This window comes from Malaya genurostris, chromosome 1 (genome assembly GCF_030247185.1).
Source record: "Malaya genurostris strain Urasoe2022 chromosome 1, Malgen_1.1, whole genome shotgun sequence".
NCBI classification, from domain to species: Eukaryota; Metazoa; Arthropoda; class Insecta; order Diptera; family Culicidae; genus Malaya; species Malaya genurostris.
The window spans coordinates 44,988,083-45,050,066 of record NC_080570.1 but is presented as its reverse complement, the minus strand read 5'-3'; the positions used below and the strand labels follow the sequence as shown (position 1 = coordinate 45,050,066).

The 61,984-nt window shown below is 37.7% G+C and overlaps 4 protein-coding genes across 4 annotated transcripts; 2 read left to right on the top strand and 2 right to left on the bottom strand.

Moving 5' to 3' along the window:
* Positions 1-2,719: 2,719 nt before the first annotated feature.
* Positions 2,720-12,032, top strand: LOC131438430 (protein phosphatase 1 regulatory subunit 21). The gene is made up of 6 exons (XM_058608450.1): positions 2,720-3,116; positions 3,259-3,753; positions 3,810-4,117; positions 4,195-4,333; positions 11,406-11,513; positions 11,611-12,032. Exons 1-6 carry the CDS (start codon positions 3,063-3,065, stop codon positions 11,698-11,700), a joined length of 1,194 nt encoding a protein of 397 aa, XP_058464433.1. The 5' UTR covers positions 2,720-3,062; the 3' UTR covers positions 11,701-12,032.
* Positions 12,033-12,065: 33 nt separating this feature from the next.
* Positions 12,066-13,242, bottom strand: LOC131438441 (pre-mRNA-splicing factor ISY1 homolog). The gene is made up of 4 exons (XM_058608461.1): positions 13,098-13,242; positions 13,019-13,041; positions 12,795-12,955; positions 12,066-12,732 (listed from the first exon to the last, which is right to left on the bottom strand). Exons 1-4 carry the CDS (start codon positions 13,098-13,100, stop codon positions 12,107-12,109), a joined length of 813 nt encoding a protein of 270 aa, XP_058464444.1. The 5' UTR covers positions 13,101-13,242; the 3' UTR covers positions 12,066-12,106.
* A 6,746-nt stretch (positions 13,243-19,988) lies between these two features.
* Positions 19,989-26,574, bottom strand: LOC131425801 (uncharacterized). Its single transcript, XM_058587978.1, has 2 exons — positions 26,432-26,574; positions 19,989-26,383 (listed from the first exon to the last, which is right to left on the bottom strand). Exon 2 carries the CDS (start codon positions 26,160-26,162, stop codon positions 19,989-19,991), a length of 6,174 nt encoding a protein of 2,057 aa, XP_058443961.1. The 5' UTR covers positions 26,163-26,383; positions 26,432-26,574.
* Positions 26,575-27,500: 926 nt separating this feature from the next.
* On the top strand, positions 27,501-30,243 carry LOC131438420 (ADP-ribosylation factor-like protein 8). The gene is made up of 4 exons (XM_058608438.1): positions 27,501-27,949; positions 28,308-28,462; positions 28,538-28,699; positions 28,767-30,243. The coding sequence occupies exons 1-4, from the start codon at positions 27,827-27,829 to the stop codon at positions 28,885-28,887; spliced, it is 561 nt and encodes a 186-aa protein (XP_058464421.1). The 5' UTR covers positions 27,501-27,826; the 3' UTR covers positions 28,888-30,243.
* Positions 30,244-61,984: the final 31,741 nt, after the last annotated feature.

Genomic DNA, 61,984 nt, shown 5'->3' with positions numbered 1-61,984 from the left:
TTACGAATAAGACAGTAAAAACGAATATGATTCTGTTGGATTGAACTTGGATGGATGAATATGAACTGTTGGATTCTGAGAACTGTTCCTATTCTTGGGTAAAATTTGAAATTTTGATAATAACTCTTCTCTTCCAATTGAAAACGAGCACTTAAAACTTTGCGCTACAATATCCTCAAATGAACGATTACAATTATGTTGTTTACGAGCATAAAAGGCACAAAATGGTCGTGTTTTGCTTTTGGTACACAATTATGCGCACAGTAAATTTTCCGTAAGACTCGAATTTTCCGTAATAGTCGGAATACGCGATGATAACTTCATTTGGATCGAAAAACTGTTGCTAAACCAAGAAAAACGTGATTCTATTAGAAATAAAAATGAATCTTATTTTCTAATAAAAAATTATGTTTACATCTGTCGTATTGATATGAAAGTAACAGGGAAGGTGAAATGTAGCCGAATAAAGCAATAAGGGCCAAATCAGAATGTCTATTGCAAAAAAATAGTGGTGAACATAAATCGGGAGCTCACAATGAGATATTTAGAGTCACGCGGAGAGAAGAGTCAAACTGCGGCTCCGCCCACTTCACGATCTTTGGCAACCGAGCTAATTTGGTTAACTTAAAATAATTCTTGATATCAAATATAAAAAAACTTGAATTCGGGTTGATATTTAAAAAGAGTGAATATGTTATAGTTAAAATGAAGTGTGCTGCCAAGTTCTACAAAAAAAAAACGTTTTGAAAAACAGTTTACAGCTGTTCGTGTTTTCCATTTTTTTTAAATGCAAACTTGAGAAATAAATTGATGAATTTCGGTGAACTTCATTCCGGCGAATCGAAAGTAAATTTTAGGCAGTACTTCATTTATGAACATGATTTACATGTTGCTTCCAAAGAAAGAAATGCAATGTTTGTTCCAGGAGGTACGTGTTTACGAATCTGTTCCGAATGTAAGTGTTACGATGAACTTCAAAATTCCATTTACTGTGAAGATTAAATTTCATTTTGTTCACTTGTAATGCAGGTGCTTTTGTCATAGATGAATTGGTGATTTATTCCAATTGGTGTTATCCTTCAGATAAAATGTTAAATGTGTATGTCAAGCTGGTTTCGTATGGATATCGAGGGTTGTAAAGCAAAGATAAGCAAACGTTTGGTAAACTCTTCAATTATGGCCAATATTAAAAATCATGCCTAGTTGATGCTTACCACTATAGAAATAATTTTAATTACCTTTTCGGTTCAATATGCACTATATGATGACATGCCAGCAGCTGACAATGTTTACACTACCGTTGGAAATTTCTTTATGGCAACATTTTTCAAACATAAAATACAGTATGTTTTTCGACAATCTGAAGCTTTATTTTTTATATTCAATTAAGAAATAAGATAAACTTCGCGGCATTTCTTGACATCAATAAATGAAATAATGATCATCAGTTTGTACGATTCAGCATAAACCTAATCTATAAAAGATAAGTGATTTTTTTCGATTTGCGTATTTATCGATACTAAGTTGAAAATACAAGCTTTCAAATGGTTTAACTCAACCGAATCATGAATTCCAATGCTAGTACCAAATACAAATTGTAATAATTATTAATTTGTATTTGCTACTACTCTGTATGTCGAGAGTGATTACCTTTCCCTACACCTCTACCAATGGCTACCAAAACATTGCGGTATCGTCGATACGACTAAATATGTTAGCAACTCTTTTGTGACATATCCCATTTCGATAAAAACATTATTTCAAATTCGACTAACTTCACAAAAAACAATTGTTGTCTAATAAGCGAAAAGAGAAGATGTTGGATAGAGTAAGTAAATTTCTAAAGAACTATAAAAATTAATTCTCTGAAAGTCGGAGAAAAAAACCATCAGTTTAGTGCAAATTTAGAATAATTTGGTTAATTTTGTGCACTTTTTGCAGTGCAAAGTTCGCACCAAACGAGTGCGAATAAAGTCAGCTATTGACTGCTTTGCGATCAAGAAAAATGTTCCACAGTATTTAATATCGTAGAGAATTCCACAATTTGGCCACAAATGAATCCCTTACAGCATTTTAATAGTTTCTTTCACTAAAACATGAACATCCAAAATGCATTAATCGACATCAAAATTCTGTATGCTACTCTTTATGTGGTATTGGGATCGTCCATTTGTGAGAAAGCTACAAACGAAATCATCCTTTACTAAAATAGCTTTAGTATTGAATCGATTCGCACAGGATGCAGTTCTGCTGTGGAACGTTTTTCAGAACCAGTTTCGCTTTAAACAAGAGCGATTGATTTGAATGCATTTTGTTGACTTCAAAGTGCACAAGGGAGGTCAGATATTTTTCTTCACTGGAAGATTATTATCGATTTTGAACGCTATACCTACGCCAACCATATCAGTATCGCATTCACAGACAACAGGTCAGCCTGGGAATAGATGACGGAAGTCATCGGTATCCATCGGAATTAAAATTCAAATCAGTGAACGAATGCAAATAAAACTAACATTAAGCTGTTTCGAAGTTTGACCACTACACCGTGCAGTTGTTCAATATTAGAGAAAATTGCAATCTTTCGAGTAAATAAAGTCAGAGACGTCAAGAAAAAAATACATTTTTTTGTAGTGCAACATTAAAACATCGCAACAACTACTACTGCACATAAATCACTTTAATTTGGTCTAGCAAAATGTCAACAGTGTGTGAAGCGAAACCCGAAAACTTTTTCCAAGTGTTTTCCATCCTCTTCTGATGCTGTTAGCTGGATGTGATGTGTTGTGTGTCACATTGGGGTGAAAACGCAAGTAAAAGTAGATTTTTCACTGATTGGAACATTTTATGTTAAGGAAGATTTAGATTCAGTCTTGCCAGTTTTATCAGAGCCGAATAAAATAATGTCGATAAAGATGGGTGGATTTGAGCATATGTAATTCAATATGCAGAACGGCAGTGGACGACAGGCGGAAGTCGTAATCAAATTGTACATTCGGACCACATCCCAACAAATCGAATCTTGTTCGGTTAGGGTGCTGACCATTTCCAGTTAGAGTAGTGCAATGGAAACCGAGAATAGCTCAAAGTATCAGAAGCTGGCGACTGAGTATTCCAAGGTAAGCTCTTTGTTTGCTCGGTTAACGTAAATATAGTTTTATCAGTGCGAAAGTAAAAAAGAAAGGGCGTTTTTTTTGCTACGACCGGTGCAAATCTTCGATGTTTGTAATCACTGTTTATTTTATATTATTTTCTTTGTAGCTAAGAGCACAAGCCAGTGTTTTGAAACGTGCCGTGTTGGAAGAACAGAACAAGAATGCCGTTCTGCGAGAATCGCTCCGATTGAAAGAAGCCAACATGCGAAAGTCGGAACAGGAGGTAGACAGCCTTGGTTTCCGAAACAAGCAATTGGAACGAAGAGTCGCTGCATTGCAAGAAAATATCGAGCAAGAACTAAAGAAAGGTACCGCCAAAGGACAAAAAACGAAAACAAACAACGACGCAAACTCAACCGTGGATGCCGATGCAAAGGTAATCGCTGAGGAGCTTCAGAAGAAAATTTTGGAAAATGCTCAGTTGGTAACGTTGTTGGACGATAAAAATGCGGAGATAAAGCAGTGTCAGTTACGACTGGACGGACTCAATCGAGACTTGCAGCAACAGGTTTCTATGGAGCAAAAGTTGAGGAAAGAGATTGAAACTCTGAGTCTAAGAAATACGGAACTAGAGGCAAAGATATCTGAAGCTACCAGCACGGTAAGACTGACTGTGACAATGTTTCGTTCTAGATTCTTACCGTTTCCGTTTCTCAGATTGGCAGCGAAGATGGTTTGAGTGTTATGGCAGAAATGGAAACCCATTACAGTAATCATTTTAGCAGTAATTCTAGCCAGGTGACAAATGCGGGCGCTGGTGGTGCAGTGACCATCAATCACAATAATAATAACAACAACAATACCGCCGGAAATAACCTTCACTGTGATGATAGGATAGTATTCCTCGAAAAGGAACTGTGCCACTGGAGGGCCCAGTACGAACTACTCAAGATTGATTCCTCTAGTCACCAGCGAGCGGAAGATACGGTCAGAAAAGATGAATCGACGGACGAGTCTGCTGAGATGTAAGTGTATTGGATTGCCCAGCCTGCGTTGTCATTTCAGTATGGTTCCATTAAATGATCGATTGCTAAATTTTTAGAAAATCAGAAGACAATCAGACTCAAAGTGAGTTCCATTTGCGAGAACAGAAACTGACGGAGTGCTTCACCAAAAGCATCACCGGCTTATTCCATGACAAGTGTCGAGCCGAATCCAAACTGACGTCGCATTTATTAGAGGTAAGTTAAAGTAATCGGTGGAATTGTTGGATCAGAATTAATCCGTCATTTCTCTCATGTTCATTTGTTGGAAACGATCATCCGTTGATTAGCAGTTTATAAGAAATCTTTAAAAAAGTCTGATTCCTCTGAAAAAAAACTTTGATGTGTGATGGTATTAAATTCTAACCCATTCATGTAAGAAATTTATGTAGCGCAATGCATCCATTTTCAAGTTTTTGACCGCTATTTCCGGTTCTTCTGGTATAGCCCAAGTCGATTCGTTTGGCCATCAACCAACAAAACCTAATTGGATCAGTTTTCGAGTTTTATTTGGAAAATTGGCACGTGTTTTGCATCGTCAATTTAAACGACGAATTTCGGTTGTACTTTTTGTTTTCTTTACCTCTAAATTTATGTTTTTTTTTTGTTTCTTTACCCTCAAAATTTATGTTAGGTCATATCCAATTTGACTTGGATTTTACGTTTCGTCTTTGACTCATCAGCGCGTAGCAGTTTATGTTGAACTGCTAGCACGACCTGACGGCTCAAAATGAACCGCTAGACAGACGCAAGGTTAATGCTACTTTCTAAATACTTGCGTAATATCTAAACTGACGTCTCGGACGAAACAAATTTCAGCTTGCTGGGAAAAGCCGAAGCATACAACCATCGCACTGTCATTAGATTTTTTATCGTCACGTCACAAATGAACAAAAATTCATCCTTGACAGTTCAGCGGTACTGTTTACAAACAAGCTTAAACAAAATCGAGGAACATACTTAAACAATCATCTTTACACTTTACACTTCGCGAACCGTATCGAATCGTTAACAAATGTTTTTAAACTCTATTTACGCGATATGAACCGTGTCAACAGAGAAACAAAAAAAAGTCTGTTTACAAACAGTACCGCTGAACAGAGTTACCATATTCACAGATTTTTCTGTAAAACCACAGATTTTTTTTCCTATTTTTCCACGCAGATTCTGTGTCACAGAATACAGATTTTATCAAAATTTACAGATTTTTATGAATATTTCATAAAAATGACAGATCTTTAAAAAGTTTTTCACAGATTTTTACAGATTATGATCGAAAATATGCAACACAGATGGTGCACAGATTTTTCAAGTTGAAACACAGATTTTAAAATGGCAACTCTGCCGCTGAACTGTCAAAATGTGTTCATCCGATTGAGGTTAACAGTGACGGTAAAAAACCTAATGTGGGGAATATAGCACGAACCTTTTCGCTCAGTCTGTACGAGATTCAACGAGTTTTTCCAGCATTTCGATTTTAATATGTCGTCCCGTGTGTTTCATCAACGTCAACTTGACCTTTTTCATATTGTGTATCGTGAAAATTAATTTTAGTGTACTTAGTTCATTAATTTTTATTCATTAAGACAAACTATGTCAGATGAATCATAAGAAACAAATATATCCTGAACATCTCCACTCGCTACACTGATAAAAATGTGCACAATCGATTCATATGTGAATAACACTTCAATTTAATATGCTTTTTCATTTCAATACATAACCAAAACGATTTGTTTTAAGATTTCATGTGCAGATTAGAATATTTCCCATGATGCTTTGATGTGTTTTTCCGTTGGATATGCAGTGTTTTGCTATTGAATCAAACTACATGTGAAAAACATTTCATTTTCTACTAAACATTTCATTTTCCACTAAACATCAACAGTTTTCACTCTCATTTTATATACACTTATATTTTCATGAACTTCATGTGTTCTACAAGTAGGATAACGGAGGTATTTTGGCCACTTCATATATTTTGGCCCACCTAACAAACTTTATGAATTTAATCGATGTTAAGTAATCCATGTTTCCTTAATTTGAAGCTAATCACATCAAATTACTTATTGCGGACGGGTTTTTTTTTAAGATATTACAACATTTGGTGGATATTTTTACAAAGTGGGCCAAAATACTTCTGTTACCCTAGTGATAGTTCAAGTGCTTTGCACACTGCACATAATGCTAGCGTACAAATTATTTTCAGTAGATATTCCAACAACCCAGTGAATTCTGTCGAGCCATATCGGTCCGATCATCGGACCAATTGAGCACGACATCAGCCCGATCTCAGCGCAGCACCATTGGCATCAACCTCGTCAATCTATTAGCTTTACATACGTTTACATTCTATATCGCTAGCTCAAAAGAGTGAAGTCAAAGTCAAAGTCTTGTCATTACATTCCTTTCGTGGAATTTGGCCTTTCTGTTTCAACAGACTTCGCATCCGATTCTTAGTGTACAGAATCATTGTATGGCTAGTACTATGGATCCTACTGACACTAAGAATCCTTCCAGGTCGGGGCTAGAACATACGACAGCTGGCTTGTAATACTAGCGTCCTATGCATTGAACCGCCAACCCGGGACCAAAAGAGTGAAGAGATGCCAAACCAATTCTGTGGGTGATAAAAGGCCACGGACAATTTTTGTTTCGATTATACAAGTTTTAACCTTGAGGTTATTTGCCTATTTGAAACAGAAAATTTTCGACCCCATGTTCGATATTGCGCCACGCAATATCCGTCCCCCAGCATCGGGCATCCGGCGTACTCCTTGATAACTCTACTCTTTTGCACTAGCGATGTACAATGTAAATCGTCAATCTTTTCGAAACACAATCATAAGCTTTCATGCGGTCAAAATAGGTCAAAACCTACCCAAAATCGACTAAAGTGCATCTCCCCAATTTTAGGTAACGGGCGATGACCTCAAAATTTAGATAAATGCAAGTTTACCCAAAGTGCCACAACAAAGCAATTGTGTATCATCCAGTGTTGTCATATAAAATTATAATTAAGTATATCATGACATTTGGACGTATAGAAGCTGAGATATCGTGCCAAATGTGGCTGTACATTTGTAGTGTCGGTGGGAAAATGAGCATCGAACAAAGAGCCTGCATAAGGTTTTATTTTATTCTTATCCCGTATTCATCAGTAGTTTAAACGTTTTCAAAAGTGACGAGAGGACTTGAAAGACGACGAACGTTCGGGCCGGCCAAAAGATGTTGTGAACGAACAAACACGGGGGAAATTGTTCGTGAATTCATTAAAAAAAAGAATCTCAAGCATCGCATAAATATATGGAATCAGAATTATCAATATCCGCAGCGACGATTTATCGTATCTTGACGGAAAATTTGGGTCTCAGAAAGGTTTGTGCTCGATATGTTCTGCACACTTTGAAACAACACGAAAAAGACCTCAGAATTCAACATTCAAGAGACATCATTAAAGAGGCCAAGAATGACCCAAACTTTTTGTACGCAGTTCAATATAGGTGGAACTAGTGCCCCATGCCCCCGGTGAATGACCGATATGTTAAAACCGGGCTAAAATAAACAATTAACTAACTAACTAGTACCCCACGAAAATTTATTTTTAGAAGAATTTACTCATAGTGTCATGTCTGTTAGTCTGTGGTGTTACATTCCTTTTGTGCAGGACTGGTGCTACGATCCTGCTGACACTAAAAACCCTTCCATGGCGGGGCTCGAACATACGGCAACTGGCTTGTAAGGCCTGTGCCCTATGCATTTAAAAAAGAGGCTTGAAATGCATTGAAAAAATATACCGAAAGGTAAGTTATCTACTCAATAGTAAGTTATATTTATTCAACAGTGAAGTTGTATGGACTCCATTTGAGGCTCAATGCGAGGTGCAATACGTCAAGAAGTCTTAATATTGAAATCAATCATCAAACAAACGAATTCATCGGTAAATTTGGGAACAGCTATTGATTGAGCCATTATTAACTCAGCTTCAAAATTTATTTCTGCATTGAAAGAACATTAGTTAAACTGTTCAATGTATTAGTTCAAAAAATAAAATAGAAGTTAGAGCTACGAATTTTCTCGCCACAAAAAGACCATATTTTGTAGACAAATTATTGCAGTCTTCGTGAGTGATCGCTGGTTTGACGGTGGTAAGTAAAATTTTAACAGCGACAATTCTGCTACTCGCTTCTTTCCAATTGGGTGAGGCCTTTGCTGTAGCTCGACAACCGTTGCTCAGAAAATAATGGGAAAGTCTGTTGAAACAGAAGGTCAAATTTTACTACAGGAATGTAATACCAAGGCTTTGCTTTTTTAATGTTGTACAAATAAATGTTTAATTTAAAAAAATCGAATTTTTTGGTAGATTCGATAAATCCTTCTACAGAGGGTGTGAAAAAGGCAAACACACGTCATGAGTTTTTCCATTTTTATACTCGAGGGGTCGAAAATTTCTTCAGTAAAACTAATCCTACGGCTCCAACTCCAACTCCTAACATTAAAAATGGCTTAACAATAGATCTCTGTCTACAGAGTTTGTTGAACGAAAAAAATGGCACGCGATTTAAGGTCTGAGGACAGAGGGTCGCGTGTTGAGTTTTAAATCGACCACGTGGCTCGCTCAATTCCATTTGAGCATCGTATTTCTCTTGTACTGTCTCGTATATGAGCAAACTGTACCGGGTTGCCAGCATACATTTTATTATTTTGATGAGAAGTTTTATCACATTAATCTATCGTATGGGTTGGAAATTACATGGATTCCAATGAACAATGAAAAAATATTCAACTTTCACAAAGATTGAATGTCTGTGTGTTTGGCAGCCTTGTCGAGCCAATTTTATTTCTCTCTCTTTTTTCAGAATGCTATCAGGAAACCAAAGCGAAAAAAATGGCGGATGCATTGAAACTGACTTTGTTTCACAGAAAAATACAAGACTTTATTTTTATCGCGATAACATATATGTTTTTATGTACTAATCGAATCTAAACTAAATTATCTAGACTTTGTCATGGTAGATTTCTGATACAAGCCTTCAAGGCCGAGATATTCGACGAACAAGTAGGGGTATGCATTTCCAAGCGTTCCAATTTTCAGCAGTTCTTCAGTCAGAAAAAAATACAACACGACCGCTAAACTCATTGAATCATTCTGAAAATTTCACAGAATATTCTCAACTAAATTTCGAAAACATTGTCAGGTGGGTTTTTCTATATTCTGCACCGTTTCCAAGAAAATTTAATTTGAAACGGGAAAATAGCAAAAAACCTACCAATTTACGGTACTGTCCTCAGCCCTTAATGGTCTGTCTCAAAATCGGCAAATGAGAGTCCCGAATCGGCCAAATACGGTTCAACGTATTGGACCAACGGAGATCTTTCGTTGGACATATTTTTCTTAGAGGGTGAGAAAAGGCGAACTGAATCAACGTTGCCAGGTATACCGATTTATCAGTATTTATACAGATATTTGACCTCTATACCGCAATTGGCATATTGTCGCAAAACTGAAATGTAGAGGCGCTGCTTGTTTAGAGATGATACTTTCAGCAAGAGCTGTCAAATCGGTAGGAAAATTTCTAATTACTCCACTTTTTCAACGATTTATTTTGAAAACGGGCAAATTCATCTGAAAAATCATAGTAAAAGTTGAAGAAAAAGTTTTTACTCTGAGGTGGTAATGTTGATCTTAGTTCATTATGCAAAATCTACCGTTTATTCAGAATAAAGCAGTAAATAAACGATAAAAATGTTGCAAATCACTACTGCCGATATGAAAATTTCCGAAAGAATTCTCCTTTTCTTGGTTCTATTTTTCATTGGCAGGTGTCGCTACCGGTAAATCAGCTTTGCGACAATTTGCCAATACAGATATGTACTCCCAAAATACCGATAATTCACGGATCGTACAGATAAATACCGATTTTCGTTGATAGCATGGATAGAAAAGGTGGCTACGAGACCTTCTTTTTACTCACCAAAATGAGCTTTGGTGACATTTCCGTGAACTTATATTGACAAGATTCTGATACCGATATGGTACAGATAGATTTTTGCGCCAAATACAGATTTTTGGAAAAATGACCTGGCAACGCTGAACTGAATTTTCAATTCGTTTTCTTCTTCTCCGATTTTCCACGTTTTCGAGTTGAGTTTTAATTGAATTCAAAGTCCAAATTTTATATAACTAAATTCATAAAACTAAATCTTCAAGTTCTTCTTATATATATATAACTAGTAAAAGACCAGTTCTCGGTTGATTTTTCATTAGGGCGTATAAGCAAGTGACAGTTTCTCTTTAATCACTTTAATTATTGTGATGTGACTAAAAAGATTTTCTGTGATATCACTATTCTGTTTGAAAGTCGAAAGTTTCGGGTTTCATTTCATGCATAGAGTAGAGTGATAAACGTGGAAATCGCTTGGTAATTAATTGAAGAGAAAGTAAACAAAGAGAAACTGTCACTTGCTTATACGCCCTTTTCAAAAATCAACCGAGAGTTCTTTCTACACAGTAAAAAAAAAATTGTAACTGTAGTTGTGAACAAAAATCAGACGTATTGAACATCATACAATAATATTCTATTTTCGGAAAATATTGCAAATAAATCACACGTTATTACATCGAAACAACGTATTGAGTAGATTTCATCAGCTTGACCGAATACTGTATACGACTTTGATAGGAATTCATGCATCTTTTCGTGTAATATTACAACCTTTAGAACGACACCAACACATTTGTGATATTACATCAAAATTGCTGCACATCACTACTCACTACTGATGTGCAGCTATTACGATAAAAGATCACAACAATCTTGGTGTCGTTCTAAAAGTTGTAATATTACACGAAAAAAATGCATAATTTCATATCAGAATCATATACAGTATTCAGTTAGGGCGATCTAATGTACTCAATACGTTGTTTCGATGTTTCCCACATCAAGATTGCTACAATTCTTCTGAGCCTTTATATAGAATATAAAGTAGTAGTACGATAAACTACATTTTAAGTGAAAACTAGGTATGTACTTTTTTGAATCATAAGTTTCATAAGCGAGTTTCGTTTTTTGCAAACAAAAATGACGGTTCATGCTTGAACATAGCAGAAATAGGTATCGGGTGTTATTTCGAATGGATAAAATACATTCGTATAAATGTATGACTTCCATAAAACCCGAAGCCCGGATGGTCAGCAGTAAAATCGAACTTACATATTGTTTTGTTAAACTTATTTCTAATGTGACATTGTCTAATGCTTTTCTCCTAGTCTCAAAGACTTCAATCTCATCTGGATATCACAAAGAACCGTCTGAAAGAGAGCGAGGAGGCCAAACGAGATGAAGAGCAGCGCTATCGAATTATCGAGGATGAACTGGTAAGAAACATTGCATAAGAAAATCATGGAAAAAACTAGTGCGGTTGACAATTTAAAAGAAACTGAACCGAGCTCAGACATTCATTTTTTTTCGTAGGCACGAACCCGTCTAAACTATGAGGAACAGATCAGCGTGCTGACGGAACAAGTGATTAGCTTGAGTGATCAGCTGGCAAATTGCAAATAAGCAAACTCGTGTTCCGTACTCTGTTGGCGCTAAGGATATCTTCCCATCTTTTATAGGTTAGCTGGAAGCATCTGCCGATCGTGCGGTGCGCAAGCAGAAAAGTCGTCGCCGAATTAAGTAGACTTCCCACGGAGCAAGAAATTGTTGACTAGTTTTGTTCGAACAAAGAGGATTAATATATAAATTCCTTGGGAGAAAAATATTTGTTAGAGTATAACTTTTTTTTTCGAAGCTATGTGTGTAAAAACAATCAGTATATCATGAGATTTGTGAATGAAAATATTCAAAAGACGAATAAGAAATAAAATGTGAAACGTTTTGTGTTATTTAGATTGATGTGTTATTTCAAAACAACGAGAGCCCGTATTTGTACAACTTAATTATTTTATTACAAAAAAAAACAGTTTTACATGTCCTCATCGTCTTCTATACCGTATTTTTTCATTAGTTCTAGTTTTCGTTTCCGAAGTAGAGCTGCCTCAATATCTTTTTGGCTAGGAACAGGCACATGTGCGGTAAACCGTGGACCCAAAAGCCCCATCGGGTCATCTTTCATCTGTTTGTCCGCATCGGAACTTATTCTAGCATCCGATCCGTAGATATCTTCCTCTGGTTCGATTTCTTTCTGTTCCCCACTGGTCTGCAGCTGTTTCCATTCTTCCACGGCTTTCTGAATAGCTTGTTTTTCAGCCTTTTCTTCCAATGGCAACAGTATCCCGTCATCATCGTCTCTGTAGCCGTAATAATCGGCATCGATGTCCTTCATCAATTCGGCTCGTGTTTTTTTCGGTGGCGGTGGTGGCTCCTGTTCAAATAGTTCTCGCACACCCGGTAGATCCTTGGCCGCTCCGAAATACTTGTATCCACGGTTTCCTGGAACCTCTCTTCCTTCGGCATCAAACATTTTTGGCCCATAACGACGATAGTGTGGTCCTCCCAAATCCGAAATCTGATTCTCCCAGTGACGCTTCTCGCGAAGTAGTTTGTTAATTTCATCGTTCAAATCACGAATACGAAACTCACCTAATCCGGCTAAAATCAAATATGCATACGTTGATCAAACTATTTACATCTGAATACCATCAATTATTTACCGTTCTGAATTTGAGCAACTTTTTTGGAAATTTCGCGAATGATTTCCAAGCGCCACCTTTCGCATTTTTGGAGGTCTCTGCATTCGGATGCCAGATATGGTCGACGCTCGTTTTTACCGGTTTCCGCTTCCTTAGCAGCTCGCCACCGAGCCAGTGTTGTCCTGTGATTAAACAAGCCAATTAGTTAAGATTTTAAATAAGAAAAACGTTTTCCATGTACGTACATAGCCTTTTCCGCATTGCGAGCCTGAAACGAAATTTGTTTTAGGTTTTTCTATGATAACTTCAAATCAGTTCTCTTACCATTCTTAATTAATCGAATATGTTGTACGAGACGTCGTTAACTGTTCAATTGCAACTTAATTCATACTAAATTTGACCTGTAAGTCGACGAATTTGCTGGAATGCCAGTATGCATCAGTAAACGTTCGCCAGTATCGTTAGTAAACACCGCTACGAAGCTGATTTTATGAGAACTGTCAAACCATCAACCCTCAGTGTGTCCGCAGGGTTGTACACTATTTAAAGTGTTCCCATGTTTCGATGTTATAGCACTTGTTCGAGGGGGCCAGATTTCTTCCCAAAGTTATATCTGTCTGATTTTTTTGCCGGAATTCTGCTAGGGCTTCGACAAGACTCTAATAAGAATGAAATGTTTCTGGTTGAAATGTTCATGGGTAGAAGATATTTCGACAGTGACTTGAATCCATCCAAGCTTATATCGGCTACCAGAAGCAGGATGCATCACAATCGGGATGTCCTGCAAGCTATTTTATAAGCCAACTTATAAAAGTAATCAAATCGAGTTTTCTTTTCCTGCGGATAAATGCTTTAAAATCAATCAATTTAGTTTTAGAAGTTTGGCTTTGTAAAAGTCTCAACCTTGGTAATACAAAAACCTAAGAAAGACAAAACTATTATTCCATTTGCTACCCACTCACGATGTTTTCCGTTTAGGATGCTTAAAACAAATTCATTTTTCATCGCCAGTAACAATTCTAGGCAAAACTTCTATCGTGTCTTTGAAACGAAAATTCACGAGTGTTTTTTCGGTTTTCCATCTCTCTTTTTTTCAATCAATGTGGCACCCATTTTCCACACTTTCGGATTTCTTCCATAGCTTTTAAACGATCAGAAATTGTTTGTTGTGCAACATTCAACATTGCTGCCATTCGTTTTTGTCCAGAGGTGTTATCCCCTCCCTTTGGTTGGTGGGCTTGACGGTATTGCAAACATCATCACATACAATCAATTAGCGTTACAATTTGATGAAGATATGCGTTACAGTTTTAGTTTCATAATTGAATTAAATGAATAATATATTGAACGACTTGAATAAGATGTTGATTGCATTACGCTCCAACATCCGGGGTTGGAGAGGCCGGTAGGGCTTAACTGAGCTCTTTTTTATGTTTTATTTTCATACTACCGGCCCTTATTACCAGTGTGAAGTGAAAATTAAGTAGAGTAAACGTATCCCAATTGGGTTTCACACGATGACAATAAATGAACGGTAAATCGAATCCATCTTTGACGTTTATTGGTGGTTTGTGTACCATGAAATACTGTGGAATTAAATAGAATATTGTAGAATATAATAAAATAATAATGACCGAACCAATGAGCAAACCACTGATAGCTGTCAAACGATGTTCATCCAGTTTGTATTGTGAGGATGTATCGTTTGGGACCTGATGGGTGAGATGATGTGTGAATGAAATGTAAGAGTGAGTGCATGCAAGAACGGTAATAAAGGCCACCGTTTCAGCTCAGGACTAACGATCGACCAATAGAAGAGATAGAAATTGGGTAACGGTACCCCCATTCATCTCAAATCCATTAGTCATTTCATGTACGAAAACCATTAGTTAGAGTGAGATCTGTTATCTCTGTTTGATAGATTAATTTCGAGAATAACATGAAATTTGGAGCATTTTTTTTGTTCGTTAAAACAGCAGTATTGAATCATTTCTGAACTACTTTTATGTGCCATTGCTTCTTACAGACGAGGCAAAGATTTTGTATTCGATTTTATCTCAATAAATTTATTGAAAGTCGAGTAATCGGTAAAATAACATGGTGACTCTACTAATGAGATGACTATTGGCACACAAATTTTAGTTAGAATCTATTAGAATAGAAATAGTAACTCAATGTTGTGATGCTTGCTTGTGGAATACATGTAGGTATGTATGCATGTGTGTATGTGTATGTGCCTGTGTGTATGTATGTGTTTTTGTGTGTACAACATACATTATACCGTTCTCTCGGGTGTGTTGTATCAAATTGGTTGTGACACATTTCGATTGCGAGTCAGTGTACCAGATGTTCAAAAGTGCCTGAGCGGTAATGCTGTCAAGGATCAACCGAAGATAACGAAATGTGAACATGCTGTAGATCAATGAAACACTAATTTTTTTATTTTTTTATTTTTTTTTATATTATTATTATTTTTTTTTTTTGGAAACGGATGACTGGATGAGGAACAAGAAATACGAAAATGCTGAAAGAATTAGAAAGGAATATTGGTAAGAATATAAACACTATTGCATACAACTAACTTTTACATTTAAGGAAGCAACATAACATGCCAGCAAAAGTACGGAGTGAAAAATGACAACAAAAGACACGAATCACAGCTGAATAGAACACTGGAATTAAGGTAAAACAGAATACAAACTATGATCAAAGGTAAGACAACCAACATGAATAAATAATTGAAACTGTTGGGTAATAATATAATTTCCTCATATTGAAAGAGGCGTTTATATGGCGCGCATGCGCTAATTCGGCCTGATACAAATTAACGGGGAGGGCAATACATTTTGGACAGGGCTGTAAAAAGCTGATTGGAACCCTTTCCCCACCAAAATGTAATATAAGGAATAAGGATAAGGAAGGAGGTGTTATCTTTAGCCAACATTGTTTACAATTCGAATTCAAGTGGATTGCATACTTTTAAATTAAAATTTGAAAAATTCAAATCATTTTTTTCCCCGGGTGCAAACTATCCTAGGTACTCTACCGAAGAAAGAGTACACGCAAGCTGTCACTTTTTGGGGAATCCAATCAGCGTGGTCACATCAAGATAGTGTGATGATGATTTTTTTACTATTCCATATATTTAGAACTATTTTAGATGTTTCAATTTACTTGATTTTGAACGAATGCAGATGACAAAACTTTACAAAGATAGGTAAAAAAAGTGATTATCACGTATTGTCATGGAATGTAAGATTAAAAACTGTCTTATATACTTGAAAATCTAGGATGAAATTTAAAATTATCAGTTTTCTTACGATTTGCTTTAGGTGATAAAACATGACAAAGAGACAAATAAAACAACTTTTGATCAGAATTTATCAATTGATATCAATAAATAATTCAAACTAAGAATTTCCCAGATATTAAAACAGCACTCAATCTCACTTCTTCGAATTTGATACTGCATATTTTTATTTCTCCATAAATCAGCTGTTTTTCGAATGAGGACGAAACTAATAATGACAGTAAATGGAGGAAAACAACGATGAATGTTTAGGTTCTTATTTCAATTCCTATTTAGAAATTATAGTATATTCTCAGATCAATTTTTGATAAGTCGATGAATTGTTGGTTTATCTTTAAAAGGTATGCAAAATTTCCAGTGAATAAATCAACATGAAAAAAGTTTTGACTTTCTTGTTCTGTTTACTTCTACGCTTCCTGTATGAATAATAAAGGTATGCTCCAAGAAAAGGAGGATTCTTTCGGAAATTTTTATATCTGCAGTAGTGATTTGCAACATTTTTATCGTTTATTCAAGAGTATAAATATATATTAACAATAAAAGTACACTCGGATTAGAAGAAAATCGATTTCAAAGTGATTACTACTACTTTTTTTTAGTGTGAACAACGATTAAACATGAAAAATCTTCAGAAATGTGTGAAATTGGGTAAGGATAGGTTTTTTGGGATCAACATTTTTTTAAAGAGAAACCAGTGTAACGTTGATTTCTCGTATAATGGAATGTACAGCGATCGAGTACTATTTATATCAGATACTTCATTTGTCATTTCCAGACATTTGAAAAATGGTATCAAACCAAGTTTAATGCTTTATTCTGAATAAACGGTAGATTTCGCACAATGAAGTAAGATCAACATTACCGCCTCAGAGTAAAAACTTTTTCTTCAACTTCTACTATGATTTTTCAAATGAATTTGCACGTTTTCATAAGAAATCGTTGAAAAGGTGGAGTAATTAGAAATTTTCCTACCGATTTGACAGCTCTTGCTGAAAGTATCATCACTCAACAAGCAGCGCCTCTACATTTCAGTTTTGCGACAATATGCCATTTGAGGAATCACCCTCTTTGTTGGCATGGAACACGAAGGGCGAAAGAAACAAATGATATGACAGCATCGCCTGTTATAGTTGCATCGCCATTCATGCGAAATTCATATAGAATCTAGAGGTAATGATATATCTTATCGTTTTGATGTGCATTTCAGATAAATGTAGCATGATTTCCACTAAATATCAGCAGTTTTCACTCTTATTTTTTACGATAAGTGTACAAACAAATAATAACGTTGGTTAATTTAAGAAGATCGTTGGTAAATTTGAGCACTTTCGTTGGTTCTTTTTTGCAGAGAGTAAAAACTACCAATTCAAGAGCTGCAAAACTTTTATTTTGAAAGTGGCTCAGCATTAAGTGTACAAAGCTATTCTTTCCAATTAAGAGCACATTTTTGTTAGAATAATAGTATAATCATAACAATACAAATGCTATCTGCATTTGATGCAAATAGTAGAAGCATTTGAAACAAGAGGATTCTCATTCAAAATAAAAGCAAGGTACTATTAATACAAATGGTAAATGTATTGCAGTTTGTCCATTTGCGCTATACATTATGCCAACCATTTTGGTAAAAAGGCGTATGAGTTAAGCTTGATACGAGAAGCTGAAAATAATTATGTATCAATCGTTATCAATCTACAAGAAACCACAAAGCACTTACCTGAGAGTAATCAACCAATCCCATCAGTAAATTTTCGAGAAACGATATCACCATGTTCATATCAAAACAATAAGTTAATCGAAATGAACACTGATACGCATTTAGACACATTTGTGTAAATATACACCGTACTGATTCAGTGTTGCTTGGTTGTTCAAAAGTATTATTACTGTTATTTAGAAAGTACATACTTTTAAAATCAATTGTTTCGAAATCAGAAAAACTTTCAATTGTAAATTTTTACAATTATTTTTAAAGTTTTTCTAGTTGAATTTAAAAATTTTTGAAAGCCGTTTAAAAGCAAAGTTGAACGTTTTTAAAGGCACTATAATATTTTGTGTGTGTATATTTGCATGAATTCCGTGTGTTCTACATGTAGTGATAGTTCAAATCACGCGTTTTTTTATAACGGCCAATAAGCCATCCATCAACATTCACTTTGGAGAGTAATTTCGAATGACGCGGCACTCGCTACGAGTAAATCATAATAGTAAACGTCATAATAGTTGAATTTAACACTGTATTTTTCATAGCTCGCCTGCAATTTCTTTCGGCTTATTGGCCGTTATAAAAAAAACGCGTGAAATGCACATGATGCTATCTTACAAATTATTTGCAGTGTACACACTTAAAACCATTTCTTGAGCTCGGCATAATAAAATGCTGAAACTGATCAGCAACACGTAAATTTGCTGATTGCTCCGTAATCAATACGCATGTTTCTGAACTTCGTTAAACGCATTCACTGATATTTCGGTAAAATGCTTCACTTTGCCGAAATTTGGCATAATTGCTTGCTGAATTTATCAGTAAACAACAGATATGCCGACATCAGCAGAGACGTTTGCCGAGATTCCGGAATATGCGCTAGCTGTTGCCGAGATTCAGCACGACAGCTGTCATTTATTGCCGCGTTACATTTTCGCTTCGCATTGCGCGATTATTTTCTGATGAAATTCTCGAGTGAAAAAATGGATAATCTTCGAAGAAACGTGGAACTACTTGCAAGTAAAAATATTGAATTAATATAGTGACATGTTTCGCTTTATAAAAAGCGACTTTATCAGATCACATTATAAGAGAAAAACACCCAACACGGGGCTCAAAGAGCCCTCGAGACAAAACTTTGGGGGATATGCGAAACAATAACCCAATGCATGGACATTGCTATAGATTATAGCTAGATCAAAGTAAGTTTATTTTTTGAACAATATCGTATATGCATCATTAAATATTGAAATTTTTTTTTTATATTTATTTTTATTTTCATATTTCCAGCTCGACTCAAGGTGGCCGCATCCGGAAACGCCGCTTTTTATTATGCTACATGTTTTAAGGCAGAGGCTTTAAGCACTACTGGCAACAAATTTGTAAGCCTCCTGTTGGCGATAAAGAAAAAGGGTGTTTCTGCTTTGTGAAAACTTTAATGGTAGATTTACAAATTTCTAAAAGAATGAGAATGATTTAAAGTGGGTTCATTTTTAATAATAAAGTCGACTTACTGCAGTGTCTTTTCGCTACCGACCAACAATTTATCAAAGAAACTGTCTGGAACTCGATACTTGAACCTTCAGAAAGAACTAATTTTACTTTTTTAGTATTAGATTGATCAATTTTACAAATTTTACCTTAACCTTTAAGTTTTAATTCACGCGATTAGGTTAAGTTTTAACTTTGCTATTTTTAGTTTCGAATCCTAAATAGTATTAATTTTAGATATAATTCACTGCACAGTTGTATAATTAATTCTTACCACTATGAAGTTATTCTAAATAGCGATTATATGTAGCTTTAGTTATATCAATAATATCAATAATAATCAATAATTTTTCCAGACAGAACGTGAACCTTTTTTTCTAACTTTGTCTTCTTCTCTCTTATTTCTGTTTACTCATCTCGGCTGTCAGTTCATAGGAGAGTAGGTCGAATGGTGTGTTTAACTTCCGTGGTTGTCTCGACGGGGAATTTCGTTCGCGGTACAAGAATACTCGCTGTTAGACGTCGCGCATGTAACACTCCCCCCTTCAATGCGCTTAGGCTTCGTCTGAGCAGCATTCCCATTTACGCCAACGTCTAATACGGCGAGTTTAACGGCTGGTCGCTCGAAGATACCGTGAGCTGTTTGAACTGTAGCCATTCTCACCTGGCCGTCCGGAGCTACTTTGGTGGCTATTATGCGTCCTTTGGGTCAGCTATTGCACGGGAGCCTCATGTCGACGATTATTACGATGTCGTTGATCTCGATTGGCTTCACTTTCGTAAACCATTTCGTTCTGCGAGTTATTGTGGGGAGGTAGTCATGGATCCACTGTTTCCAGAACTGGTTTGCCATTGCCTGTGATAAGCGCCAACTTTGCTTCAACGCCAACGGATTATCATTGAAGCAAGTCCACGGAGGCAACCCATTGGACGTTCCAGTTATGAAGTGGTTGGGTGTTAGTACTGGAGATTGATCGTCATCGAGAGGGATATCTGTCAATGGTCTCGAGTTAACGATATATTCCACCTCTATCAGCATATTTCTCAAAGTTTCATCATTTGGTAAGTGGCTTGGAAGCAGTTTGTTCAAGTTTTGTTTGACCGTTTGAATAAGCCTTTCCCATGCACCTCCCATATGTGGTGATAAAGGAGGGATAAAACTCCACGTCGTGTGTGATGTCGTTAACTCTGCCACAATTTTATCATGATTCAACTCCTCTAAAGCCATTTTGAGTTCTTTGTTTGCACCCACAAAGTTAGTCCCACGATCGCTGTATATGGTAATTGGAATTCCCCTCCTAGCGATTACGTTGCGTAGAGCCATTATGCAGGAGTCAGCTGTTAGCGAGTGAGCGACTTCTAAATGGATGGCACGTACAGTAAGACAAGTGACTAGAACACCCCAGCGCTTTTCTGTGCGACGACCGATACGTACTATCATTGGGCCGAAGTAATCCACCCCCATGTGACAGAAAGGACGACTGTAGGCAGCTAAACGTGCTGGAGGTAGATCGCTCATCATAGGTGCGTGTGGACGAGCGAGTTCGTTCTTGCAGAGTTGACATTCATTTCGCACTGATTTGTAAACAACCTTTAATCGAGGAATGTAGTAGCGTTGCTTAAGCTCGTTTATTATTGTCGCATGGTTTCGATGCAGTAGTTTTCTATGGACGTCCATCACTATGAGCTTGGTTACGCTGTGTTTCCGTGGAAGTACAACCGGATTAGCGACAGATCTATCAATGAATTTGCAACCATTCGCTCGCCCACGATTCCTTAGAACGCCGTTTTCGTCCAGGAATAGATATAAGCCATAAAGAGGACTAGTTTTGCTGATTTTCGATGGTGATTGTTCCTGTTGACTTACGGACGTGATGGAGACTTCTCGGTTGTACGTGCTTCGTTGAGCAGTCCGGTACAGGTAGGCCTCGGCTTCAACTAACTCGTCTCGTGTGAGTGGTCCGCCGGTTATAGGGATCCTTCGTGTGGTACATTGGAAGTTCCTAACGGCTCTCATTACGTATGCTGTTGTTCTCAGAAGAGTGGACCATTGGCTAAACCTATCTACATCAATAACTGGTTCCTGGACCTTCAGATGAATTTGAAGGTGCGGTCGAAGTTCGGTGTCGGTGACTCCAACTGATGATAATTTCGCTGGCCATTCTTCTTTGCATTTCCAGAGAAAATCGGGTCCACGAAACCACCTACTAGTGCTGCTGAGATCTGGAATGGTTTTCCATTTGGTTCCTTCATCCGCAACATTAAGTTTCGTTGATATCCAACACCAATCTTGAATGTTCGTCGTTTCTAATATTTCGCTTATTCGTGCTCCCACGTACTGACTATAGCGTCGATGATCCGATTGAATCCAGCACAGGACATCTCTGGAATCTGTCCAGAAGAAGCGTTTCAGGATGTTTTTAGAAAGAGACCGTTGGATTGTGTCTGCTAGTCTTACTCCGATGACAGCTGCCTGCAATTCTGATCGCGGAATTGAAAGGAATTTCAGCGGTGAAACTCTTGTTTTTGCTCCGGCGAGGGCGCATTCTACAGTGTTTCCTTCCTCGAAACGGAGATAGATAACTGCTGCAAATCCATTTTCGCTTGCATCTACAAAGGTGTGCATTTCAACGATATTACTTTCATTTGCCGTTGTTGCGATGCGATAGCATCGAGGAATCTTAAGATCCGCAACTCTAGGAAGTGCATGCAGCCATTTGAGCCATTTCTCAAACTGTTGAGCATGGATTTGCTCATCCCAGTCGACGGATGCTCTCCATATCTCTTGAAGAAGCGATCGTAGAAACATTGTAAACTGGCTGATCAAGCCGAGCGGGTCGAAAATCATCATGAGGGTCCGTAAAACTTCACGCTTTGTAGGACATTTTCTTCCAGCCAGCAGATCGGGGTCGTGTCGTGTGGATAATTTGTACGTGAAGCAGTCTGCCGATGTATCCCACCACATGCCGAGAACCTTTTCTGTGGTTCCAATCTGCCCGATATTCATGGTTTTCTCTTCGGTTTTCTCACCGTTCAGCGCGGTTACGATCCTCGATGAGTTTGACACCCAATTTCTCATTTCAAATCCTCCAGACCTATGGATCATTTTTACATCAGTTGCCAACTGTATCGCCTTCTCCTCACTTTCTGCACTGATCAGCATATCATCAACATAATGCTGATGAATGATCGCATCTACGGCATCTGGGTAATCGTGCTCGTAGCGTTTCGCATGCATATTCTTTACATATTGCGCAATGCTTGGCGAGCAACACGCTCCGAATGACAGCACTTGCATGATATACGTGCTTGGATTTGTGTCCGTTTCCTTCTCTTTCCAAAAAAAACGCTGACGGTGTTGATCTGCTGGCCTCATCAGGATTTGATGATACATTTCCCGAATGTCCCCGGAAACCGCCATACGAAACTCACGAAAACGAATCAGCACTGATATTAAGGATGTCAGAAGGTCAGGTCCTTTCAGAAGTACGGAGTTCAGAGATACTCCATAAGATTTTGCGGCTGCGTCCCAGACGAGTCTCGTCTTACCAGGTTTGTTGGGATTTACTACCGGAAACATAGGAAGATACCATATATGGCTTTGCGGGGTCGTGAGTTCTTCGACAGTGAGTTTTCTGATATAACCTTTTACGAGATAGTCACTGATAGTTGAATTAATCACTTGAGCTAGATCACGATCTTTCAACAACCGCCGATTAAGGCATTCCCAGCGCCTTAATGCCATTGTTTTACTGTCAGGAAGCCTAACGCTTTCGTATTTCCATAAGAGTCCAGATTCATATCTTCCATTCATGCGCCTGGTTAATGTTTCCAGCAACTCGCCTGCCCTTTGATCTTCGTTAGATAGTAAGAGTTTGTTCGGTGTACTAACTCCGAGCCCTTCCAACGAGAAGTACTGTTTCATAATCTCGTTCAGGTCCTCATCTGCCTTACCTCTACATTGGCATAGTTGTGCGGTGTGATGATTTACGTAACCATAAGTAGCCTTCGTTTTGCAGCAGCCGTAGACGGTCCATCCTAGTCTAGTCTTAACGGCTATTGGTTCATTAGGCGTTCCTTCACGACATTTCCTTATGTTACTCAAACTTGCGTGATCCAATCCAATAAGAATACGAGGACTAATTTCTTGATATGACTCTATAGGTAGGTCAGCCAAATAGCGGTATTTTTGCTTCATTTCTGGTACTATCAGCGTCTGCGGTCGAAGCTGTAGGTTTCCAACAGTATGTACGTTGGACAGCGGGAATTTCTTAGAAGGATTTGCTATACTTGAGATCTGGCAGGTCACCTTCTGCGAAACGTCTTCCGTTCTTGTAGTACCACCGGTCCATCGCAAGCACAACGTTTTTGCGGGTCCTTTCACTCCTAGTTCATCAGCTAAACTTTGTTCCATTAGCGTGAGTTCCGAACCGTCGTCCAGGAAAGCATAGGCACGCAGTGTCTTCGATGGGCCATGCAGAAATACCGGAATAATTCGAAGTAAGACTTCAGACTGTCCCTGGTGGACGTTACAGCTCGTGTTTGCCCGTTGACTTCTCCCAGATTGTGCGGTATCTGTAGAAATTTCATCGGTGGATGACTTTCTATCGCTGTGTAGGAGCGAATGGTGCAGGAAAGAGCAACCATTTACTCCACATGCCTTATTTTGCTTACACGGGCCGTAGTGTTTTCGTAAACATTTTCGACACACTTTGAACTCTCGTGTGACCGCCCATCTGGAGTCGCTACTGAGTTCATTGAATCGTTTACACTGGCCCAAGTTTGAACAACTCCCTTTGCAACAAACGCATACTTTCATAAGCTCTTTCGACCCCGGGCATCTACTGTTATCCTGCGAGTTTAACGGTTTATTAGAAGGTGAAGTGTCCTCCCTAGAGTGAACGTTCAGGTAACTGTCTTTCTTGCCAACTCTTGAACGGTTTTCGCTGCCGATGAAAATCGAAACAGAGCTAGCGTCTTCTGCGATTGAACGTAACCACGAACTGAATTCCAACAGATTGGGAGTAGGATTGTTACGAGAATGTTTCGCCCAATCCAACTTTAGCGTCGGTGGTAATCTTTCCATTAATTCATACTTCAAGGATGCGTTGTACATGAAGTCCTTGATTTCGCATGCTTCGACCGTTGCTACGAGATTCTCGACGTTAAGCGCAAAGTGGATTACAGTATCCAGCTTCTCTATACTCGGTGGAGGGAGCGCTCGAATTTTTCTGACGATTCCTTGGATAATAGCTTCGGGTCTTCCGTATAGCATCTTCAGAGTTTGCATTACCCCATGCACATTCGAAGGATGCAACAAGCGACATTTCACAGCTTCCAATGCCTTGCCTTTTAGGCATTTACGCAGTCTGAGCATATTCTCTTCATTCGTGAATCCGCAAAGTTGAGTAGACGAGTTAAATATCGAGTAGAAAAGTGGCCAGTCCTCCGGATTTCCACCAAAGTCCGGAAGATCTTTCGACACAGCCTGTCTAGCGGCTAACTGGCTTCGATTTAGCGAGTACACCATTTCTCCATCTTCATTCGATACCGCCGGTTCAGTTACTCTCGATAGTGTCTGACGGACCGGCGTCGATCCTTGTCTGGGGATGAAATCTAAGCCGCCAGTAAACGTTCCGGTTTCTCTCGGGTTTGTAGAATAGCGATGTGATTCGGTACGATTGTACAGATACTGATTGTATGGATCCGGTTCTGTAAATTGGTTCGAGACTCCGGGCCTCGTAGACACGCATCTCCCTGTTCCAGTGAAGGTCACTCTTGGTTCGACATTTTGCCTCGGATTGCCAGCGTTTCTATGCTTGAGATAATTCTGGAGATTAACACAGTTATGAACTGGTCTTTGTGAGTAGTTTCGACCTTGGCCTTCCCCGCCAATGAGCCCTTTCGGTGGCTCTGCACGTAACCCAGGATGATTATGACTTTCTTGCTGATGACTTGTCTCGGGGTCTTCCTCTGGATATAAATCGACGAGTCCCGAGTCGTTGCCGTGTATTCCCGTATCTTCCATCCATTGCTGCACCTTTGACATATTGTCTGCAAAGGATTCCAAATCGCTAGCTACAGAAGATTTCTCGCTTTCCAGGTCCTGCAATAGCTTGTATTTCCGTTCCAAATACTGCATCTGGATTACTCTTTCTTCTTCCAGTCTTTTCAACAGCAATTCGGTTTTCCTTCTGGAAGCACTACTTTTGCTTGTAGTACCAGACGATCTTAACGAAACAACAGCGTTGGGGGGTGGATTATCTAGTATTTGAACATTTGTTAATCTTCGATTCACAGGTTCACTAGTTAGATGTATCATCGCACTGGGGGTTTGCACATTCGTCACATTTGCACTTATCACTTTTGCACATCCCGGACACGACCAGCTTACTTCGGCAATTGACTCACTCACGTCGACGCAACTAAAATGGTACCAACTATCACATAAATCGCATTGTACCATGTTATCGTTATCGAAATTTTCGCATAATTTACAGCTACTGACTCTATTTTCGCGAACGCGGGGGCGTAAGTTACGCGTGACAACTACATCATTGGCTTTATTCTTATTATTCGCACTATTTTGCGCCTTTTGTAATTTAGGAACTGTACCAGTTCTATAACTCTCCGTTCTACTAGTGGTTACCTGTTGGCTAGGAAGGGAAACAACTGCGACCTTCGAATGGGACTCGCTTTGAAGCTGGATTACCTGACGTGGTATTGCCTCTACCTGACCTGTCGAATTTGGTTTAGAAGCTTTCTCCATTTGTCCCACCATCTCCGAAGAAATTGCTGTTTCCGGATGGTTCATGTTGCTGAAACCCGTAGCTACGTCATCAACATTTGTCGAACTACCTTTCGTAGACTTTCGGCTTGTCATGATAATGCAAAATTTGTAATTTGTTGGCGATAAAGAAAAAGGGTGTTTCTGCTTTGTGAAAACTTTAATGGTAGATTTACAAATTTCTAAAAGAATGAGAATGATTTAAAGTGGGTTCATTTTTAATAATAAAGTCGACTTACTGCAGTGTCTTTTCGCTACCGACCAACAATTTATCAAAGAAACTGTCTGGAACTCGATACTTGAACCTTCAGAAAGAACTAATTTTACTTTTTTAGTATTAGATTGATCAATTTTACAAATTTTACCTTAACCTTTAAGTTTTAATTCACGCGATTAGGTTAAGTTTTAACTTTGCTATTTTTAGTTTCGAATCCTAAATAGTATTAATTTTAGATATAATTCACTGCACAGTTGTATAATTAATTCTTACCACTATGAAGTTATTCTAAATAGCGATTATATGTAGCTTTAGTTATATCAATAATATCAATAATAATCAATAATTTTTCCAGACAGAACGTGAACCTTTTTTTCTAACTTTGTCTTCTTCTCTCTTATTTCTGTTTACTCATCTCGGCTGTCAGTTCATAGGAGAGTAGGTCGAATGGTGTGTTTAACTTCCGTGGTTGTCTCGACGGGGAATTTCGTTCGCGGTACAAGAATACTCGCTGTTAGACGTCGCGCATGTAACACCTCCTTTAAGTGTTAATAAAATGAATTTTTGATCCTGAATGGTGTGTTTATAATGTTTAGAAATTACAAACAAAATTAATTGACTAGATTTTTAATTACTGATGATTCGGTAGTTTTTTTTTATAATTTTTTTGTTTTATTGGATTGCCGAATATTCAGCGAACGTTTCACTGAGCAAACAGTAAATCTTATGCTGGCGATTTCGGCAATATTTGACGTTTGTCAAATTTGAGGGTGCCGAGATGCTCAGTTATTTTATTTTTGCCGAGATGATTGCTGATTACTCGGCTGTGCGAATCTCGGCATTTTTTTGCCGAGACTCAGCTAAAAAATTTAAGTGTGTACTACTAAATCATTATTGATTGATTTTACACCAAATTTTTACATGCTTTGAATGTAAGTAGTCGATTCATGAGAAAAAATATCAAAGGTGAGCCGTTTTTTTTAATCTTCTAGAAAAATCACCATTGTTTAGTTCAAAGCTCGACACTTGAGCAATGAGTTGGCTGAATTTTTTTCAATAGGGATATTTTTTTTTAAAAATAAACTATAATTCAATATTTGTATTGAATTTCACTGGTAACCCTAAATATAGCGCTGTTCCAATTTGGACTTTATCACGCACACATATGTACACAAGTGACAGCGGGCGTATATTTGACATATTATCTGTCAGAAATCTTCATGAAGGTGTAGTAGAAAGTGATAGTGCAAAAGCAGAAAAAAGGGATCCTCTTGCTCTGCGTGTGCTTGTCGTCGTTAACTGAAAGGATTCCGAAAAAAAATCCTTGTTCCGTAAAAACATTTCGTTCATCTTGTTTTACCCGTTCACGAAAGTGCCCAACACTGGCAGCTGGAAATAATAGTAGCCTCAACTAGCAGCCAATTAAGGTGTAGATAAACAAAAAAGGCATTGCAACTTGCCAAGAGAAAAATTCGTCATTCTGATCCTGCTAGCCGTGTGTGTGTCGTATTCCGGGAGCCAAACAGATTACCAAAACTAGAAAATGTTAGCCCTAATCAACCGGATTCTGGACTGGTTCAAGAGCCTGTTCTGGAAGGAGGAAATGGAACTAACGCTGGTTGGACTGCAGTACTCGGGGAAGACGACCTTTGTCAACGTAATTGCTGTAAGTGTGTCTAGGCAAAGCAAAGGGAAAAACGTGCGGGTGGTAGAATGGAAAACTAAGCAATATGATACTGCCTTGATGTGAATCATTCAGTGTTTGCGGGAACTGGAGTATTCATTGTTGTACTTTGATGTGCTTCTGCCGAATGCTTTGTGCGATTGATCAAGGGCATTATCAGCTTGAAAGCGATAACGTCACTCAATTTTGGCTGTTATGGTGTTGTAGATTGTAAGACGCATTGAAGAAGTTAATCTACTAGTAACTAAACTGTGGAGATAATTTCAGTTGATTTGTTTAAAATACGGTTTTAAACCGAGGAAGAAACTTGATCCTAACAAACAATGCATTTTCATTGCAGTCCGGTCAGTTCTGCGAAGACATGATCCCGACGGTCGGATTTAACATGCGCAAAGTGACCAAGGGTAACGTGACTATCAAGGTGTGGGACATCGGAGGCCAGCCGCGATTCCGATCTATGTGGGAACGATACTGTCGCGGGGTGAACGCCATTGTGTAAGTTATTTGCTTGCTCAGCGGTCATGTACGATAAGAGCAATGTTATTTTATTTTTTATCTTTTCCTTTTCAGCTACATGGTTGACGCAGCCGATTTGGACAAGATGGAAGCATCCAGGAATGAGCTTCATTCGCTACTGGATAAGCCGCAACTGGCCGGCATACCGGTGCTGGTGCTAGGAAACAAACGAGACATTGCCGGTGCATTGGATGAGACTGGACTGATTGAGAGAATGTAAGCTGTGCGGTTTGATTTGATTGTACTACTTTATTGTAAATTGTTGTTTTGTTTGTTTTTCCAGGAACCTATCCAGCATACAAGATCGTGAAATTTGTTGCTATAGCATCTCTTGTAAAGAGAAAGACAATATCGATATAACCCTACAGTGGCTAATTGCCCACTCCAAGAGCCAAAGTCGTTAAGTGAAAAACTGTTGAATCAGACTCCGATTTATCGATTCGTTTCGGTCTGTAATATTTAAGTAACAATTATGAATAAAGTAGAAACAGACAGATAGAGTAACAAAACAATGATAAACAAATGTTAAGGTCTTCGATTTGCTCCAGATTTTAGCTAGCATTCGATTCTGAATCTCAACGGTCGTTCGCAATTCAATTGTAATGCCTAAAATTGTTGCGCATCAAGATCGAAGGGGAACAAACGAAACAACAACAGAATTATTGGAGGGTTCATCGTCGTATTAGCAGAACACAAAACTTGGAAACGAGTATCGTTCGGTGGTGTCTTGATTTTGATTTTAACATTAACGTTACGATTTACGATAAGCTCTTCTATTAGTAAAAGAAAAACAAAACAGAACAAACAACCGATTCAATAGAAAACATGAATTCTTGGTCAAAATGTCAACCAGAAAACAATCATCCTTAACAAATTTGTTGAACAAACATCGTAGAGAGCGTAAAAATTCCTCAGAATCGCTTAGATCAGCATAAATATGAAATTTTATTATTGAGAGTATGCTTTTAGTAAGCAGTTGTTAATTACATTTTGTGCGTACGAGGTTAAATGATGCTTTTACAATTGGACTTCAAATCTAACGAATGGCGGAAACCCTGTATGTGTGATATATGAGTGAATTGAACTTTTATTGATAGCAAGAATATCCAGATTACAGTTGAACATTTGAATATTTGATGAAATAACCAACATCATTGTAGCGCTAGTGGTATTTTCAATGTTAATAAGAAAGCACAGATATCGATTTTTAAGTTGTACACATAAACATATTTTTTATTTCTTTTAATCTTTTGATCAAGAACTGTGTTCCATTTTATCCTATAGGTTTCGTGCAGTGATATAAGTTGCCTAATGATAGGAAATTTGAACACATGAATAATAAAAGCTAATGATGCGGATGAAGAGAGTCCATTAGAATCAGTATGCTAATTTAAGATGCCATTGTTGAGGTCCGTTTCTCGGTCTATCGGTTCATTTTTTCTTTGCAGCTTCAGAAATCGGTCTGTTTTTTTTTTCATTTCTGTCAGCGATCTAAAAATCAAAATTACTGGTCATCCTAGTTTATGTAGGTTCATAATAACTTTGTTAGCGTCTAGCGAATGTAAAAGTAAGCATTCTAAAGCGAATAAGTTAATAATCATTATGACAACAAAACAAATAAATATAGTTAGTAGGTGAAAAGAAACAAAAGGGAAGAAAATACAAACCGAAATATGAATAATGATCAATTGATTAAAACTTGTACTGTATATAACGACAACATATAATAATAATAATAATAAAATATTATGATTATCACATTATATTGAGACATCAGAACTATTAGTATTGTTCATTGGCACAGAATTATTTATACGCGATAACAATTCTATTTGTTCTGTTTTGTCTTAGATTGTGTTTTAGTTCGCATGTTCGGCTTATTTACGACAAAATTTGGACATCCTTAAATATGTATATTTGTGAATACTTCATCACCACGTGAAATATTTCGCACTGTTTATTTAGTAAAATCAATTTTTGGTGATACTACAAGCTTTTAGGTCGAAGATGGCATCGAAAGACGAGCAAGTGCTAAAGCAATGGTGTGCAGTCGCAATGAAAATCCGGATCTGTCAGTGAGAAATAAACTTGCAAAAAGTTTGGTTTCACGGCAAGAACTGTCTATAACGTTCTAAAGTCTTTCAATACATGTTTAGTGATAATAGACAGGAAGGCTGGAAACGGAACAAAAACGGATCTCAGGAACCACCAGAACGACACGAAGGTGAAGCAAATATTGCAGAAGATACCAGATCTTTCGGTACGTACTGTGGTAAGAAAATTCAAAATGTCTCCTACTATTGTGCATACTTTCCAGCAGACAGAATTTTACGGCCAGTCCAAAACCCGGGTTAGTTAGTTGTATCGCAAATATTTGACGAAGCTTTCCTGCGTGATAATGGACGATGAAACTTTAAGCAGCTTCCCGGTTTATCTTTTTATGCTGTGACGCAACGGAATGACGTAGAGGAGCGTTTCAGAATGAAGAAAAAGGTCAAGTTTCCCCAAAAATTTTAGGTTCGGCAGGCAATATGCAGCTGTGATCGACGTCTGAGTGCTAGTGAAGGAATTTAAGCTCAACTGTGCATTATCCTCCGGAAACTTAGGGGACTGGTGTCCGGCACTGATGATGACAAAGTCGCATTCTACGCACAGCTCTAACGCGAGTATGACTGTTCATATCATCATAGAATATCTAAACGCTCAGGTAAGCCAGGAGGAGAAGTTCAGACCGACGATTGGAAAAGGTTCAGCGCCCACCAGCTACGACGCATCGATTTTGCCACCAGCCGACTCTCGGGGCAGTGTTGTCAGACGAGGGCCAGTGGTTTCCCTAGAAGACTACCGAAGTAAAGTAAAAGCAGTCATAAACGACTCAACCGAGTGTATCGCCGGGTACGTGGAACGAACTCGGCGGAACAAATGGTTCGACGAGGAGTAGAGATGCCAGATAAAAATTTCAAATATCTCCAGACATGGTTACAAAAGTCTGTCAATCCGAAAAAGTGTCTGCAGGCTTAAATTTTTCCAGGAAGTCGCAATAAATTCAAAAGTATTTAAATTTTTTACGAAAGTCTGCGAAAAACTCGATTCTCGAAAGTCTGCGAAAAAAATCTGCAACAAACAATGTCTGCAGACCTCGTATCTCTGGTGAGGAGTACAGATATTCGAATCCAAATACACGATTTTTTTTCGGGTAGAGGTAAAAGTTTTTTTTATCGGATAGGGGTCGGGTTCGAAAGTAAAATTATTTTCGGATTTGGGTAAAAGTTTTTTATTTTCAATCGGAAACGGATCGGGTTCGAGTTTAAGAAATTTCTTACCTCTACTATAAAGCATTGCTTACAAATTGAAGCAACGAAAATTAACCAAAAAAATTTCATCCTCTGTGCTATTTGTAGTGAATCAGCCTACATATTAACTTAATTTTATTCAATTTTGCCAGTGAGTGTAGCACAGTTATTATTATGATTTTTTTTGTTTAGTGTACATATTCCAAAAAAAAAAACATTTACATCTTTATTTTTTATTTAAAGTTGACAATCAAATTGTCAAATAAGTACTTTTCTTGTGCGTATTTATTATTTGTATAAGTTTGTCAACGTAAGTAATTATTATTTTTGTGGTAAGTTCAGTTAATATATAGACTGATTCACGACACGATTCACACACATTCGTAAGGAGTGTATCGAAAATAAGCTATCCACATACATTTGTGTTGGACGCATGTATTTGTGATGGTTTTTTTATGCTCACAGCATACTCTGCGTTTTTCTGTCAGCTTTCGTTTGTTTACTTGTTTGTGCGGTTGAAATTCTGCGTTTTAAAAATGTCGATTATTGTAAAGGAAGTGAAAATTAAGGTTCTGGACACGCGGCTAAGTGAAAAGGGTATTACTATGCAAAAATTGGCGAAGCGGTTTGGAATTCATCATGCCAGTGCCAAAACCATCAATAATAAGTTTGGGGAACACTATTCTTTGGATGAGCTACCAGGAAGAAGCAGAAAACCCGGTTCTTCCCACCCGAAATTGGACCAGAAAGTGGTATCTCTAATCATGATGGACGATGAGACTTATGCAAAGGAGGACTCAAAAACCTTTCCAGGTCCACAATACTTTACTGTCGTCATTGGGGAGGATGTGAGCGATGCGGACAGGTCGAGTCAAGTGGAGAAATTCGGTCGAAAGGTACTGGTATGGCAAGCAACATGTTCCTGTGGTTTGAAGTCAACCATTTTTTACACTACCGGAACTATAAATGCAGAAATCTATCGATCTAAGTGACTCCAGAAGAGATTGCTGCCTTTATATAAGAAGCATAGTACACCTCCACTGTTTTGGCCGGATTTAGCGACGGCTCACTATGCCAAAACCACTCGCAACTGGCTTGCGGAAAAGGGTATAAATTTCGTTGAGAAAAATATCAATCCACCAAATTGCCCTCAGCTTCGACCCATCGAATGTTACTGGGCAATCGTGAAGAGGGTCTTCAAGAAGACTGGTAAGGCAGCTGGGAAAATGCAGGAGTTCGAACAAATATGGGTTCAAGCGTCCAAAAAATGCTATGCAACACATGTCCGGAACTTGATGAAGAGCGTTCGATCAAAAGTTCGAAAATTCGTGAAGGAATAACTTAAATTTCATCCGGTTTTCATTATGCTCAAGTTCACCCTCATACAATAAAGGATCAATTTTTAGTTTGAATAAAATATCGTTATTTATCATACTTTGAAAGAAAAATTTGTGGATAGCTTATTTTCGATACACTCCTTATGTCGGGTAAAATTCAAAGGGCCACCCAAGCAAGAAGAGCTGCATCGTTCGTTCATTAGTTCATGAATATGTGCGCCAGCTGATAACTGTGCTTCATGAGGTTGACATTTGATGAATGGTTCTCATATTCACCCTTATTCTGAATAACGACGTATTGGTTTTTCGATCGAATGTGGTTCGATAGAATCATAGCTACCTTTGATTTTGCTAGCGTTATTGGGAATACAAACGAAATACGATCGAAAAATCAATACATCGTTATTCAGAATAAGGGTGATAGTGTTTCTAGGATGACTTCCAAGAAACAAATTCACCGTTTCGTAAATGGGTTCAAAGCAGCCCATACACCCTCAGTTTTCCGGACACCTTGGACGGAATAAAAAACTGAACTGAGCGTGTGTGGTGACTATTTAGTTTTGCGTTTTGTCTTCATGTCAGTTTCAACAGTTTTTTTTTTCATAGAGGCACATTATTCTGATCAAACAAATATATTATATATCAATATGGATCACTTTAACGAATCCAATACAAATCGAAAAAGACATCACAATAACACTATCTCGTGACGAAAAAGGCTATTAGTTCAGTCATGTTAATCTTAGCGTTCGTTTCTTCGTTTAGCGTGCACCTAGAAGGGAAATGTCAATAATAATTGAGCATGATGCCTACATAGTGGTGTGAACTTTTTTATATTGAAGTGTGTTTTTTTTTTTCTGACGAAAGTAAATATCGCATATAAATAATGTAGAATTACGCTTTTTTAGACCTATCGTCTTCACTTTCAAGTGTTATAGATCAGTATTCAACTTTGCTCATGAATTTTATGAATAGTGCTGAAAAGACGAAACCTATAGCCTATGAGGGCGATCTCTTCATTTGGTTTTCACCGTTTAGTGATACCGGTAATAAGAGCATGAGCTCGAGACCTTCAGTAAAAAAAACCGGACGTTTGGCCGGATGAACTTTTCAGTCAATCGTTCAGTTCACGAGAAACTGCCTGGAAAACTAACCGTGTGTGGGCCGCTTAAGAGGATTCTATCCTCGGATCTACTTCTTACGCATTTTGATCCTAAGTGTGAGATAATCATATCGGCCGACGCTTCTTCCGTTGATCTAGGCGCTACGATTAGTCACAAGTTTCGTGTCGTTCAACACGCTTCCAGAGCGCTAATGTAAGCCGAAAAGAGTTACAGTAAATCGGATCGTGAGGGCTCAGCCATCATATTTGCCGTTACGAAATTCCATAAAATGGTTTTGTGAAAGGCATTTTCGGTTGTCGTTGCTTCGCATCTTTGAGTCAAAGAAGGGAATTCCGTTCTATACCGCTTACCGTCTTCAACGTTTCGGGTTGAGCTTCCTGCTCTACGATTTCGATAAGTTTGGTAAAGCAGATATACTGTCCCGTTTGATCAATCAGTATGTCAAGCCTGAAGAGGATTATGTCATCGCGTGCCTTCACCTAGAAGAGGATCTCAGGTCAGTCGTATCAAATACGGTTAAAGTGTTACCTCTGAATTTCAAAACCATCGTACAAAGCCCACAAGGGGATCCAGTTATTCGAAAGATCTATCACTACATTCGAAAAGCTTGGCCCTATAGCTAATTGTCAGGGTCAGACATTCTAAGATTCCACGCCAGACAGGAATCACTTTTCGTGGTATACTAATAGCATTAGTTAGCCAAAACCGGTTCTCAATTTACAAGTGCCTCGATTTCTCGATTTCTATATCTCCAAAGGAATCGATCATATTATGACAGCACCATTCCATCCCCAATCAAACGGCCAAGCGGAACGATTTGTGGATACATTTAAAAGAGCCGTGAAGAAAATTCCACCAGTGTTCCACATTCGAAAATCCTAGACAGTCTAGGATGTTAACCAGCTTCGAAGCCGTCTGTCTGCGAATATTCTTTTTACAAGGTGAAATGCATTTACGCACAGAGTGTGGGACTACCACTGTTTTATTGGAACTACCCACTAAAACACCTTGGATCTCCAACCCTAGCTCCCCGGAACTACCGTTAGGTATTACTTCGGGGTGAGAGGCTATAGGTGCTCAAAGCACCCTTCCTGGCCTTATGCTTCACCATGGACTCTCCTACTTTTGGATCATTAAGTTTTCTACTTTGAGCCACTCGCTTCGCTCCAGTGAATTGACCAAGAGGATGTCGAGGTCGGTCCGGCGAGTCTGGTTGGAGTATGACTTCCGGTTCGCTGGCGCCCCGACGACCCAGGGCTGGTCTACGCCACGAACTACTCGGCTAATCCCCGACGATGGACAGGCTACTACACTGACGGAAAAGTTCCCCGACGATAGAAGTTTCCCCGGGACCGACGTTTCCGAAACCCGTGAACGGTTCGAACGGCAGGATGCCTGGGTCGGTCCAGTGATTTCGGTTGGAGGATGACTTCCGGTTCACTGGCGCCTCGACGATCCATACCGGAGCTACGTCGCAATATACTCCTCTAATCCCCGTCGAAGGATCTAGACTACGCCGACGGAGAGCTCTCCGACGAAAGTATTTCTCCCGACACCGAATCGCGTGTTTCGCCACACGAAACACTCGAATGAGTACCGTGGTCGGTCCTGTGATTCCGGTTGGTTGATGACAACGGTGCTGTGGCTTCTACTCGGCTAGTCTGAGGGTACGGATATATGTACCCGTAGAGCAAACCATATCTCTTCAGTCTCCGTTGCCGCTCGATATTAAGTGCTTGGAATCCAACTTGCGGTTGCGGGTGTGGTGACCACCCGGCACTACAGCCCTGAATGAACAGCTGCTGGCTCAGCGTTCAGAGTTTAAGTCAATAGATTAGTTTACAGTTGACTGTTAGAACATACACCTCGTGTTATTACTAAGTAGAAAATATCACCTCCCTACCGGCTAGTATCGGTCATAACAGTGGCGACGAGGAAAAATAGTTTTTTTCGCGTTAAAAAGTGTTTTAGCAGTGTTTATTCCTGGTGTTAAGTTTACCAGAGGCCGTTTACGGTTACTGCTAGTGTTTTTTTTCCGGCATCTTGTTGGTAGAGTGAAAGTCCCGCAAGCAAAAGCGGTAGAAAAACTGTTTAACCCGCCAAGTGTTTCAACGGTGGAAGAAGTTTTAGTTTATCCCGTTGTTGGTGGCTTGGTTTTGTGAGGTGTTTTAGCGGAAGGATAACCCGCTAGTTTTACTGACAGTTTCTGTTTGGATTTCAAACATCCAACTCTGATTGTTTAGCACACAAAAGGAATTGCGCTTCATTTTGTTAGAAAGTGAGTTAGGCATCAGAAAAACCATTTTGGATTTTGGTTTTATGTTGCATACTACCATCAACATAGAGTTGTAGCATCCGAGTTTTGCTTGCAACATCTATTTGTTTCGCAACAAAAATTTGTTTCATCGGCGACTGTTGTTTATCGCTTGGCTTTGTTGCATATGAATTTTATGTTTATCGCTGTTTACCGTTAGTTTCTTGCACAAAACGGAATTGAAAAGTTCATTGTTTATCGCGTACCAGTTTAGCGAATAGAACTTGTTTGTTTATTTCGAAGTCGAATTCAGTTTGTTTTGATTCGATCTTCCAGTTTACACTGAAAGAAAAAGTTTACCGTTTATTTAAAAAAAAATAAAAACAATTCAAATCAAATCGTGTTTTTTTTTATTTCGTTTATTTTCTCACTATGTCCAGTATGCCGTTGGTGAATCAAATAGAACCGTTTATTCCCGGCACGATTCCGTTCGCGCAGTTTTTGGAGCAGTTAGATTGGGTGTTTGCGCATCATAAAGTGACAAGTCCGGAGGAGCAAAAAGTGTCGTTTTTGGCTACTTGTAGTAGAGAAGTGTATAGTGAGCTGAAGCTTCTTTTTCCCGGAAAAGATTTGAAAACCGTATCGTTTAAAGAGATTACGGATGCTCTGAAGAAGCGATACGACAAGACGGAAAGCGATTTGATCCAGCGGTACAAGTTTTACCAACGTGTCCAAGGTCCGAATGAAAGTGCAGAGGATTTTATTCTTGCTGTCAAGCTCCAGGCAGAAATGTGTGATTTCGGAGAGTTTAAGGACATGGCGATTCGTGATAAGCTGGTTTGTGGTATCAGCAACAAGGATTTGCAGCAGCGTTTGTTTGATGAGGAGGATTTAACTCTGGCCAAAGCGGAGAAGCTCATTGTGAACAGAGAGTTAGCAGGAGCAAGAGCTATGTTGATCTCTGGTGATTCGACTCGTGTTAGCGTTTTGAACAGACTTGGGAAGCGTGACAGTCGTGTGGTTTCTCGAGATCGCTCACGAGGAAGGAGTCGAGAACCAAGCAGAAGGAGAAGTCGAAGCCGTTCAGTTTCTTTTGATCGCAGGAATCGTTCTTCATCCAGGACTCAAAGTTTGTTTTGCAACTTCTGTCGTAGGAAAGGTCATGTACGTCGTTTTTGTTATGACTTGAAGAACAAAGCAAGAAAAGTAAAGTTTGTCGATTCTCCAGCAGAAAAGCCCAAAATGACTGAGTATCAGAAAAGTTTAAGACGTCGTTTGAATCGTTCCGTTTCGGATGATGAAATGGACTGTTTGTTGATTTCTTCAGTCAACAGAATCAACGAACCGTGTTTCCGTAACGTTTACGTTGACGGCTTGCGGTTAAAAATGGAAGTCGATTGTGGCGCTGCAGTTTCCGTCATCAGTTTTGAGATGTACGAGGGAGATTTCGATCATATTCCATTGCAAAAATGCGACAAGAAGTTAGCAGTGATCAATGGGAGTCGTTTGAAGGTTGAAGGACAGATTCAAGTTTATGTCGAGTTTAATAATCAGAAAAAGGATGTTTATCTGATTGTTTTGCGAAGCGACAATTGTTTCACGCCTTTGCTTGGACGAGATTGGCTGGATCTGTTTGTTCCTGATTGGAGAAGAGCGTTTGGAAGCAACATCAATCAACTGGCAGTTTCGACAGACCAGACCGTTGCAGAGATACAGAGTAAGTTTGCCAATATTTTTGATAAATCTTTATCTACGCCAATAAAAGGGTTTGAGGCTGATCTAGTTTTAAAAGATCACACACCGGTGTTTAAGCGTGCTTATGACGTTCCATTCAGATTAAAAGATAAAGTTTTAGAACATTTAAGTAGTTTAGAAAAAGATGGCGTCATAACACCAATAGATGCAAGTGAATGGGCATCTCCGGTAATAGTTGTGGTGAAAAAAGACAATGGTATTAGGATGGTCATTGATTGTAAAGTTTCAATCAACAAAGTTTTGATCCCTAATACATATCCGTTACCATTAACTCAAGATTTGTTTGCCTCGTTGGCTGGCGCTAAAGTTTTCTGTTCTCTTGATCTGGCTGGCGCGTATACACAGTTATTATTATCTAAAAAGTCTAGGAAAATAATGGTGATAAATACAATCAAAGGTTTGTTTACGTATAATCGTTTGCCACAAGGTGCTTCTTCTAGTGCAGCTATATTCCAACGGATCATGGATCAAGTTTTGAAAAATATCGACGGAGTTTACGTTTACTTAGATGATGTTTTGATAGCAGGCAAGGACAAAGAAGACTGTGCGCGAAGGCTTAATGTGGTTTTAGAACGTTTGTCTAAAGCCAACATTAAAGTCAATTTGCAGAAATGCAAGTGGTTTGTTTCGAGTTTGCCGTTTCTAGGACATGTTTTGAGCGACAGAGGATTGTTGCCTAGTCCAGAAAAGGTCGAGACTATTCGGAGAGCTAGTATTCCGAATAACGTCTCTGAGCTTATGGCATTTTTGGGTTTAGTAAATTACTATGGTAAATTTCTACCCAATTTGTCCGCACGCCTTAGCTGTCTGTATCGTTTATTAAAGAAAGACGTTAAGTTTGTCTGGAATGCTGAGTGTAGTCGAGTGTTTGAAAGCTGTAAGCAAGCGTTGTTGAGCTCAAAGCTTTTAGAGTTTTATGATCCGAATAAGCCTGTTGTCGTTGTAACAGATGCTTGTAGTTATGGGTTAGGTGGAGTAATAGCACATCAAATCAAAGGAGAAGAGAGGCCCATTAGTTTCACCTCCTTCAGTTTAACGAATGCACAAAAATCCTACCCAATTTTGCACTTAGAAGCTTTAGCAGTTGTGAGCACCATTAAGAAGTTTCACAAATTCTTGTTTGGAAAGAAGTTTACTGTGTATACTGATCATAAGCCGTTGATTGGCATTTTCGGTAAAGAAGGCAAGAATACTTTGTTTGTGACGCGTTTACAAAGATATGTACTTGAACTGAGTATTTACGATTTCGACATTGTTTATAGACCGTCAACAAAAATGGGCAATGCAGATTTTTGCTCAAGGTTTCCTTTGCCAGAAAATGTACCAGCTTCTTTACAAAGAGAGTTTATCAAGAGTTTAAATGTTTCGAATGAGTTTCCGATAGATCATGCTTTGATTGCAATTGAGACAAAGAAAGACAAGTTTTTGCAACAAATAGTTTATTACATGAAGCATGGTTGGCCGCAGAAGTTGGATCGAATGTTTTTGGATGTTTATGCACAGCACCAAGATTTAGAACAAGTAGAAGAATGTTTACTGTATCAGGATCGTGTCATTATACCTGCAAGTTTACAAAAGCAGATCCTGAAATTGTTCCATAAAAGCCATTCCGGAATAACCAAGATTAAGCAAATGGCAAGAAGGACAGTTTATTGGTACGGCATGAATAGTGACATTGAAAGTTTCGTCAAATCATGCAGAGTGTGTTGCCAAATGAATGTTGTTCCGAAGCAAGCTCCGTACTCTAACTGGATTCCAACAACAAAACCGTTTACCCGCATTCATGCGGACTTCTTTCATTTCGACAAGAAAGTTTTCCTGGTCATTGTTGACAGTTTCTCAAAATGGCTCGAGGTTGAGTACATGAAGTTTAGTACTGATGCCAGGAGTGTCAAGTCGAAGTTTATCAGCGTTTTTGCAAGGTTTGGGTTACCGGACGTAGTAGTTACGGACGGCGGACCACCGTTTAATTCCAAAGAATTTATTGATTTTTTACAGAAACACAACATAAAGGCGATGAAGAGTCCACCGTATAATCCATCGAGCAATGGGCAAGCAGAACGTATGGTAAGATTGGTGAAAGATGGTTTAAAGAAGTTTTTGTTGGATCCGGAAATGGCAGGTTTAAGTACAGATGATTTGGTTTCGTACTTTTTGTTTAGCTATAGGAATACATGTTTGGAAGATGGTCGTTCGTTTCCTTCCGAGAGGCTGTTTAGTTTTAAGCCCAAGACGTTGTTGGATATAATCCATCCTAGAAATAGTTTTAGGAATCATTTGACGAAGCGTGAAGTTGTGGATGTACCTGTAAATAACAAACATACCAAAGATAAACACCGACTTCGTGACTGGATTGACTCTTTGCGCCCAGGAGAATTAATTTATTTTAAAAATTTTAGACCTACCGATATTCGACGATGGCTTGAAGCCAAGTTTCTAAGACGTGTTTCTTTAAATACATTTCAGGTTTCCGTTGGAGGTCGGGTGTATCTGGCGCACCGCAATCAACTCAAGGTGTTTGGCACTAACAAGAAAAGGTGTGGTTTGATTTTTGCGAGGGGAAAGGAGAGCAGTCCAGCACGTAAACGAAGTAGGGAAGACGATAACGACGAGAGCTTTGACGACGATGCTAGCGACTTTCTCGGTTTCGCAGCGGATTCGTTTATTTACCGAGACACACCTGACGATCAACCAATGGTTTGTGATTCAGATGGTGGTGGTTCGGGTAGCAGTAGTTTACCGCTTGAGGAGGTTGATCCTCAAGAAGGCACGTCTACGCGGCAGTGGTCGCGATCGAAACAAACGAGTTCGGCGGAAAGTTCGAGTCATCAGTCCGTCAGTTTACGTCGTTCGAGGAGATCGAAGCGTCCTCGGAAAGAGCCCGATTTCGTGTTTTATTGATACTTTCAAAATTAGTTTAAATAAGTTTCCACGGCAGTGAAGTTTGGCCGTTTTCGAGGTTTAGTTTTGCGGTGGTTTAGTTTTGCCGTTTTTGAATTTTATGGCAGTGAAGTTTCGCCATTTACATTTATATGTGTTTGAACTAAAGGGGGAAGAACTGTGGTGACCACCCGGCACTACAGCCCTGAATGAACAGCTGCTGGCTCAGCGTTCAGAGTTTAAGTCAATAGATTAGTTTACAGTTGACTGTTAGAACATACACCTCGTGTTATTACTAAGTAGAAAATATCACCTCCCTACCGGCTAGTATCGGTCATAACAGCGAGGACATTATCGTTTGCCCCGAATTTGTCCGCATCGCCACCTACATTAACGCCTTCCTGTAGTCCGGAGCATGTTTCACTAGTTTCGACACTGGCTCGTGCGACATCGTCATCGATTGTCACAACAGCGCACAGTGGTTTAAAAGCCCAATTTTATGCTCCTAGTTTATAACTCATTGATGTGTGTGATTAATTTCCTGAATTCGAGGCAGCCATTGAAGTCTGTGGTAGATCTTCCTAGGTGTTCTTCTCGTGCAAGAAGACACCACCGATATTAAGAGGGGAGATGTTTAGGACAACCCTAACGCGCGGTATCACATGGTACTCCGCAAACCGCTGGGCTCTAACTTAACTGTATAGCTGTCGTAGTGAGATGCTGGAGATGCGCATATATGAGAATAGTTGCGGTTGCTAGTTTCCGTCAGATAGTATCCATCCAGAGTATAAGTAGTATTGTATAACTTCGGATACGCCGTCAGTATGCAACATTTTAATGTTTTCGGTAATAAATAAGTTTTATAGTCATTATTGTTCGTGTTGATTATTTTATTTGTAATGATGACCAGCATCTAGTACCGAGTCATCTAGATACATAAACTAGTGCTACACTCTTTCTACAAACTATTACTCTTATCCAAGAGTAATCTATTAATTAATCCAAAAGTATCATGAAATCCTTATTTGATGATATATCACGATATCAGAGCTTTGAAATTTATAGTTACAACTCCAAAGCAAATAAAACATGTTTTTGTTTATATTTGTTCCTCGAGAAATGAGTTCTATCTGAAATTGTTAATTGGTGCTCGAATAAATTTTAAGTTAATTCAACACGCATATCGGGATAATCAATAAACATTATAGCTACCCCTATTCGACCAATTGAACCAATCGGCACATGTTCGACAAGCTATTTCAGCACTTTCAAATAGTAATTTCTATATCAGTGCGTATTATCATCATCGCAATTAACTTGCCATTTCCAATCTGAGATCATGATAACTCCTTATCGGACAGAATAAATATGTATATACTTGTGACCCCGCTAATTCCGCCTCCCGGCTCCATACCGAAACCGACAACCCGAGCCGTTTATTTGTCACAAGTCTAATTTTCACCCTCGCCTTGCCTGTGCGTGTATGTGCGGAAAACCCATGCACCCGCGCACCGAAATCGGATTGGGCGAAAATGAATGTAGTTCCACAATTGCACAATCTCCATTGATTGATAATAATTATTTAATTAGATTATTGTTCTGCCACAGACTCTTCCGGGGTGGTTTCCAACTTACCCCCTAAAATCCCCACCCACGTTGTCACACGCGATGGCCTTTTCATTCGCAAACGTAGTGATGTGATATGCAAATTAGCCGATAGTGATCGTTAATTGGATCGGTCAGTTTTTGTGATGATTTACGTGAATGCAATTAGTCGCCGAACATTGTTCACCATATTCATATGTTTGTCAAAAATCGAATAGAGCCTTTTTGGGTACATTTAACCCTATTTAACCTTACCGGAAGATAAAGTCATACTTGTGTGATAAACATTTGAGGATTAATTTTGGTTAGAATGTTCTGGTAAGCAGAATTTTAGTAAAAGATTTTTTTCTCTGTGTACTCCTAACAAATGAAATTGTAAGAATTATTGAACTTGTTCTGAAGAAATTTGTTCTTTGGAACCGAACAAAAGAGCAAGATGTTTTAGAAACCATACAAAAGGCGTACAGTCTATGACTGATTTTTTTTGTAATCCAACGTATGAACAATTTCCTATTCTTCCAGTACACATGAAAACGTCAATCAATTCAATATCGAGGTCTTGGAATTCGTCTATCAATATTCTATATAATAGATAGGAATACCAAGTGTCAAAAAAGTAAAATGAAAGTCTTTCTGGTATCATCTAAGATAACCTCTAAAATCCCTTTTGGTTTTTTGACGTTTCTTCTTCGATTCGGCAGTGCATTAAGAATCCATGCATAGATTTTGAGCTCGGATTCGACTTCCGGTTCCGGAATCGCAGGGCGATAAGCAAAATTTTTATTTTCAAATTACCTACTCACGATTCTAATAGATGGTTTAAACGATTTTCACAAACTTAGGTTCAAACAAAGACATCATATTAACAAGATATCCAGCTCTCACATTTCCCGAACAAATCATTGGCAACATCCTTTTTTTGCGAGCATGTCGCCCTCAGGTGAGTCCGCATCGAATCTCATACATAGAAGTATAGGGGAGAGAAATGTCAAATTCGTGCGCGCCAAAATAACAGGGCTGCGCACCCATACAATTGACATGATATGTTGAATGTGATGCCGTGCGATGGCGTTGTTGAACTGAGGATTGATTTCGCTCCAAGCTGACAGGGTCTGGTTCAAATGAAAGGTCTTATGGTCTCATGCAAATCTTCAGAAATTCATTTGACTTCCGATTCTGGAATTACAGAGTAAAGAGTGTTAAAAATATCAAAGAGATGCAAAACGCAGAATTTTCTAAACTGGACTCAACCTCGGCTATACCAGTCCTCGGCTTCAGGCTCCAGAAGCACCGGAAATACTGGGCACAGTCTCTATACTGGAACTCACTCACTTTTCTGATTTTCACAAACTTAGGTTCAAATGGAAGCTGTCGTGGTCCCATACGAAATTCCTAAGTTCCATAAGAAACAGAGTTCCGGATCCGACATTACAGGGAGAAGAATGTTGAAAATCTGGTACCATCGCTTAAAACGGCGAAGCAAAAAAACGTAAATAAAAATCTAAACTGAACTTAGAGTCGGATAGAAGGCCAAATAAACCGAGTCCAGCTATACTGATTCCCGGTTTTCGGTTCCAAAAGCACCACAAATAGTGGTCTTATACTCAAAAATGGATTTCACTTTTCTCAGAGATGACAGAACCGATATTGATATTTGAAATTTGTTTGTGAACCATTATTCAAGCACTTTTATTGTATCATGACGTTGTAAATAAAATCTACAGTTTTAATTGTTCTCATCGATACAGTAGATATAGAGTAACAGATGTATTTTGGCCCACATTAGGACTGATTTTATTTTGGCCCACTTCGTAAAAATATCCACCAAATGTTGTAATATCTTCGAAAAACCCTTCCGCAATAAGTAATTTAATGTGATTAGCTTCAAATTGATGCAACATGGGTTGCTAAACATCGATTAAATCCATAAACTTTGTTAGGTGGCCAAAATATATGAAGTGGCCGAAATACCTCCTAAAAGAGTCCAACAATCGACCTTTTCCGTTTCATAATAAATGATAAAGACATTTCTAACTCAATTTCATTTAATAAATTTCTGTATGCGAATTTATAAAGCTGAATTTATGCTGGGTTATAATGCGTCATGGTTACTTGGGTAGTTTCTAAACTTGCCTAATCTTGTTGAAGTCTACGAAAAAGTTGAACGGAGAGAAAGAGCGCGTTTCGTTGATTATGTCACTTATAACATTATAGCTCCGGAGCCAGAAGTGGCCGCAGTTTGGTTATTGAACTTGATCAAAACTACACTGGAAGTTTTCAAACGAGCTTAAGTTTATACAAATCGGTTAGGCCATTTCCGGGAAAATTGAGCGAAAAAAAACAACGCAATTTGTCGGTTACGATGCTTCTACCATTATAACTTCGGAACCAGAAGTGACAGCCGTTTGATCTTCGAACTAGCCCAATAGTAGCTTTCAAACGAGGCTAAGTTTGTTGAAATTGGTTTAGCCATCCCTGAGAAAACTGAGCAGTAAAAAATTGTGGTCAAGCTTTCTATCACATACCGAAAGCATGACAGTACTATCCTGTTTAACCCGTTTTACCCCAATTTATATCAAAAGTCGTATTTCTGGTTAAACTTTCTCTCGCATACCGAAAGCAGACTGATTGCGGTTGATGAAAATCGATTAATATTACGAAGAAAAACCTGAAAATAGGATTACTAATAAATTCAATGTGGAGCAAAATCTAAAGACTCAGTTAAAGGATAAATTGGGGTAAAACGGTATAACAAGATTCGTGCGGTCATTGAATTCATTTGTAATCCTATTTTCAGGTTTTTCTTCGTAATATTCATCGATTTTCATCTACCGCAATCAGTCTGCTTTCGGTATGCGAGAGAAAGTTTAACCAGAAATACGACTTTTGATATAAATTGGGGTAAAACGGGTTAAACAGGATAGTACTGTCATTCTTATTGTGTTTAATTGGATCACAGATGTTTTGCACGTATTATGAACCAATATTGATAGATCGCATTGGATACACTTTTGGAGTGTAGATCATATTTCAACTGAATATTATAACTAGAAAAGAAATGGGGTAAAACGGTGCAACGAGTTTTCTGTTGTCAATAAAACTACATGCAATCGATTTGTTAGACTTTTTTACATCGGAAACACTCTATTCGCTCTTCTACAAGTTCTTCGGTTTCATGTTATATAGTTAAGCTTGAATACAATGCAGTATAAAAAGGAAACTTGGGATAAAATGAACATGATAGCGTTTCGTGCGGTCCTTCTAAATACATGGAATCGATTTTACTGACACAAAAAAGTGCTTTGTGGTCAGCTGTATCATGCTTCCTAAAAATCGTCGCGTTTTTGGTCCATTTTTTACCACTGTGCGTTGCTTCAAATCGAAATATAATGATCAGAATTTCAAAGAACTAAAAGAAGAAACCAGATCACTAAACAAATTATTCATTTAATATAAAAAATCATTCAACAATTTTGGATTAGGACGATGCTAAAAGTTGGCTGTGATTTAGTTTTCCTGTGTTAAATTTGCTATCTAATTTATTACAACTATTATTAGAAATTTCTGCTTTTGGACTTCTGTAGTCATATCAATATCAATAACAGTTGTGATACAAACGTTTCAAAATCTGTTACGTTTTTGTTCCCGCTAGAGTCTTTTTTGTTGTGATTTTTGTTATTTTAACAGCTTACCTGCCAAAAATATTTTAAAATTTGTTACAAAATATTTCTGAAATAAATTACTCCAGTTTTTTTTTTATTCAATATTATAATATAATTTTTTAGGCACACTGCTTAAGCTCTAAGATGCCAAGGGTTTTTACTAATCTTAATTACGACTAACTTAAAACTAAAATAGTATCATTATGTAATGTGGTATCGGGGTAGCGGATTCTCGAGTATTCAGCTTTCAGCAGGCGACTTTCCATGTTGGCCGCATCCTTCGGTCCTCGTGGGTCCGCGAAATTACTCCAGTTGTTATAATTCTGTTATTACCATCTGATCGGGTACTGCCACCTACACTCAAAATAAACATCACTTAGTATTCAATTGCAAAAACATATGATTATTTTCCATAATACTCTGCACGTAAAAGTCACTTTTCCCATATATGACAGCCATGTATCCCACATAATGAAAATCAATGTTGGCAACACGTATGTTTTATGTGAATTTCACTTACCTATTATTAATATATCACATATGTCTTATTTGAAATCCATATATTATTTATGTGTATTTCATTTAACTTCCATGTATTTTTTCAATGGTAATCACATGCTAGTCTATTGATTTATACAGCCCTACAGCAGGCTGATGTTTATTGAATGAAAATGATTTTAAGTTTTCTTTATATATTTAAAATGAGTTTTTCTAATTTTTATTATAACGAATATGTAAGCTAAATTGATACTTATAATAACTGGCACACTGTAGCGTCCATATAAAAGTAGCATTCCGTTGCCTACATGAAACGAAAAAGTCGCTGTTGTCCGACCGTATTGTTCGCAGTTGAAACTCTATCGCATTCTAAAAAATGTTAAATATAATTATTTTTCGATAGCTCGTATAAACTTACGTAAAAGCTCAAACAAACAATTTCTAATCCTAAATCTGCGAGCACTATCTTCTTCGTTACTTACCGCCATTTTTATTTCAAACAATTTTCACAGCTTATAATCACGTAATTTATATTTGCATTACACATGAAATCTACCCACGTGCTTCACACAAAAGGCGTAAGTGCTGTACACTTAAAAGTTATCGAGATTTCATTTAAATATTATAAATTAACATAGAAATGTTACATGATGCATATGAATATAATGTGGTGGACTTTTTCCAATAAGTATGTGATTTTTCACGTGAATCCAATGGGAGATTTTGGCTCAGTGTACTCGACTGTTCACCACGATCTTTCAAAACGTTCCACTACGTTCCGGAACGATGACAAAATCCTCCTGCCTGTTATAGAAATATTCCACCTACAACAATTTTAACACTTATCACACGATTTCCATTAATCACACGAGAATCCGAAAATTGATTTTTTTTCGGTTCAATGCAGTATTTTTTTTGATAATCGGATAACTCACAAAACCTGATTTAGCTACTAAAATCACTATGATTATTTCATGTTTCTGCTTCATTTTTCTCCACATTAAGAATCGATTCACATTTCTTGGAAATTATAACTAAAAACACTTCTAAAATGTTCAATACACTGTTCCTAATTCCATCTCAATGGATTTCCATTTATTATATCGTTGGTTTAATTAGCAATTGCAATGACCTAATGCCAACTGTAAGACAACAAACGGTATTTTTAAAAACATTGGGGAATCAAAAAAATATCAGAGACACAGCCGATGAATCACATTCATAACTGCGTTATGTTGACATTAATTTTTTTAGCGTGACGTCACAAATGAACAAGCCTTCGCCCTTGACAGTCCAGCGGTACTGTTTACAAACAAGCTTAAAAAAATCGAGGAACAGATCTTAAACAATTATCTTTACACTTCACAACTAGCCACTTTTATGTACTTAATCTTCAAAACAAACCGAATCGAATCGTCAACAAATGTTTTCAAACTCTATTTAGGCGACTAAGACCGTGAACGGTTTCATTCGTCTGTCAACAGACAAAAAAAAAACTTTATTTACAAACTGTGCTGCTGAATTGTCAAAATAAGTTCATCTGATTGAAGTTAATAGTGATGGTAAAAATCATAATATCGAAATAAATCAGTACTACTAGATTTGCTATTATGGTTATTTTATTAGTATTTAACAGGAACTTTCTAGTAATTTTCGAAGCCGAAACAGTTTTATTGAAATATGAATATAATTCATGTCATATTCATATAAATATAATGTCACGGATACCAAAAAAAAACTTGTTGATGGTAATTTAGAGCAAACAAAAATTTAATTTTCAAACCTTTTGAAAAAATTTGGCAACCGTGCGATACGAAATTAAATGAAAACAAAGCACAATCAAGTGAATCAGTTTCAAATTTTCATCTCGTGTTTTTGAATATTTTTATTGCTTAGCGGGCAATTTCAGAAGTGTTCGGTCGTTGATTAAACAAGAGAAAAGTGAAGATTACTAATTATGAAGTCATCCATCATTGAATAGTGGTGTAATTATGTGGAATAGTGATCATGTTTCAAGACGAATCAATTAGTAAATATTCAGAAACATGACGAACTGTAAAACTTGAGACGAAAATGTTTCCTAAATTGGATAGTGTTTTTTTTAAATGAAAAAAAATCAACAGTGAAGGGATCAAAACCATTTTTTCAATGCGAACATGTGACGAAAACTTAAATAGGTACGTTGAAAGATATGTTCAAAGTTATGAGATGAAGGGATAAGATGGAATTAGGAGTTCAGATAAAATAGGGAGCCGTTACCCTACTTTTTGAAGGACAGTTTCACGTCAATCTGAGCCGGAACGAAATTGTACCCAATTAAATCGTCCGTGTAAGGGGGCCTTTGGAATCGAAGCAAAAATTTTAGTTCTGATCTAATTGTCATCCGTTGGTTGGTTGGAGGCTAACTAATCAACAGAATAATACGGTAGCAAAACTGAAGATAAAGAAGAAATTATTATTATCGGTACAATTACCCTTTGGTTGTTAAATGATTAAAACCTGTATTGTATTTGCGAAACAATAAATGATGCACTAGTTCATACATAATCGCGAGTAACAAGCAGAAATTGCACTAGCACCAAACCAAACCAAAGCTGCTTTTGACATCAATCCCCTTTCAGGACAATCGAAGCAAAACGCATGATTCTGATGAGGGCTGTGTATGATGATGTTAAGTCAGGCGAATGATATCGTTTTTCGTGCTGTCTGCTATGTGACCATATTAACTGATAACGATAATAACAATAAAGCCTGTATATATCCTTTGATTTTCCCCTATCTCAAACGAGAAAAGTTAAGTCATCTGTAGAACTTGCGCGAAGATGGAACGACAAACTAACTTCAAATTGAACTCACACCGGTTGAATAAGGATCAACAGCTTTCCGAAAGGGACAAAGGACAATACTTCTCCAATTCTGGCAGATTAAGGATTTATGAATCGAAAACAATCGATTCTGTTTGCATCCCGAAGGCGAGAAGAAATTGATTCTTGAAACTATAAATTTAGTTGATCCCTGTCCGTGATACGAACCCCTTTTTCGGTGCGAACCATGACCGATGTCCACTCTAGCATACGGTGCACAGTTTCATCAGATAACAATCCTACCGGAGTGTTTTCCAGAAATCCTTAATTTCACGCTCCATTGTTGGGTTTAGGTCGTCGCTTTGCGAGGTTATGAATTGCAAGTATGACTGCATTTTCCTTTAGAAAGAGTAGACTTTTATTACTGGAATCAATATTGATATCCATGGAAGACTGATAGAACTTTTGTACCCTCTCTGGAAACTTCCATAAATGCAAAATTTTCGTTTGCTACTGAATCTTTTGTCATCCGTAATCTGTGCATTTCCGATTAGTCTTCCCCCGAACCAAAGACTAACCTCATCATAAGTAATTTAGCAAAGTAACATTCTGCGCCCCAATTCTTGAGGGCACACATTATTTCTTTTTCGTAACCATTGAGGTAAGGTTCATCCCATTAAACGGCTATCAAAGGTGCAATAAAAATTAAAAGTATGGAACATTATGTTTTTATCAGCTTTTTCCCGCCCATCCTGTGTGCCCTTTGTCGACTCTTTTCCACCTATAGGATAAAACGATCATCCTCGGCAGAGCCAAAAACACATGGAAAACGCAAGCTCAGTCGGTCGGAAAAATCATCTCTGCTCATGCTCGGTCGGTGAGGTAATGAGAGGGTAAAATTTCTGTTTGCTACTTAATTTTATTGTTTGCAAGTCGTACATCATAACTGATAGTCCGGAATAGCGAATAAAAACGTGCAACCTGCGGACCTATTGGGCTCAAGCTAGGTGAAAAAATGGCGAGCTTGTTGTAATTATCTGATAATTTCTTCGCTAATTATACACATTGAGCGGCTAGAAATAACCGTTATTATACATTCTGAACCGGTGACATTATGCCAAGTGCAAATAAAAATAATAAAAAAAAAAACAATTCAACGTGATAGCAAATTGATTTACGACGGATACCGACACGACCGAATCAGGTACGATTACCCGTTCAAGTGAATGCTAATTCCGGCTCTAATGATATATTTGTTTTCCCTATATAATTATCATCCCACCTTCCCCCTTTTTCGGTAAGATGTGGCAGAGAAATGAGCACCCCTTCAGTTTACTTTGATTTTTGAAACCATCCCATTTCTTCCCCTTTCATTTAGTCAAACTAAAACTCAGCATAGGTTATCTGTTCGAAAAAGGATTGATGAAAACGGTGATCCAAACGAGCAGTTGGTTCTTTCTTCAAGGATGCTAATACGGACTGACTGACTGACTAACTTTAGCGCCACGTGTTGATGGTTTAGCGAGAACAATAAAAAACAGTAGGCCGTGAAACACTGCGAAAAACCACGCAAATACGAAATTGACTTTTGATGGGCTGTCGTCAGCCATGCCTGATGTCGACGAAAGGGTGGGAAGAACGATTCAGTGACATATATCCTCGTGGGAGCGATTTTTCGTTATTTGTTCATTTTTTTGTGGTAGAATTTTTTACTATGTGCGTTGTTGTTTTATTTGAGGAACTTCAAAAATCTCGTTTCGTTATTCTTGAATACAGTAGACACGGTTTTCCTGAGTCGGTGGGTTCAGGATATAAGACTTCCATTGGTAATTGGCAAAACAACAACCACATGTTTGTTTTTCGCGGTATAAAAAAATCTTGATTGTTTTCTATTATATACAGATTAGATATTATTTTTTCATTTATATAAATAATTGTATAGCGACAATAAGTAAAAAATAACAGCGTTATCTGGATTTTATGGCAAACGTTAGATAGATTTTTTTTGGAATGTACATCTTGCATTGGTAAACAATTCATGAAGCATTAATTTGTCTGATTATGAAAAAATCAACATAGGTGTTAGTGGAGTCAATAACCTTTTAGTTGAATTAGTTAAGGCAAGAAACAACAATTGCCATAATGCAATTTTATGATTGATGAGTTCTCCGTGTGCGGAAGCGTGCAGCAAGCTTATGAAAGAGAGGAATGACGAATTTCGCGCTAACTCGAACAAATGTTGGCAGCACCCTCTCAGATTTTAACGAAACTTGCTGTACACGAAGACTTTGTCACAAAAAATCATTTTGTTTTTTTTTCTGAAAATGTTCAAGACTGTCTTTTGAAAAGGGCCGAACTTTTTTCCCATTTTTTTTAATGACTGTAGTCGAAAACTGACAAATCCTATCAAAAATTGTTGTATGAGTGATTTTTTACAAAACTAGCCATGTTTTCAAATAAAAACATGGAAAATCGTCATCGACTCTTACACTGAAAAAAAAAATTGATTTTGAAAATTTAATGTCGATTTGCAAAAATAGACCATTATTTATTTGGATGAAATTTTGTTACAAAATAGGTGATTATGTTCCCTACCTACAGTCAAAAATTCAAGTTGTGTACTTTTAGGGAAAAAAGATACTTGGAAAAATCTTTCTCTTATCCAAACCGATTTTTTCTCAGTGTAATTTTTTCGAAAAATAAATCAATAACAGTCATAATTATCTCAGAATCCAGTGAAATCCAATTGCGTGAAGATTTCACAGATTATTTTCATTTCGATTATAACTTATTTCGGTTCAATGAGATATGTTACAGCTATTTTCTGAAAATGATATCACTATTTTATGAAAATGATAATGATATGATATATTTTCTGGAAATGATATGGCAACTTTTGGCCTTGAGTACAGAATGTGCCCCTTTTTAGACGTTATAAATCGTTTTGGCCAATATTTCGGTCGATACGGCGACGATTTCACATCGTATGTTGTCTTTGAGTTGAGCTTTGGTTCTTGGCTTATCAGTGTAATATCAAATATCATCACTAAAAATCTGGTGGCGTCAAATCAGCTGACATCAGGGGCCAGTCAAAATCACCGTTTTTCGATATGACTCGTCCGGGGAATAATGGTCGTAACAAATAGATTGTTAGTCGAGCTGTAAGGCATGTTGCACCGTCCTGTTTGAAACCAGTAGCAATTCAAACCATTTTCACGAACAATGGGCATCACAAAATCATTTACCATGGCTCGATAACGATTGCTATTAACAGTTTTTGTTGCTCCATCTTCGTCTTGAAAACAATAGGGACCGATCATCGCACAAAAACCACACCAAACTGTAACTTTTTGGTCGTATAGAGACTGTTCCTCAGTAAGTTGAGAGTTTTCAGCGGCATAGAACCGACAATTTTGCTTATTAATGCATCCATTTAACTTGAAATGTGCCTTTGTTCGTTTTTCACAATTGAGAAGTTATTTTGTATGTAAAGCTGAACAATTTCAGTGCGTTATTTTGGTTCTCGATGGTAAAATTGTCTTGCGGAATGACGTTTCCAACGCGGGTTGTCAATAGTCGATCTGACAAAAATAAATAAATATGTGTGTAAAATTTAATACATAATGTGGTTCTTTTCGATAAAGTTTTCTCTGAAAACAATTTAGTTTTGACAAGGAAAAGTTTTTTTCAAATTTCTTTTTTTCCTTAAAAGTGTCCAAGTTGAATTAGGTTTTTTACCGTCACTGCTAACCTCAATCGGGTGAACACATTTTGACAATTCAGCGGTACTGTTTGTAAACAGACTTTTTTGTTTGTTTGTCTGTTGACACACGGATGAGAACGTTCACGGTCCATATCGCCTGAATAGAGTTTCAAAACATTTGTTAACGATTCGTTTCAGAGATTTATTGAATAAAAGTGGCTAGTTGTGAAGTGTAAAGATGATTGTTTGAGATGTGTTTCTCGATTTTGTTTAAACTTGTTTGTAAACAGTACCGCTGAACTGTCAAGGATGAATGCTTGTTCATTTGTGACGTCACGATAAAAAATCTAATTTTGGAGTGTAGGTTGGGAACATAATATATAATATTAGGTTTTTTATCGTGACGACACAAATGAACAAGTGTTCATCCTTGACAGTTCAGCGGTACTGTTTACAAACAAGCTTAAACAAAAATCGAAGAGCACATCTAAAACAATCATCTTTACACTTTGCAAACTGGTCACTTTTATTTAATAAATATCAAAAACGAACCGTATTCAATCGTGAACAAATGTTTTAAAACTTTATTTAGGCGATACGGACCGTAAATGGTCTGATCCAATTTGTCAATAAACAAACAAAAGAAATTTCTGTTTACAAACAGTACTGCGGAACTGTCAAAATGTGTTCATCCGATTGAGGTTAGCAGTGACGGTAAAAAACCTAATGAAGTGGAGCGAAGAAATGTAGCAAAATTCTCTCACGGTTCATGCATTGAGAGACTCGAGTTCTTGTAGCATCTTCTACCGGATTGAAAATGTTGTATACAATGTAGATAGCAATATAGCAGCTTCTGTCAAATTTTCGGCAATCACCAACACTGACTACATATTTAATTAAACGTTGATTTGAACTAAATTCCGGAAGCTATATATCTTCCAGTAAGTAGTACTTTTTAAATGTTAAATTAAACACATACACCGAGTTCGAAAATCCTTTGCTTACGTGCTTCTGCCACCGTACGATGCAGCCATGCTATAAATTTAAGTCAATAAAACCCACTACCACAAGAATTTGATCAAGTACAACTAATATGACAATTGTTCAAATTTTATTGCTCATTTTACAAGTTAACGGTCACAAATGAATCGGTTACATTCAAGGTTACGCCACTAGGTCTAGCACAGATGAAGTGCTGCATTGAATAATTCAGGATTGCGCCCGATGCGTGTATTGAGCGAAGAATATACAACATCAAAGAAGATATTCGAATCTAACACCGATCGTAGCTCGTGTTGGTGGAATCGACTAATTGATAGGCACCGAACGAAAGCATCGTAAAATCGAATATTTACGTGTTAAAAGACTAGGTATTCATAGTGGGTGATCGATGCGAGTCTTCTTCACGTTACCGCTGCCTCGAACATTCGATTGAACAAGGTTTGCGGTGAAATTCTTTAGATCGTTCCGACCGATCGATGACTGAACGATGGTGTCACTCGGCATTTTTCCATTCGTCAAATGTCACCACGTTTCACCACGTGGAATGAATGCTCTTCCAATAAGTTGATGCACTTTCAAATGCAAATATTCGAAAGCATGAGCATAACATTGTACGGAAACCAACATTAACAGATCAATGTGTAAGTTTAGAAAAATAACTATGAGATCTTCTTCAAATGAAGCGTAAAAAATAACCCATTTTGAATTTACCTTGTCATGCATCATCAATCAATCACCTTCGCGAGCAGTGCTTTGATGAGAATTGGACGAAACGGTTAGTATCATCCTACAGCAGGCTAATCATTGAAAGTGTGTACAAACAAAACAACGATAACAACTTAGCTTTGTAGGGGCAATGGTGAATATGATCTACTTTAAGATTGATGAAATGGAAATGCCGTAGATAATCAGAACATCGATAAATTCTTTCGTTCCAGTAATTAGAGAGAGATGTTATTATGTCCATACCCGGCATATCATTCACACCCTGCAAGATTCAAATGACATATCAAGTAAAATTACAATCTAAACCAAGAAATTTAATGCACGGATTGTTAGCTATGCTGAACCATTTTCGTACTGGGCCCAACACTTCAATTACTCAGCAACTCGTCATTGTTTTCGCTTTAGACTTTGCCAATCAACAAGGGTTGAGGGACCGTTGGTTCGCTGTGCGCATCTTCGCATTGCAGTTTCACGAAAGTCTTACAAGCCGTTGATGCAATTTAGGCTACATCCAGATTAGACAATGTATCTAACGAAACAAGTTATTTGTTTTGTATTATTAGAACCAACATAGAGTGAACAGTTGAACATAAATTGAAAACCTAACATATATACAACTTGTTCCATAGTTTAGTTACTTCAAACCCATTAAACGTGAGTCTGCTCTAATGGCAAAAAGCTAACTACTAACTTCTGATCATTTAGTATTTCATATTCCCAATGAACAAAAATTCTTCTGGTTTTAACAGTCCTTGACATGGCCTTTTGTAATTGATTTTCTATCCAGGACTGTTTTTGATGTTTTAAAAACCTGTTTCACCTAGTGGTGAAAAGGTAAAGAAAACGAAGGAGTTTCCACTTTTCAGGTATTCCTGGGCCTGGTATAGTCAAAATCAGTTCTTGTTGCCATCAAATAACACAATCAACAATTTGGATTAGTTTTGAGACCAGTTTAGGGTAATGGCTTCCTATTTCATCTGTTTTCATCTCATTTAGTATTCTCATTTTTTTGTTTTCGTCTCATTTAGTATCCCAAGGTTGCCATGTTTTCTCATGATGATTTAAAAAGAAAAACATTCTTTTCTTCTTTACATTACCATCAACAAGTGTTTTTTATGGTATACGTAACATTAGTGAAATTATATTATTATTATTATTTATTTTAGGTTTATTTCGCCTCGATTTTAGTTAAATTATATTTTTGATATTTATATTTCAATAAAACTGTTTCGGCTTAGAATATTAATAGAAAGTACGTGTTAAATACTAATGAAATAACCATGATGACAAATCTAGTAGCACTGGTTTCATTCCGATATATGTCAACATAACTTTGTTAAGTGTGTGGGCTGCATCGGCTGTGCATCTGATATTTTTATATTTTTGAAAAGGCCGGAAGTCGAATTTTTAAACCAGTTTGACTTTCAATAAAACTTGTTTCAAAAACATGTGTTGTTTCACTTTTTGCATTGGTTTTTGAAAAGAATTCTGATATTTTGCATCTGAGAGTGCTTTATTTTGTTGTTGTTTTGATTGATATCGCTATTCTCGGTTGATTTTACATTAGGGCGTATAAGCAAGTGACAGTTTCTCTTTGTTTACTTTCTCTTCTATTAATTACCAAGCGGTTTCCACGTTTATCACTCAACTCTTTGCATGAAATGATACCCGAAACTTTCGACTTTCAAACAGAATAGTGATATCAAAGAAAATCTTTTTAATCACATCACAATAATCGAAAGAGAGAGTGATTAAAGAGAAACTGTCACTTGCTTATACGCCCTAATGAAAAATCAACCGAGAATTGCTATTTAGTAGGATGAATATAGGACCAAAGATAGGATGGATAAAAATTGAGATGACATTAGGAACAGAGTAGTGCACATTTCAGAAGCGTTTTCCGCTGTTTTTTGGATGTAAGAATAATTTCCAAGAAATGTGAATCAATTCTCAATGTGGAGCAAGGCGAATTAAGCAGAAATATGAAAAAAATCATAGTGATTTTAGCGGCTAAATCAGGTTTTTTATGTAACGTCCTTAAAAATAAGATAGAAGAGGGACCCAATCAATCTATGTTTGATAATATCCTAATAAAATCCTCAATTTGGAATATCCCATGAGGATGATGTTTTTTGGGATTGTCATAATACTCTTTTGGAGGACCACCTCAAAACAGAAAAGCAAGTCATTTAGGCTGTCTCTTCATGTGTTTTCATATGCAGGGTAGTTTGATTGGTAAAATCATTTCCCCGGTTAGGAGTTAGCTACGGGTTCGAGTCTCGTCTCTGCGTCTCGTCTTTTACACAGTTTCGAAAGGTTTACCGTTTTTCGCATCGTCACTTCTAACGATAGTTATTATTGCGTAAAATATGATTATTTTTTTAGAATTATAAATTAGTTCGGTTCGTTCTTAAAAGATGGCTCTGGCTTTTTCGAATATTGAACAGTAACAGAGAGTGCGGTAAATTTCATTTTTAATCGAATGATATCAGATGAAAATGAAATTTATGGTCACTAACCGTCAGCATATCGATTCAAATTCATATGACTTTTGCTGCAGTTTCAAGTGCCAAGTTGTCTAGCTGCTTCATTATCTTCGCTCTTGGTAGTGAGCAAGTTCGAATGAATAGAATTATAAATTGAGTAATGTATTAAAAATGAAAACTGAAGGAGGAAACTATTAATTTATTCTGTAATTGATATTTCAGCTACCTGGTTTGTTTCTCATCTATTATCTTGAACCAATTCGAATGTTTACATAAACCTCATTTGAAGGCCGCTCTCAAACTATTGAAAGCGATATTTTGTTACTTCAAGAGATCGACTGACGGTGGTTAAACTGTTAAACTGAGATGATAATGATCCAACTGACAAATCATGTACCGGGAAGAGACGGTGCGCTAGCATATTTATTTAGAACTAAAAATACTAACGCAAGCGCAATACGAATGCATGTTTGGTTGGATTCTGCCAGAGCAGAATGATTACCCGACAATGGACTAAAGTTGACACGAGTTCTTCCAAGCGGCACGAGTGTCTCAAAGAAGGCCAATGGGTCGGAAAGATCATGATGATGTTTTCTGGGATTGTCATAATACTCTTTTGGAAGACCATCTCAAAACAGAAAGGCAAGTCATTTAGGCTGTCTCTTGATGTGTTGTCATTTGCAGGATAGTTTAATTGGTAAAATCATTTCCCGGTTAGAAGCTAGCTACGGGTTCGAGTCTTGTCTCTGCGGTAACAATTTCGATGTTTTCATTACATACTTGCATTCGCATGTCCCTTTTTGTTTTTTGTTCCCCGTTAGATACTGATCAAATATAAAACTAGCTTTTGACGGTACTACGTCCTAACAAGACTAAAACAAATCATTGAGAAAGGCAATTAATATGATCTAAAAATGTTTTCCGTTCTTCACTAATCAGAGTAAGGGAGCTATCTCGGACCAATTCTCAAAATCTATCATTACAAATTTTGTGGATTGTTGTGCTCTATAAATGTTCATTTAGAAGGGTCTTAGAAATATGTGACAGAAATTGCATTACAGTAAACGTTAAGAAATGGAATTTTTGGCAGCTAGTTCCAGAACCGAAAACCGGAAACTGGTAAAGCCAAGTTAGTATAAAAACCAACTAACAAGACTTTGAAATTGAAACAGTTTTGAACATAGTGGAGAAGAGTTTTCTGTTTTTATTGCATCGTTAATTCTAGTTTGAAGTTTTCAATACTCATCACCCTGTATTTTGGAAGTTGGATCTCTATGAAAAATATGTCATACGGAATAAGAACACCTTTTATTTGAATATTACTTCGTGAAAGAGGCCAAGCAATATCTGAGAAATCGGTGCGAGTTCCATTCCGACGTTTTTGACTGACTATTTTGATGCTTCAGGAACTGGTGAAGTCACCTGGACTCTCCCGATACGAAATCCTGGGTACGGGCCTGGTTTCGACGTTCCAAGAATAGAAATTTCAGCTTTGAAGACAGATCTCGATCTGGACAACCAAAAAACAAATCGAAGACAAACAGTTTGAGGCATTTCTCAATGAAGATCCGGATCAAACGTAAGAGGAGCTGGCAGAATCATTGGAAGTGACTCAACGATCAGTTTTTGTACGTTTGAAATCCATGGGAATGATTCAAAAGCAAAGCAATTGGGTGCCTTATGAACTGAACCCAAGAGACATTGGAAGGCAATTTTTCACTTGCTGATTCAAAGATTACATAGAAAGAGTTTTTCTACATCGAATAATTACTGGGGATGAAAAATGGATATTCTATGATAAACCCAAGAAGAAAAAATACTATGCCATCGACCTTAACTTCAACACCAAAGCCGAATATTCACGGTTCGAAGGTCATATTGTGCATCTGGTGGGACCGATAGGATGTTTTGTACTATGAACTGCTACAACCAGGCGATACTATAACGGACGATCGGTATAGGCTGCTATTGATACGTTTGAGCCGTACATTACTAGAAAAGCAAACGTAATACAAGGAAAGACATGATAAAATCATGAAAAAATATTTGAAAACGCTCAAGTGAGACATTTTGTCGCACCCGCCGTATTCTCCTGATATTGCTCCTTCTGATTACTGGTTGCTCCGACGGATGCAGCACGATCTGGCAGGTTATCGGTTTACTTCTAATTTTGACTTGGATCACCTGAAAAGAAGAGAGATTTTTCCGAGACGGAATTCGAAAATTTTCTGAGAGATGGGAATAAGTAGTAACTAGCGATGGACGACGATATTTTGATTAATTTTTAAATTCTTTTTATTTTGAAATAAATGCTTTTGTGACCCAAAAAAAAAACGGTCAAATTAATCTGTACTTTCAATAGCTGTATATTTATACGTCAAAACTCGAACAGTCCTGATCCTGTGTACATTTGGGATGTACTTTGTTTTGTATAGTTATTATATCTCTACTACAAAAACAGTAGCATAGCCTAAGATGATAGTCACACGGAAACACTATCCAGTTGTTCAAAAGCCAGTTTCTCACGTTTTGTCATTTTAATGCGCGGAGTGGTTCCTGGCGGGAATAAATGCCCCCACGTGGCTTAACACAGCTACGCAGCGTTGTCACGGAATAGCGTTTATGAATTATAATCATTCAAATGCAAATGATTGTTTCGAAAAATTTCAACGCAATAAAAAATGATGCCAAAACAGGGGCAAGATTGGAGGTTAATCATAATCAAAGAAATAAAAAAAATAGACACCAACCAAAAGATTGGAAGTGGCAGATAAATATGAAGTTATGAATGAATTTTTTGCCTTTTTCTCCTTTCGCACTGACGGATTCCTTAGGCTACTGTGGATTGATCCCACAGCTTTTTTTGATGCATCACCTACCGGTTTTCGGAACATTTTTCGATTGTCTGTGGCGAAGGGGGATAATGGATTGAAATGTACGACACGAATCAGTCTAGTCAGGCTGGACGTGATATTTCCTGGAATGCTGCCAAGACGCCTTATCTGGCCGAAGTCCGCGTTCCTCGATCTCAGTCGGGTCAGATGATTAATTGGGCTGTTCCTCTGCCATGAGGAGTCGTTCATTTATAATGAAATCCGATACGTTTTGAATACGTAGGTTCCGAATGATTGCATTACTTTTCAGGTTTGCCACTTTCGAACAAGTGATGCTACACCGAGGTAGTTCAGAAGACACATGACCACTGTTTAGGTAATTGCATTGAAAGGCGTGGATTTAACTTGATCTACCGATAAGACCTGTTAAAGGGAACGGTCCTCGGGCTCCACATCAAAGCCGTGACGGTATTTGGCTAAACATTGTCCGATTGCTGGTTAAACATGAAGATAACTGCTATTAGTCAAAGGACATCCCGAGCATCAACGCGCAATCAGTTCTGATTAATTTCAACTGAGAACAGTGATCAGAAGGCTACTGTAAGGATTTGCAAAATTCTCCATTCAAGGAACGAATGGAGAGAGCCGTTCGTTTCTGCAGAATGATTTATGTGTCATATTCCGAAGGCTAAAAACTACTACGGGCCAAATTTGCATACCAATTTCTGCTCTTAGATTGCAAGGCACACAGTTTGTTGCAAACGCATAAACCTCAACCCTCTTGCGTGTTGTAAATTATTAATTAACCTATCAAGTGATATGCAGGGGGCCAAATTGAAACAAAAGGCGATATTTTGCATCAACATATAATCTGCATATAATAATCGGTAAAGATTTAGCATATTTCCGCCTCCTCCGTCAGGAACCGAACCGCCCTCGACGAATTCGAATGCCACCCACCTTTGCGAATTTCTATATTTCCATGAATCATACGAACCATTCCTCCCTGGAACTGCACTGCCACTGTGTAAATACTCTATCAGCTGGTTGGATGCTAGATGCTGGATGCTGGCAGGGTAGAAGCAAGCTGTAAATCTAAACACAGGGACATTAAAATTAAATTTATTTGCTTCCAGATTCGGTGTGGCGTGTACGCATGTAAATGAGAGCATAAAATTCTGAGCGGGTTATCTTGTTGTAATAACATTAATTGAGCATTCCGTCCATTTATTTACCACTTCTAGATTTTGTGCAGTATTTATCTATTTCTGGACCGGAAGATGCTCGGAGGCTTTCCGAAATGAAATGCAACGTATTCAACGACCGCACCTTGGGTGGCTTTCGGGATGGTAGATTGTGTGTGTGTTGAAATCCAGTTGGGTACCAGTAAATTTGAATCTGACTCCACCAGACGGCCCCAAATAATCTTTGCTGTTCGGATGGGTTGCAGCTTCTGAGAAAATTGAATTTTTATTTTCAATTCCAGTTTCAAACGGCTCGATAAATAAATATCTTCTTCAAGATTTACTATTGCTTCT

What these genes read in the sequence shown, in the direction of transcription:
- LOC131438430 (XM_058608450.1), top strand. Translation starts at nt 3,063, where the DNA reads ATGGAAACCGAGAATAGCTCAAAGTATCAGAAGCTGGCGACTGAGTAT. An exon ending in TGGCGACTGAGTATTCCAAG is followed by an intron (nt 3,117 to 3,258) that starts GTAAGCTCTTTG and finishes TTTTCTTTGTAG; the next exon opens with CTAAGAGCACAAGCCAGTGT. An exon ending in ACGGACGAGTCTGCTGAGAT is followed by an intron (nt 4,118 to 4,194) that starts GTAAGTGTATTG and finishes CTAAATTTTTAG; the next exon opens with AAAATCAGAAGACAATCAGA.
- LOC131438441 (XM_058608461.1), bottom strand. An exon ending in CGCAATGCGGAAAAGGCTAT is followed by an intron (nt 12,956 to 13,018) that starts GTACGTACATGG and finishes GTTTAATCACAG; the next exon opens with GACAACACTGGCTCGGTGGC. An exon ending in AGTTGCTCAAATTCAGAACG is followed by an intron (nt 12,733 to 12,794) that starts GTAAATAATTGA and finishes ATTTGATTTTAG; the next exon opens with CCGGATTAGGTGAGTTTCGT.
- LOC131425801 (XM_058587978.1), bottom strand. Translation starts at nt 26,162, where the DNA reads ATGACAAGCCGAAAGTCTACGAAAGGTAGTTCGACAAATGTTGATGAC.
- LOC131438420 (XM_058608438.1), top strand. Translation starts at nt 27,827, where the DNA reads ATGTTAGCCCTAATCAACCGGATTCTGGACTGGTTCAAGAGCCTGTTC. An exon ending in CGCGGGGTGAACGCCATTGT is followed by an intron (nt 28,463 to 28,537) that starts GTAAGTTATTTG and finishes TTTCCTTTTCAG; the next exon opens with CTACATGGTTGACGCAGCCG. An exon ending in ACTGGACTGATTGAGAGAAT is followed by an intron (nt 28,700 to 28,766) that starts GTAAGCTGTGCG and finishes TTGTTTTTCCAG; the next exon opens with GAACCTATCCAGCATACAAG.